Source organism: Lycium barbarum, chromosome 10 (genome assembly GCF_019175385.1).
Source record: "Lycium barbarum isolate Lr01 chromosome 10, ASM1917538v2, whole genome shotgun sequence".
Classification (NCBI taxonomy): Eukaryota; Viridiplantae; Streptophyta; class Magnoliopsida; order Solanales; family Solanaceae; genus Lycium; species Lycium barbarum.
The window spans coordinates 11460097-11532185 of NC_083346.1; the positions used below are offsets into that span (position 1 = coordinate 11460097).

Sequence of the window (72089 nt, forward strand, 5' to 3'; positions counted from 1 at the left end):
GGAGTATGCTGTGCCATGTACACATGTTCTGATATGATTTGCCATGGCCATCTGATATGATATACTATGTTACGGGGTTATGCCCCTATTCTGATTCTTCTGTGTTGTGGCACCAGCGTCGGGAGGGTGGCCACGTTCTGTTTGCCGAGTCCCTTGGCAGGGGCCGGATTTGATATGACATATGTTTCTGTACACACTCCGCATGTTTTGAAGATATGTATTTGATACTTTGGATTTTCTACTCACTTTTTCTGTACGTTCTGTACCAGTTATGATTTTGGTTCTGTAATTCAGGCTTTACATATTCAGTACATATTTCGTACTGACCCCCTTTCTTCGGGGGCTGCGTTTTCAGGCCGCGCAGGTACCGACGACAGGTTTGCTGATCCGTTCGTCTAGGATATCTTTTCTGCCATTTGGAGCGCTCTTTTATTCAGAGCCCATCTTTTGGTACAGTCTGTCACTACTGTATATATATATATTCTCGTTCATGGGTACGGCGGGGCCCTGTCCCGTTATATGATTCCGTCGGTCTGTTTAGAGGTCTGTAGACATGTTTGTGGGTTAGGGTCTTCTGTACGGATGCGTGTATATGTTGTGTTTGGGCGATCCCATTCGCCGCGGCGGCCGGTCCGCATATGTTTAAATGTTGCTTTGTTGGCCCTGGGTGGTCATTGTTGGTATTATCTGTGCGCAGGGTTAATTTGGATAGTCTTTAAAACAAAGGAAACTCTGCCGAAATTTTTCTGGAAATTATCTAAATATTGAAATATAGCCTTGTCGGCTTCTGCTATATACTTGAATGCGTTTGATAATATTCGTTCTCAACTCTATTTAAAAATGATGATTTAGTTTGTATGTCCGTTTGGGTGCCCAAGTAGGGCACCAGTTGCGGCCCACGGGGCTGGGTCGTGACAGTATATCTCCAGGTATATGGGGATTTTTAAGGTGTTTTACAAGCCTAAAATGAAGTTCGTCGAGTCTAGTTTTCAACGCAATAAACCGCTCATCGATACGACGTCGGAATAGAGAATTATGGACGTTATAAGTTAGGCTGACAGAGTAGAAACAACACTGTTACAGTCCTGCTACAGTACTGCCGACTTTGGCACCCTACATAAGGGGCAAAACCCCATTTTTTTTTTGTCATAAAATCTCCCAAATATTCCAGAAAAATCAGCAACAAAATAGAGCATATTTACCTCATAAAAGTGAGGATTTTGAGTTATTTCGAGTGACGGAATATTAATCGAGGTCCAGGCAACGTGTAGTCACGATTATAGTTTTGTCTTGCGTTGGAATTGGCTAGATTCAAAGTGAATATTGAAGATATTGCTGCTCTAGCAAGAACAAGGTATGAATCTCTTCTTATTAATATTAATTTCAGTTTATTTACGGAGATAAAGTCAATAAATAATTGTATAATAAAGTTGTTAGTTGAGAAATTGGACAAACATCGCGTGGGATGTTTTATGGAATATTTTGGTATTGATGATGATGTTGGTGCTGTTGTAGTTGTTGTTTTGTTGGTATTGTGATTTCGAGCTAGGCATATAAACAGGGGAGGTGCTGCCCGAATTTCGGCAGATTATAAATGAATTTATTTGAAGGACTAAGACAAGTGTATAACGATGAGTCTAACGATTGTGTGAATCCTCTTAAATGTAGACTCACGAATTCGGACGAATAAGTGTGGATAACTGAAGGTTGAACAGGTATGTTAAGGATAGTCTCTTTCTTCTAAAGGCATGATTCCTTTCTTATGAATCCAATAGGTGTTTTCCAAATGTCCCATGATCCCTTTATGTGAATCCATAAATTTTTTCCAAGAATATTCTTATTCCCAAAAGCTAGAAATTCATGATTCATAGAGTTTATGATTCAAAGGCATGACTTCTTTCTTGATAATCCATAAATATTTTCCAAAATGTCCCTATTTTCCGAGTCAAAGATTTATGATTCTATAAGCTTTTATGACAACAACAACAACGGACATGTTTTTACAATATGAATGACGATGTTAAAGATGAGAATGTTTCTATGATGATTATGATGATGATGATTTTAATTCTGGAAATTCCAAAGCTTATGATGTTAATACTATTATGAGATTATGGAGATTATTTCATGATTTTTCTCAATTTTATTCATTGTTGTTAATCTCACCTTATAATAATTGTTCCTTCAAGCTGAGATATAGCGATGATGATAATTCCATAATGAAAATCGGAGGTTACCCACCTTACGTCACTCCGAAGTATTTATAGCTTTTATTTGGCTCCCATGCATGCTTTATATATATATATATATATATGTATGTATTTTACTACACCGAGTCGCGCTATAGTCGGCCGGGTACGACACCTATTGTGCAACCACTTATCAGTTGGTATTACACACCGAGTCCCGAAAGGGCCAGGTACGTTACACATCGAGTCCCGAACGGGCCGGGTATGTTATGATGATGATATTATATATATGTATTTAAGAAAAGTTTTTTTAAAAGGCTAAGCATGCATGACATCCGCCTTATGAGGCATCTAGATGTACAGGTTATCTCTCATATTCCATGTTACCTTTCATATCTATATTATGTTGTTATTCATGTCTTACATACTCAGTACATTATTCGTACTAACGTCCCTTCTTGTGGACGCTACGCTCATGCTCGCAGGTAGGCAGGGAGATGGATCATACCCGTAGGTCTTCTATCAGCGGATTCTCAGGAGCACTCCACTTACTTCGGAGCTGCATTCTATTTGGTATTGTCCTTATGATCATTTGTGTTCTATGTAGAGGCTCCTAGACGTGTGTGTACAGTTAGATGTTTTGTAGCTCCACCGATTCATATTATGGTATAGTATATTGGTGGCCTTGTCGGCCTTATTTTGAGCTCTTGATGCTTTACTGTTAGCCTTGCCGGCTTTATGAAATACATTATGTTGTGGCGACCTTGTCGGTCTGCGTATGTACATATGTGCTGAATGAGCGGATATTCCTATGCTGGGCCTTTTCTGCATGCAGATATTCTTTGAGTTATGGTTTATAATGTTCAAAGTCACGGATGAGTCAGGTGGTTCCCGGTTTACAGGTCGGAGCCCGTCATACTCCTGGTAGGGGTGTGACATTCAAGATGTAGATACGTTTTATTTGGTGAAATATGATTAGGTTCGAATCGTTGTGGCTTGTACTTTTTATTTTATTCTCTATTATTCAGAAATTATTTATCTTAATTGGCATGTAGAGTCTAAAGTATTTTATAGCTGCAAATTGTTTATATATTAGTATTGGATTGAGAAATGATCTTAAAATAGATGAGATTGAGGAGTTCATACGATTCAGTGATAAGCTTTCTCCCAACATCAACACGACAAATGGTCTGACGATCAATTGGACAGGTCAGTGAGACTTCTTGATGGTTTGTAGTATCACAAGGGACTTGTTTCACAATGCAAGGAAAATGCAAGTTGAAATGCAATGTGTATTTAAACTTTCCAAATATGTTTGCCCTTCTTGGCATCCCATTTTTTAACCCAAAGCCATCTAGATAGCCATCGGTTTCAAGATTAGTGCACAAGGGAAGAATAGCATGTGAAGGCCAAGAAGAAAATGTCAACTTGGGAGCCAAGCTGGTGACTTTTGAGGATCAAAGACTATAAAATGGATTGGAAGGAACATTTAGGTGCCTGATTAGACCAAGGAGCTCTAATGGATAGAAGCCCGTAGGCCTAACAGTCGATTAGGTCAATACGGAATGCCATGCTATTTGACCTACCTAAGAGGTTAAATAGCGCATTCAGGCACTCGGGAGAGGAGGAATCAAATCCCTATTGGATCCGCACCCCATAGAAAAATGACTATTCAAGACTATAAGAGGAACGAATCGGATATGGAAAGGTCATGGGGCTAGAACCCACAGACACCGCATCCTAAATGTCTTTTCCTGTTACTTTAGTAGTTCTACTTTTTAACCTGTATAGCTGACCTTATCTTGTACATAGGATCTGCCCATGATAGAAAAGCAATATACAATCGATTACACTCCATCTTGTGTTTATGTCTCTCTATATCTTCTCTGCTTTGAATCCCATCCTGCCAATCTAAAAGTCAGAAATCTAAAAATGCATTATGCCCAATATGTTATTCATGTTCAATTTGACACGGATAATTAATATTAAAAGTAGTATGAAGCCATCGGGCCAATAAAATATTTTATTGAAACAGTTAGGGTCGATTGCGAGTCATCTCCTTGCTTACCAATCAATCGAAAATAAGTAAGAAAACTATTTATTTTTCAGGAAAACATTTTTCTTCATAGCAATCACACAATATGTGAATATCTTTTACACCATCATTATATATAATTTAAATTGCAAAAATAATAACCTCCCATAGCGTCCGGCCCTTCCCCGGACCCCGTGCATAGCGAGAGTTTAGTGCACGGGCTGCCTTTTCCCTTTAATAACCTCCCATAGCGTCTTTCTGGAAGCTCTGTCTTAGTTCCTCTCAAATATTGCAACACGGTGCATATGAATAGTTACAAGTAGCTTTCCTTTCTCTTAATTGCATGAGTTACTTTATTATCACCCTGTGTGGGTATTAGCTAATTAATTATCTACGCTAAAACCTCACAAATTGAAAGGAAATATTTAGGAAAAACACAGTTGCATTTATGAATATATATACATTATTGTGCAATTCAAATTTTTGTTCAAGAACTACGAAAATGTTTTACGTGCGATCAGCAATACATGTTTCTGATCATTGTTTTGGTCCTCATATTATTTTAGACTTCAACTGTATACGGTTCAAGATTTCAAGCAACTACTCGAACCACACTTTGTTTGGAAACCTAAAATTTTACAAGTTCAATTCTGGCAAGATAATGTACATTTGCAAGGGGGGAAATGCTTGCTGGTGAAATGTAAGGCAAAATCCTTTTTCATAATGATGTTGTTTGGATGAACTTGTGCACACCTTAAACTATTCAATTGAGTATCTTATTACTTGTCCGGGTCAATTTCCCCGTGCACACCTCAACTAATCAATGGGGTATCTGCTACTTGTATAGATCAATTTGTGTACACATCAACCATTCGATCGGGCATTTGCTACCTGTTCGGGTCAATTTGCGCACACCTCAACTATTTCATATGGTATCTGCTATCTGTCTGGGCCAATTTATGCACACCTCAACTATTCGATCGGATATTTGCTACTTATTTGGATCAATTTGTGCACACCTCAACTATTCAATCGGACATTTTCTACCTATCCGAGTCCATTTGCGCACACCTCAACTATTTGATTAGGTATCAACTATCTGTCCGTGTCAATTTCCTCAAACCTCAACTATTTGATCGGGTATCTGAAATTAGTCCGGGTCGATTTGCGCACACCTCAACTATTCGACCGGGTATATTCTAACTCACACTAGCATAGGTATCGAGCAACTCAGCTCACTAAGATTTAGACAGATGTAAAGAGATAGAGTACCCCTTTTTTTCAGAGATACAATTTTTTCCTATATGTTTCTTGCATCATATCTTCATCATGGCATATAATGCAGGCATTCTTGATCAGATCATCTCTAAGCAATCTGTTTTTGGTATACAAAATTAAATTTTCCTTTCCAAGTTTTAATTCAAACTCGAATATTTCCAAAACTTACTCTCAACAACGAAAGCTCCAACAAATTTTCCAAACAAAGAAAGTATACACAAAAAACGAACCTCACTAAAATCCCCATCACCGGTCTTATCCTCATTTCCTCTTTCACTGTGCTTTTACAAGTCTCTTTCTCATTCTTTCTATTCAATTCATACACGTTATCGCATTTTCCCTTTGCATTTGCCACGTTATAATCTTTGTATACATATACATTTTCCTATATATATGTGTGTGTGTATACCTCCTTCCTTCAGTTCAGTGAGCCTTCATTTTTTTTTTTATTTTTTTTTTTTTTACCATCTTCTACTCAATGCAGTATCCCCTTTTTTCCAACTTGAATCTAAACTACGATTCAGACCAAATCTTACAGAATAGGAGTTTCTTTTCTTGCCATATGCGCTTAGACTTTCCTATACTATAATACATTTATTCAAAAAAACCTTTAGTATGTGGCCAAAGATTTTATTTCAGTGTCGATGGAAACAAGAACGAAAAACACTAGAATTGTGATGTTTCCATGGCTAGCTCATGGTCATATTTGCTCATTTCTAGCAAAGGCACTTTCAAAGAGAAATTTCATAACTTACCTCTTTACAACACCAGCAAATCTCGCTTTCTTCAAACAAACACTCTCTCCAAAGGAATGCATACGCGTTAAGCTAATGGAAATTCAGCTCTCAAATTTGCCTCAACTACCTATTCATTTTCACACCACAAATGGCCTTCCACCCCATCTCATAAACACTTTAAAAAGGGCCTTTGTTATGGCGAATCCCGATTTTTTCACCATTGTTGATACTTTAAAACCAGACTTGATCATCTATGATTTTCTCCATCCATGTATTCCAACAATGGCTTCTGCATTGCTTATCCCAGCTGTTCTTTTTCTCACCCATGGTGCTGCATCAAACAGTTATCACCATCATGATAGAATTAACAATCCAAGTTTGGATTACCCTTTTCCTGAAATCTTTTTTCATGAGCATAGGAAAAACAAGAAAGTACACGATTCGCTTGAGAACAAAGGCATCGATGAGAAAAATGGCGCCACGAGGTGCTTCGAGAGATCAAAAGAGATCATCTTGATCAAGACTTCCGCAGAGCTAGAAGGTAAATACATCGACTACCTGTCGTTTTTTATCATGAAAAAAGATCATTCCGGTTGGCCCTATCGTGCAAGCATTTGATCTAACCGATGGTGGGCATTATTATGATCAGGTCATTGAATGGCTAAATGGGAAAGAAAAATGTTCAACAATTTTTGTTTCTTTTGGGAATGAATGTTTCTTGTCTAATGAGGAAATTAAAGAATTGGCACTAGGGCTAGAGCTTAGTATGGTGAATTTTATATGGGTAATTAGATTTCCGATACGAGAGAAAAAACAAATTTCAGAATTTTTACCAGAAGGGTATTTCAAGAGAATTGAAATAGAGGGATAATAATTGAAAATTGGGCGTCACAGGGGAGAATTTTGGAACATTCTAGTATTGGCGGATTTGTGAGTCATTGTGGATGGGGTTTAGTAATGGAGGCACTTAATTATGGTGTTCCGATAGCCATGCCCATGCAACATGATCAACCACTTAATGCAAGGTTATTGGTGAATGATGTAAGGGTAGGATTGGAAATTCATGGAGATGAGGAAGGACATTTTTGCAAAGAAGAAGTGGCTAAGACTGTAAGAGAAGTGATGTTGGAGAAAAGTGAAGAGAGATTGAGGGAAAAAGCAAAGGAATTTAGTCAGATAATGAGAGAAAATGCAGAAAATGACATTGATGGGGTGGTGGAAGAATTGCTTAATCTTTGCAAGAAAACAATTATAAGGTATAGATACATTGGACAAATCTACTAAAAAAAAATGTCTCGTGTACTACTATCTTTCTTTTCTTTTCTTTTTACAAAGGCGATATTTGGATCAACTTGCACATATTTCGATTATTTAGGACAACCATATTCAAAGTTTTAGATGCATGCTTTTACGCGATCTTATCAGTTTGAATCTTAATGGGAAAGCAGTTCAGAAGATGATATGTACAAGTAAAATGTTGATTGTGATGTTTCAACATTCCATTGTACAAGTTTTTGTAATCACTTGGGTTGTAGAAGTTCCTGTAGGCAGTCTAGTAGTACTAAGTCCCTTGCCCACTCTATCTCATGTAAATATGGGGAATGGAACTGTCACTAGTTTGTAACTTTGTTGCTCTGTTTCAATGTAATTATGACCCCCAAAAAAAATGTTGATTGTGTGTATTTATCTTTTTTTCTTTTTTTCTTTTGGTCCTTCTTCCTCCTCTTAAATTAGTACCTATCTTACGTCCTACAACAAGAAGTGATGCAATAAATCTATATAAGAAGAATTCAAGTTACCTATATTATTGGAGTAAGAAAAATTTTACGCCATTAAGTCACTTTCATTAATTATAGCAGATAATCTAACTTAATTTTAATATTACATATCTCGCATTTTAAGGAGTTACTTATCGTTTATAAATATCATTGGATTGCTTGATAATTTAGAAAAATTACACTGACGTTATACATAACTTAAACTCTATAAAGAAATATATCAAATTCTAACTCTCTTCCCTCCTTCCCTCTCTGGGGTATGAAAGAATAGCATATGTTTACTTTTCATTATTGTATGTCATCTTGTTTCTAGTGGCCAAAGAAAGGATTAGTTATTTAATTAGTAGACTATAGTTGACTTACTAAATTAATTACTTAACCTCCACTTGAGGAAAATTGGCAGTTACTTGTAACAGAACACAAAAATATAATGAAAAGGGCTCATTCAGCCTGTAATTCTCATTTGTTCATGGTTTTTTTCTCAACATTTCACAGAAGTAATTTTACATGACAGAGACCGTAAATTTAAGGAACAATTACGTGACAGAGCAAACTCTGCTCTGTATTTACCCAAAATAGCAACAGTTTAGAAAAATTACAACAAATAGCGATAATTTGGGTTTAATATCTAATACACTGTATAGAAGCTCTCAATTTCACAAGCCTTTGCCCATAACTGTCACTGCCACCCCCAAATTCTCCACGATCCCAACCACTGCTAGCTTCACTGTCACCGCCAGCCCAAATTCTGCTCCTCGCCGCCGCCGCCATTAACCACCGCATATGCAACGTCCGATTTCACCACTGCCGGCACTGGTTCCGGCACCACAACCGCCGGATCAAATCGAACCTCCGCCACCTCTTTTCCATTAACGCCGGAGCTGAAATTGATTACATCACTTGTTTCCAACAATAGCTCTGAATCAATAGAGATTTCTATATACAGAAAACCAGCACTGTACTCTTAAAATTATATTTCTATTTGTATTCTGTCGGATTTGGTTTATTTTCCGCCGATCTCAAGGCCTGACTTGAGTGTATGTGAGTGTAATATCTATGTATTCCGAAAGAGATTTTTTTTTTTTTTTTTTTTTTTTTGGGAAATTAGATGTACTTGATTGTATTTTTGGGCAAAACTAGATGTATTTGACTAATTTCCATTCGATTCTTAAATGCATTTGCTTATTTTTCTTCAGATCTGAGTGTATTTGTCTGGCCGGATAGACTCAAATACATTCAACTTTGCGACGCCAGTGGCAAACTTGCTGATTGGAGCTCGAATACATTCAAATACAGCCAAAACAAAAGGATATATCAATAGTGAAATACAATCATTTTGAATACACATGTATTCAAAGAAATTAAGGTTGCGTGTATTCAAATACAGTCACATACACGTGACATCAGATAAGGTTGGATACAACTGAACAGTGTATCCAACTACACTCAAATACATGCGAATTGCCTAAATGTAGCTACGAACCGTAAATAAGTAAAAGGTAGCTACTATTCGTTAAGAGCTCCTAAAATGTTGTTATTTGTGTAATTTGCCATAAATTTAAAGGTCGATTCCATCAAATTTAAGTCTTGGAACCGCCTCTACCTCAGGGGGCCGCCTTTCCATTGAGCAGAAGGAAATGAAAAATGAGGAGTACCACCACTGTTAATTAGAAAAGTATACATGTTACATACTCTTTACCTCAAGTATGAGCCATGAAAATGGGAGGAATTTACAACTCTGCATCAGCCACTGAAACACTTGATAGCAAAAAAAAAGTGATACAATACCACTAAACAATAATCTAAAAGGAAAAGGAAAAGGAAATTCTTTCAACAGAACTATAATAACCTGTCACAGAATCTCTTATCCAGATGAAACATGTATCTTCAGTCCATGTAGAGACAGCTACTCATTGACCAAAAGAAGCACAACTCAAGTCAAGAACAGTTAATATAACGCAAGATTACATTAAGGGTGTGTTTCGTATACGATGGAGAAAAAATTTGGAAAATGTTTTCCGAAAATGACTTATTTCTTCCGGTGTTTGGTAGGTGAGTGGAAAATGTTTTTCGGAAGACATATATTGAAGATTGTTAAGAATATTAGCAGACTGGATAGTGTTGCATGAAACTCTCAAGTATGAAACAACAACAAACCCAGTGTAGTTCCACAGGTGGAGTCTCAGGAGGGTTGTGTACGCAGACCTTACCCTTACCTTGAGATGGCAAAGAGGTTGTTTCCGATAGACCGGCTCAAAGAAAAACTCTCAAGTATGAAAGATTGATAATAATATCTATCATTTATGTATTGGTTAGAGCAATGATACGAAGTTAAAAGTTGGAAAATGACTGAAGCGAGGTAAGTCGTTTTCCCTCTGTTGGTGGAAAATGTCGAAAATGTTTTCTAGCAACCAAACACTAGAAAATGACTTATTTTCTGAAAAACATTTTCCATAAAACCATTTTCCGTCATCCCAAACACGCCTTAAATCAAGCAAAAACCTCTTCATGAAAGTTCAAATGATGAGCAACAACTTTTGGTCATCAACAATCTCCAATATCTTTGATAAAAAATAACTACTATTCCACATCATAAAACTATAGCCTTCCTCCAACAGAGAAATCTATTCTTGAATCATATTGAGCTAGGAAACAGCAGATTTATTTTTACACTCGCTATACTAGAAAAAATTCCAAATGTTAATTTACAGGCAGAAGGAATGCTAGAATATGCTGTTAGCCCAAAGAGCCGTAACTTTTCAGGAGGGATGAAGAGCATACACTTTTGCACATGCAGTGTAGATTTAATTCCTGCTAGTACAAAGGCTACCAATCCAACAAAATTTAGAAGTGCTAAGTGATGAATATTACTACTAGTTTCATTATGGGCATCAATTCTGACCACCTTCATCTCCGTACTACCCAACAAAAAATAGATATCTTTCGAACTAATGTCTATAGAAAGACAACACATACTTTCCTCTGTATGTACAGAAAGTTCATTGATCTTCTAGAGGAAAAATAAGCACAACTTCAATCAGATAGCTAGCAATACAAAGACATATATCATAAGATCATGCACAATAGTTTCAACATCTTAAGAAATTCACTTCCTTCGGCAAAACCAGGCTAAAGATGTTGAAGTTAACCAGACAAAACAAATCATGAAGCTGTAAAACAGTAATATAACAAGCCATGAATTTGTCTTATCTGAGACAGACGTTGCATGAGTCCTCTCTATGGCCAGGAGAGGTGCTGCAAATGCAAGCATCATCTTTGGACTTTAGGAGGCAAAGGATGCACGCATCCCAATGTCGCCCTGGAAAATGCACATGTTCCGTGAATAAAAAAATAGAGAAAATAAATCCATATACTTCCATATTGCGAGGAGATCAAAGAAATGAGTAAATAAAATCCATAAGTATGTTACAACAAGGTGCAATGAGTTCACCAAATTCAGTTCTTGATTAACAGCTTCTGAAGTAGAAATAGAAAAATAGAATTGTTTTATTTGCATCATACATAGAAAAAGGTCTTCTTATGTATGCATCCACTCTTGGTTTTTTCCAATTCAGAAAAAAGTATTCAGCAAGAACTAACTGGCTTCATTTCAATCTGTTTTTCCGCCCAATGAAGAAAGATTTTCGGTTGTAACATTTAGACTTTTGACATTTCCATAGCAGGAATGTCCTTGACTAGATTACACATCAGGAAAAAGTGATATTTACAGCTCAATGATGTAGCAGAAAATACCCAAGCTCCTTCAGAAATAACATCACAAGACTTTTCAGTCATTCATTACAAAGTTCAAAGAAGTATGAATTTAAGAATAATTGAGTCGATTTCTTTCCAAGAATATACGGCATGATAACATAGTTACAAATTGGCCAACTGTCTACAAAGTGGAGGTTAACGACCAAGAGAGAATTAACAAATGTGTCACCTACTTCATGCTTTTACAAAAGCTACTCAATTCAAAACATGGATGTGGTCCTACCATTTGAAAAAAAAAATGGAGAAATTAATTATCAACTGACATGAATACCAGTTCCAGAAGAAATTAAAGTCCTCAGCTCTCTTAAATGTTCGTCATTTGAAATATGGAGTGCGATGCGGAGATTTGTCAATAATGCTTCTTGTTCCCAACTCAAGGGACCACAAGCATACAATGCCTCCAAAGTGCATCTATAAGCATGCAACTCCAACTCACGAATACTTTCTGCTACATTGGAGCTTTCCTCCTCATGTGCTTCTGCTGAACTTTGAAAAGACTCTGCATCACTGCACAGAAGATCAGGAACTTGTTGACAATGAACTTCGGAAAAGTTAGAAAATTTATTTGGACTCTCATGATTAATGCTACAACTACCGACGGAGCATGCATCAGAATCATTAGATTCTCCAATGCTTGCAGCGGAATAGCCATTGGCAGCACTTCTTTTTGTAGGGCTCAATCCATAATATCCATCCGACCAATTGTTAAATGAAGCACTCACATACTTCTTTTTATCCATCATATTTCCTTTGCACCTGACATTAACATGTGTCTTTCCCTCTAAGGCAGACGGAACTACTTTCCGTCTCTTAAAATCTCCCTGAATGTTTCTAGATGATTCGTCCGACACCCTCTTAAGCAACACCAAAGAGTTAGCATTACACTTCTGCCTTTTAAAGTTTCCCTGAGCAGCCAAATCTCCATCTCTAACATGAAATCCATTTCTGCTCACCTTGTTAGAAGGTTTTTGAGCAGGAAGGTGGTCAGGTTTTGCACACGTCCCAGAACCCTGTAAGTGAAAACCAACATAGAGTCAATAAATGCATCACTAAGACATTTCCTAAACAATGACAAAATAACTAACAATAATCAGAACTGACAAACAGACGTTTGTCTAAAAGGGCAAAACCAGGGGCGGATTTATACGCTAATTTATGGTGCACGTGAACCCATGGTCTCTCCGTCAAACTAGGTATTTTATGCACATATTTCCTAAAATTGATCTAATATTATCTGTTGGCACCATGCTTCAAAAAGGCTAAATAGTGCATTTGGTTGAAAGCTGAGTTATTTACCTAAAAGGAACAGGAATCAATTTCCACTTGATAGTTTCTTTTTTCTCCTTTTTTAGTGGTGCACCCATGTTAAAAAAAATCCTAGATCCGCCTCTGGGCAAAAACTCCCAAACATCAAAACTTATAAAACTAAACAAATTCCCGGACATCATTAAAAATTTCTATCTGATAAAATTCAATAGATAAGATAAGAGGAAGAGCGGTATGCTTAATTTCTTCTGCCATTTAAATTACTTGCAAATAAAGTCAAAATTCATTCAAAACAAAGAAGGGCGAAAAATAAAGGCGTCAGGATAAGCATGAAAACGAGAGCCAGATTAAAGACTTGCCTTTCCAATCAAGTGCCATTTTTCGTCTTGCCAACATTGTCGCACTCTGGTGTTCGATCTATGAACCCGAATCTCCTCAGAGCACCCGGTCAGGTGTACCAAATAACAGTCACTATTCATAACCTTCACAATAATAGCAGTTTTCCAACAACAGTTATCAAACACCTCGATAATCTGACCACTTTGTCCATTCTCCACACCTTCTAGAATCAGGGGACATGGTCTAATATCCCTCCTCGAAACCCTCTCGACCCTCGTTTTCTTTTCCGTAGACGGATAATAATCATACCTTACAGAGTAGGTATGTCCATTACCCGATACGATCTCTGCAGGACACCACGATACAGGTGAATCCTTCTTGTTCATCACCTCAACTTTACTTCCTTTTTTAAACCTCATATCCTATGATTGTTCAACCCCACAACCAATAAACCTGATTTTCACAAAGAAAAACAAGAAAGTTACACATAGGAACCAAAAACAAAAACAAAAAAAAACTTGTCTAAGTAGAAATAATATGAGATCAAGGCTACAGATTAACAGATATGGCATTTAAATACAACATATTTGACTAAATGTAAAGTATATATAAAAGAGAAATATCATGAGTTTCTTTTTACATCAGATTAACAAAAACTCTACTCAAAGCCACCAAAAATTAACCACAAAAAAACCCCACAACAAGAAAAAAAAAAAATTACTCAAGGTAAAACATGAAATAATTTTTTTTTTTTAAAAAAAAGAACTAATAATTTTCAAAATACTTGATGAAATCACATTGATCAAATTTTTAAATTAAAAATTCAAGGAACAAAGTATAGTAGGCACTAATCACAACATAATGTGCAAAAATAGATAAAATCAACAAATTAATAGAGAAAAATCCAAACTTTACGAATGAATTGCAACAAATGATCAAAAATTACCCAAAAAAATATCAATTAATTGAGATAATTAGGTTTAACAAATTCAAAAAATAAATATGAAATTAAGGACCTTAAATTGAAATTGATGCAATGATTAAGCTTGTGAAGTTGTTGATCGCAAATTAGATTTGATTTTATCAAAGAAATTAAATGAATTTTCGTTTTTTCTTGGATTTGGGAAAATGGTATTATTTGTGTTCTAGGGTTTGGTCTTTTGGGGAAAGAAATTAAATAAGAAAATAAAATAATTTGAATATTTATATTTTGAGAAAAAGAAAATAGAGAGAAGGGTATTATTGGAAGATAATGATAAATTTGATTCGAAAATTTGATCCACCAGAAAAAAAAAAACTTGAAAGGGCCCCATCAATCGATGCACACTTTTCTGTTTGTTTAAAGAATATTTTTTTTTTTTTAAATATATTTTTGATGTTTACTTCTAAGTACAAATTCATTTTGTGTGACATGAAAATATTCTCCGGAGAAACATATTTTAGCTAAAGAAAGATGTTATTTCTCGTAATTTATGTGATACTTTTCTTTTGGAACTTTTTAAAAGAGATTTGATTTTCTTTTACTTTTATACAATTCTCATATCATTGAGATTATCAGATTTAGGAAAATAGTTACAGTAAAAAATTCAATATATCTTGTACTTTATTCGCATAACTTAGGGAATTAAATACCTTGATTTCATTTTTCTATTGTTGTTCAAACAAAGTTAAGTTTGTGAACTTTGATCTTATACATAATCTATTTTTAATACAGAATCAAACATTGGCCAAGAAAAGTAAATGCACAAACCAATTCAGTAATTATGAATCCTCATATTAAAATCTCTTTAATGTAGGTTCTTTATGACTTTGTCTTCAAACGAAACAACTCCTAAATTCATTAAATTATTTACCCCTTAATTTTGATATGATGCTTTACTCTGTTTTCTACCACTCTTTGGTATTCACTTTACACATCATTAATACTATTATAGGCTAAATACCTATATAGTCCTTTAAACTTGATAAAATTGGTAAATTAGACACTCCAACTTAATTAATAATGAGATAGACATCTCAACTAAATAAAAATGTGTTTCTTACACAATCATGTTAGCAAAACTACGAAGGAGCTTAAACATCAAATGTTCATTACTAATGAACTAAACCGTAGATAAATAGTAGATAAACTAACCTAAACTAGTTATAATGATACCTCTTGAGCCAAACAAAAGTGAAGCAAGGAAATTGCTTTGTCTAGCCAATTAGCTATTTAAATTGTAATCATTTTCTTTCTTAAATTTCCAATGTAGTATGTTGTGAGCTTCTCATGCATGTTTCTTTCATTGATCTTCTAAAGTCTTCAAAGAATTTTGAATCTAATGGAAGATTTTGATATTCCTAATAGTTAATATGTATCCCATCATGATGTGTCAAAGAACGAACAAGATAAAAACATGTGTATAAAACAAAAAAGTTCCCACATCTCACTCCAGCCTAACTCCCATTTTTATCTTCTTCCTCTTTCTAATAACAAGAAGCCAAATTTGCTTCTGGAAATTCACATGTAAGCTATAGTTATCAATTATTTTATTCTGTCCCTTTCATCAGATTTGGACCAGAATTTAAAGCTTCTGATTTTAGAATTATCCTATTTTAAGTTATTGCGTTATAAATTAATAATTTATACATATTAAATAACTTTTTTAAGACAAATACAAAATTAAAATTATTGAATTTGGTCGAACCGTGAGTAGAAATCTGTACCTTGATCTCTAGCTCCACTCCCGCCCTTTACCTATGTTTAATTACAATGTCGTACCAACTTGCTTAGTGAGTAGAAAGACTAATATAAAAAATAATCATTAGTGAATTGGCATTCATGAACTAATATTTCTCCCAATATGCTGGTTATTGTCCAAGTTGAAGCTACATATGATATATAGTGATGAGATTGATTATTCTCGGACCTTGTTCAGTTGGTTAAGTCTAGATAAAAGTATTTTTTTTTCTACAGTAGTATTTTTGTGCCCGCACTTCAACTAATTTTATCAGGTATATAATCTCATAACAAATATCGAAATAGTTTTGTCGTTAAAGGTCATACAACTATGATTTAGTGTAACTCTTTCTTGAAATTTTCTCAAATTTTATTCCCAAAGACCCTACCAAAGCCTCATTTTGTTTTATAATACCAAAGTTTTAATTTATTAACTTAGGAAAAAGGATAAAATGAACAATATTGGTAGTTATTTAATCCAATCTCTACGTATCTTACCTTTTATTGCACCCCCCCCCCCCCCCCCAAAAAAATAAAAAAAAAAAAAAAAACCCCAACAACAACCAACACACACCAAGCTCGGACATGGAACCTTCCTAATTTTGTTTAATTATGTGGAGAATCAAAATTGACAAAAGGTACGAGAACTATTATGCACAAAATAAGATGGAAACATAAAGAAAAGTTTGACATTTCCAGTGAAACAGAATAGACCACAAAGAGAGTTGGTCCAAACTAAAGCTTAAAATATTATTGCGAATTGAACCAACCTTTAAACCTTATAAAATATATTGTTATCTATGGTCAAAGTGAATTTTAAACGTCAAAAGGTGTAACACTATGACAGAACCATTTAGTGCTTTATAGTTTGGAAGTTTTATCTTAATCCTTATAATTTCACTTGAAGCAAAGTAGCCACTAGTTTCTCACAAATGCTAACTAATAAAGCAAAAGGAATGCGTATTTTTTTCTTAAAGTCCTTTTGATCATAAAATTAGAAAGAAATTAGGGATAAAATAGTTTTTGAAGGAAAAAAAGTTTTAACACCAACGAACCCGTTCTATTATCTCGTGACTCGTCTAATGTCTTTTTTACTGTCTAAACTGAATTAAAAATTGAATTCGTGACATTACGTCTCGAATTGTGACTTTTTGATCATGAAATTATCTTCTTAAAATCGTCTCCTCTTCTTTGGCTCAACCTTGGCGAATGCTTAATACAACTATTGAAGACCAAAAAATTGTAACACAAACTCATAGTATATTGATATTAATGGGGAGTTTTCTACGAAATAAATGTGATTTGATTCTAAAAGTCTCTTTCTCCGCTTCTATATAAAAAACGTTGAAATTTTGTAAATTAGGAAATTGGATATTTGTTGATGTGCATGTGTCTTTACCCTATGTATACATTGCAAAGCTCAAATGAGGCAAGAATTCACTTGTTTATTGCCAATTTGATAAATTTAGCTTCTACCTCATCTATGCCTTTTTTAAAAATTGACATGAAAAATTTAGTTATTTTCTGCAACTCCGAAAACAACTTATTCATTCTTTGCCTTCATTATAAAGAAACCAACACTATTAAATAGTGGTTACAGAGTTGATACTAGGATAAATACTTTATCCATTATAAAAGTCATCTCAACCTAGATGACAGATCTATATGGCTGTCAAAATCTTATCATACAATCAATTCTCTACTTGTTAACAACTTAATAGTTTTTAATTAGTAACACTTCATAAAATGACTCTGATTTCAAATCTAAAATAATAATCACCTAATAGTTAAAGAATTCCATAGACCAATAGGTCCAATACTGACGATAACCAACTTGTTAAGTGATGTTACAGGTAGTAAAAAGTAAAATATAATGCACTCGGATAATTTGTGGGCAAGTGTTCATGGAAGCAAGTTTAGTTCACCATATACAACACCTTATTCTGACTTATTGCGAAATATAACTACTCTAAAATAGTATATTTTGTAATCCCTCTGTACACTTTTACTTGTCCAATATTTTAAAAATATATGTTCACTTTTACTTGTCATTTTTAATGTATCAAGAGAAGACAATTTTTTTTTTCTTTTTACCCATAACATTAATTACTCACTTCAAATTCATTAAATACTTTATTTATTATTTCTTAAGGAATGTGTAAAGTCTATAGTGGACAAGTAAGAGTTAACGGAGAGAGTATGAATTGTTAGATAATTGGTTCAGGTTTGAGATGAATATAAAATTGTGCTGATCATAAATTGCATTTGTGAACATGTTAAATTGCTCAATTTATGTGTGTACTGCTTGATAGGCGTGCATTCAGTTTTAGTTCATATAAATGCAACTACACCGGGAATCGTGATGGCAGTTTCATGTATGCAAGTTCATTTATCGTAATCTTACCGAAAACATATATTTATAAGATAAATCAATTTTTCAGGATATTATTCTAACTATCCGTTTTCAATAAGTTGTTAATTCATATGTAAAAACATGTAATTTGACTAAATTATTCTTAATTAAATATGTATTGAAATTTGGTCACTTAACACTTAATGAGAGCAAAACTGAAAAAATAAGTTTGATTCTTTCTTGATTTAGTAAGTGAACACCCTTTTTAAATCTGAAGGAATAATAATTTCCAATTTCGGTTATCAGTTCAGCTTTCAATTAAAAATTAGCGACCATATTTTATGAAACGTTAAATAAGTATATGAAACAGAAAATTGAGATGACAGTAACAATTTAAATTTTTAATTTTGGTTAACGTATTAAATTAACATAAAATGAGCATGATACCAATTTTCTAAAACAATCAATTTTCAAATCCATTTTTTCCAGAAAGAGTTTTTAGTATAATGCACTTTTCCATCTCTTTCACCATATTGATTAAATTAATACAATTTTGTTCTTTTGTTAACCAATGTGTTGTTGCCCAACTTCTTTTGTCTACAAGCCCTCCATTTCATCCACTTATAACCTGTTATGCTTTCACAGTTGTCCAAATTCCAAAACTCAGCCTTATCCACAAACCCAACTCTATTTTTAACCAAATTTTCTGGGCAAATTGTAGGATTGTCCTTCTCTGAGTGGTCTTTAATTTTTTTTTCCCTTCGGTAAAAGTCTCTTGATTTCAAGTTTGAATTTCCGTTCAATCAAAAATTACAAAAAAAAAATAATAATAGCAAGACATAAGTTGGGATTTACAGGGCATAAGTTGGACGGGTTTCAAACTCTACCTTAAGATTAAAAAAAAAAATGCTGGAATTTTACAAACCTCTACCTTAAGGCTTAACTTCTTATTGAGCCAAGGGTCTTTCGGAAACAGCCGTCCTAACTTGGTAGGAGTAAGGTCTGCGTACACTCTACCCTCCCCAGACCCCACGTTGTGGGATTTCACTGGGTTGTTGTTGTTGTTGTACCTTAAGGCTTAACTTCAAACAAAAGTTAGGCCTTGAGGCCTAATTTTGATTAAAAGTTTGCTTAAGGCACGAGTTGGGGTCGAACTTATGCCTTGCGAATCCCAACTTATGATTTGCAATTTTTTATTTTTTTTGATTGAGCCCGAGTTCAAACCCATGAACTCTGAGAGTTAAGCAAAGGGCAAATATTAAAGACCACCAATTTAAGGGACAAAATTTAAAGACCACCCCAAAAGAAGGCCATCCGCGCAAAAAAAAAAAAAAGGAATTTTGTGCTCTTCCTAATACTCAGGGCCATTTTGCACAAATGGCCTTTTTAGCCACTATTAAATGTAGCAATTGCCTGGCCTAGCCACTTTTCAGCCTTATAATTGAAAATATACCGTCATTAACATGGAGTTGTTTGAAATTTCAAACTTCATGACAATGACTATTTTTCAGTTATGAGTTGTAAAGTGGCTAATAACTATTTATGAATTTTATTTCTATTTAATTCACCGAGTTACAAAGACATAGCTTGGAAAGTAACATCAAAAAATGTCATACGATGCGAATAATTTGATTTCTCGTGGTGACCTTCATTCCCAAGTTGTTTTTCAAAATTAAAAGAGTCGAAAGTTGTCTTAGACGTTACTTCCATCTGAACCTTTTATATTTTTCTTCTTATGTTTTTTGGTGTAATCATTCAACGTATATATGGAGCCTATTGTTTCGATAAATTCAGATTCATAATTGGAAGATCTGAAAACCCCATGAAAGTTGCAAAGTGCAGCATAAGGCAAGGAATGACACAATTCATAAACAGTTCACGTCATTTTGTTAGTACAAATATTAAATTTAGATGTTAACACAAAAGATTAGTTCAAGTTACGAATATCCCTCCGAAAGTATTGAAGTTCTTATAACCAATCACATGTTTACACTTCCCCATAGGTGCGACTCATGTAAGTCGTGATTGACTTTTTACATAATAAAATGAGGATTTAACTTCATAAAATAATAATATAATATATATGATAATAGTAATAATCACAACGACAACGACGACGACATCGAATTGGGATGTTGAGGGTTTTAACATTGAAGTATATTATAGATGTTGGTATACTTGTAAAGCCAACAAAGTCCTATACTGATAAGTGAAAAAAAGAAAAGTTATATATAAAGTGTAAAGATACACATAAATTAAATGTGTGAGCTATTTTGAGAAAAATTGTGCGAGTGTAATTCAAAATGGACAATATAAAACCATGTTAAGAGTTTCATTAATTAGGCTGGCATAACCAACAAATTGATATATGGTTTGAATTTTGTAGTTAAAGGAAGAGATAAGGGTCAAAAACACACCCTAACTATCACTTTTTTTTTTTACGTTTCATACCTAAACTATCATAAAGTTGAGAAAACTATCTAAACTATCACTATCTAGTTTGCAAAACACACCTGAACTAAATGTGTGAACTCACTCTCCAAAAGGCAAGTGAAGCTGAAATTTTCTCAAAAAAATTCTTCATATGGCATAAGTAATGTTATGGTGGCACCAACATGGAAATTAAAAAATAATATTTTTTTTATATATATATAAAACTGTATATTTTTTTTAAAAAAAAAATCAGCATTTTAAAAAATATATATGGATTTAAAAAAAAAGTATGAAAAAAATGATTTAAAAAATGGAAAAGTTTATTTTTTTTAATGTGAAAATTAAATAATCAGTTTTCTTTTTTTTTTAAAAAATGAATTATCCATTTTTTAAACTATTTTTTTTATTTTCTATAATTTTTGATATTTTTTTACAAAAAATATTATTTTTCAGTTTGTTTTTTAAAACAAATAGTTTTTCTTTTTAATTTCCATGTAGGTGCCATTGTGACATTATTTATCCACGTGGTCAATATTTGGCAACATTTTTATATAAAATGGAGAGTGTAAATCACATGCCATTCAAGAATAATTTGATGTATGCTTTGCAAATTAGATAGTGATAGTTTAAGTAGTTTTCTCAATCTTTTGATAGTTTAAGTATGAAACTAAAAAAATGTGATAGTTAAGGTGTGTTTTTTACCCTTATCTCTTAAAGGAACAAAAAAGTTACGATGTTTTGAAAAGAAATCGTAGAGAATACTATCAAATAACGAAATTAGGTGATTAAATAATAAACCAACTTTTCTTTCATGATATTTTGGTACAAAAGGTTTCTTTCTTTTGAAATCATTATTCGTCAAGCATCATTGCCCCTTTTTCTACTAAGAAACCGAAAAGAGAAAGTATTTTTAAATTTCTTTCTATAAAAAGAGAAAAAAGGATACATCAGCACTTTACAAAAATAAAGTAGGTAACAGAACCAACCAATTTAACAATAAACAAGAAACAAGAGAAAAGAAAAACGAAACAGTATATGAGTGCTTGACAAATATAAAAATTTATTTGTACTAGGTGTTTAGACCTAGAGACAGATATCGATTTTTTTTTAACTAAATATATATATATAAATATAAATAATAAGCAAAATAAAAATATAGTGATAATATAAAAAGAAAATAACACCGCTTATCGTTACAGTAATTTATTCATTTGTTATTACTTTGACACGGCTTACGAAAATTCTGTGAGCTCCACTGTTTACATCGAACGTACTTTACCATAGTTAAGTAATAAATAAGGTAAAAATGCACATTAATTAATCATAGTCATGCGATAAAACAGTACACAAAAAACACATGTCATGTTATTATTAATTTATTTATAAATATCAGGTACAAATAAAGTTTTACCAGCCGACGCAGAATTACTTGTCAATTCATACTAAACCACCCTATCAAGTATTTGAAGTAACAAACACTCGAATGAGTCAAAATAACAAACTATAAGAGACCACTAAGCCTACCCCTTTCCTTCAAGCAAAAGCCTATTTTAGCATTTGTTAATTAATACAACTTATTAGCAAACAGACAGCTCATTCCCCTCAGGGTATTTATATATGCAAATACATATCTGGGCAGTGTTTAAAATTTCTTATAGAACTTAGTCGTATAACACCTTTCTTTTTTTCTTTTTTTTAAAAAAATATGTGTACCATTTCATGGAATTGTTTTGAAGTCAAGAAAAGAAGTAAGAAATATTGAAGCCAAAGCAATATATAGCACTAAATAAAAGGGGTCAAAATGTGAAAGGAAATTCAAGATTGTAAGGAGAAATATTTGAATTGAAGAAGATATGAGTACTCTTCAAAGTGTTGGGAGCAGTGGAAGAACATCAATGACTGATCAGGACAATAATGATGAAGATCAAGAGATGACAAAATTGGCATTGGCTTCATTTCGAGCAAGAGAAGAAGAAATTGAGAGGAAAAAATTGGAGGTGAAAGGAAGAGTTGAGTCTCAACTTAGCCGTGCTGAGGAAGAAACCAAGCGTTTGGTTCGTGTCTGGGAGGTACAGTTCATATTATCTGTCTTTTAAGATTTTTAAACGTACGTTATTTACGAAAGAGGTTTGGTTATCTTCAATAGAAGAGTATTTGTTTAAACTGCCCTTTAGTTATATATTTCTTAAATGTCAACATAGGGTCCAGAAATTCGACATCCCTTCTTTTAGAGCATATTATAAAGAGAAAAAAGCTCTTTCATCATTAGCCGCTTTTCAGCATGTTCTGTTGAGCTGTTGACTATCACCTGACCTCACGGGAGGTCTCGCGCCAAGTGATTCTCCCCCAAAAATTGTCCATGTAAATGTTCAAAGAACAATAAATATGTGATTTAACAAATTAGAATCCATTGTAAACTGCAACCAGGGAACCAGTGGCGGAGCCACACTATGCCGAGGGTGTTCATCCGAACCCCCTCGGCGGAAAAAAAATACTATTTTTATTAGGTTAAATTATTTTTTATGTATGTATAGTAGATGTTGAACCCCCTTAGGCTTTTTCGTATGTTTACTTTTTTATATTTTGAACCCGCTCGGTGGAAATCCTGGCTCCGCCACTGCAGGGAACAACTATCAACTAACTTAAAAAGTTCTTCCACTTAATTAAGAGTGAATTTGAAGGGAAAGAAATAATAAATACTCTTTTTAAAACGTCAAATATATTATGAATCAATTTAAGTTTGTCAAAACGACCAACATTTGAGATTGGAGGAGTAAACGACCAACATTTGAGATTGGAGGAGTATTATGAAATTTATTTATGGTATTGTGAGAATGAAATTTTCATAGTTTTAACTTTCTCAAACTGATATATTACTTCATGTTTGAAAATTTTGATATTTTTGTGAAGGAGCTTGAAGTGTTGACAGATCCAATGAGAAAGGAAGTTGCAATGGTACGCAAGAAAATTGATGTGGTAAACCGTGAAATTAAGTCACTTGGACAGACCTGTCAAAAGAAGGTTTTGTGCTTTCTTCCTTATTGGTTTTTTAGTTTTTGTTATGATTCTTATTCTTATATAGTTAAATTCCTTATTTTATTGCTAGTTATATTAGTACCAACTTATCTTTCTCATAGTGCTCCTTCATATTTATAAAATGTTTTGGTCAAGCTTTTGGGAAGCGTTTTTTCTTTCAAAAAAAAAAATGCTTATTTTAGAGAGTTATTTGGCAAGCTTTTACGGGGGAAAAAGTGTTTTGAGTAGTTGCAGAAGTTATTTTTCAGAAGCCGAAAAAAGATAATTTTTCCCCGGAACCATTTTGGAACCTTTGGTCAAGCACAAATTACTGCTATAATAGGCAAAAGTATTTTTCAAATTGACAAGTCAAACATAAATGAAAAGCACTTCTGACAAAAATATTTTTACCAATAACATATTTTGAAAGTTTGACCGAACAAGCTATTAATTGAATACACAATTGTATTTGTAATTTGAAGTAAATTTTGTTTAATGATGTTCCTCTGGTAATAGGAGAAAGAATACAGAGAAGTATTAGAGGCTTTCAATGAAAAGAACAATGAAAAAACTCAGCTAACATCCACTCTTGTAGAGGTAAAGCTTCATACATAATAGCCATTCTTTTATTCTTGTTTTTTTTTAATTCCTTTAAAAAAATACCACTAATCTAAATTGACTTTGGTTGTTGTGTTGTCATCTTTAGCTGGTTAAGGAAAGTGAGAAATTCAGAATGGAGAAACTGGAGGAGCTGAGCAAAGTTTTAAATCCCAAACGCTAGTAATGTTAAACTCCAGAATTGGCCATTGTTGACATTATAGAATGATCCGCATATTTTCTATGTATCATAGAGACCAATTTATTTTAACTTTTGACTTTATATCCCTTCAAATAATGTATAAATTTTCCCTCCTTCGATTTGATTTTTCGCCGTTGTTGAGAGATTGTTTGTAAGGCAAAAACGAAAGAAAAGAAAAGAGTGAGGTGAGAGTTTGTTTCTTTTGTAGTTTCATCATGTCTATTTCACTGCTGTAAATCTCAGTATCTTAATAAATGTCTATTTTAAGCGTCAATTGCACAGCTCCAAGTGACAGAAATGCTGTATGCAAAAGTATGTATTCTCAACCAGTTAAAAGTATAGAAGTCACTATAAAAAGACATTTGAAAACTGCCAGAAAACTAGGAAGTTTATACATTCAAGATTTTGCATGTCCTAGCTAATTCATAAGGGTGGACAAACAGTAGTACAATTAATCATGAAGATAAGCTCATGATGAAATATAAGATATCGAACTTGATCTTTTTAGCTTGTTCCTATATCGAGAAGGACTTGTTTGTACTCAGCCAGCAGATGTGAGATATCATCCATACGCAACTGGAGATCACAAAAGAAAATCTAACTCAAAACTGACGCATCAAAAGGAGCAAACACTAAAAGAATCATTACTACTAAAACAAAAAGGTGATAAAAGTGGAGTTAGCAAAAAGAGATTAGCAGTAGATATAAACAAATGCATGATGTCTTGTGGGCTATGGTGGCGTGAGATGAATTTAAACGGAAAAACAAGTTCACCTAGGATTCATATAGCCACCCCGACTTGTCTGGTTCTGTCAAGTCCCCCATTGGTTGAGAAAATGGATTGTGATCTCCTTAAACAATCCTCTCCTCATGAGCTAGCTTTTAGAGTAGAGGCCCAATGACCATATAATCACAGGGACTGAAGCATAGTTATTGCTTTCACGTATGATGGCTTATGGGCTCACAACTGTGAGCAGGGGAAGATAGGACGAAGGGGAAATATTTAATAGAGGAGAGAGGAGAGATGTCTCCGTGTGACCTATAGGTCACGGGTTCGAGCCATGGAAGTATCCACTAATACTTGCATTAGGTTAGGCTGTCAACGTCACACCCCTTGGGGTGCAGCCCTTCCCCAGACCCTGCTAACACGGGATGCTTTGTGCACGGGGCTGCTCTTTTTTTTTAGGAGATAGGAGAGATGAAGATATAGGGATAGAGACGGGTTCAAAGAATACACCCAATTCTAGTGCAATTCAGATGCTGCAACTCCGTAAGATTTGCAGTACCGAGACTCACCATTTAAAGTGGACAGGTTTTAAATAACGTTATGTACAAATTTTGGCAGACAGCTACACATTGTTTATACAAACTAGAGACAGATTATGTAAACATTACACTAACAGAGTTGATAATACTAAAGACATGGTTTGTGGTAATAACGAATACAACACCACACAGCCTTTCTAGGTTAATTTCAGAATTATTACGTCACTAATTTTGAGCAACTTGGTAACGAACCACATTGATACGAATTCACTTAAGCTTTAAGAAGAGCAAAAAAGATCGAAGTTCTTAGACTGTGCTGAAGCTAGGTGCAGCCCTCAACAAATCAGAATATTAAGCACCAGGGACACTTGAGCAATGTCATGACAGATGATAAAGAAGTGAGCCAACCAAGTTTTCTGATGTAAATAACATCAAGACTAACAAATAGAACCTTGAAGAACTCATACCTGACTAACATTCCTGATATGACAGAATCTGTAAGTCTCTTTCCCCAGAGGTCCAGGATTCATGGATTGCAAGAATGATTCAAGTTTTTCCCTACATCATCAAATGATCAGAAGTTATACAGTAAGAAGGTGAACCACATTTCAGTCGAGGTACTCCCTCCCCCTCCATTTTCTTTTTCCTTTCCTTTTCGGGAGGAGATTTGTTCCTTTAAACTTGTGTGGTAACAACACATTCACAAAGGAAAAAATGGACTAAGTAGTTGAATAACAAAACTGTTCTAAGATTTGATAGCAAGCATGATATAAATATTATTTGAAATCAATGAATAACTTAATCCTGACAAACATTGATAAAGTCAGCACCAAGCCAATACACTTATTTTCCACTGGTTGAAAGGAGATTCTAAAAGGTCATCATCACATCCAAAAATCTATGGCATAACGCCACAATGTTTAGTCTCACGCCAGCAGAACACACAGAAACTTCAAAAATCATGGAGAGTTCTCAATCTCTCATATATTTTTTTTTGAAGATAAGTGATGAAATAACTACTCAACTTGCTTAAATAAAATAGCTATAATACCTAGGTATTTATATAACTTTTCTAGCATGCACCTAGTGTAATACATGTTTGGTTTAATTTAATCCTAGACTTTTTATTTTTACTAATTCATGAACAAAATCATATCCTCATTAATTTACTAATACATGAACTAAGTAATTATGTACTTGACATGAATCTAGTTTATTTTTTCGACACTTATGCACAGGTGAAGCATCTCAGTTCGGTGCTAAAATACTACTCCCACCGTTCCAATTTATGTGGCAGCGTTTGACTGGGCATGATGTCTCAACTTTCACTTTCGGCCACTTTTCTTCTTTCCCACATGGGTGGACCTCAACCGAACAATTCTCCCACTTGAAGACAAATTTTAATTTGTCTTCACACTTTGATCGATGCAGCAGCTCTTTCCTAGTTTCATACTTCGTGCAGGCCAACTGAAGCTGAGCATAGCTTCAGTTTGTCTATCGTCACTGCCTTTGTCAGCATGTCTGCTGGATTCTGACTCCCTGCGATCTTCTCAAGCACTAATGTTCCATCTTCCAAAGCTGATCTAATGAAATGGTACCGGAGTTGTATGTGCTTCGTTCGAGCATGGTAGACCGGGTTCCTTGCCAAATGAATGGCGCTTTGGCTATCACAATATAGCACACTTCCCTCGTGGTCCTGATCCAATTCCCGCAGAAAAGATTGTAGCCACATCATTTCCTTTGTGGCCTCCGTCACAGCAACGTACTCAGCCTCACAACTAGAGAGAGCTACTATCTTTTGCAACTTGGAAACCCAAGAGATTGCAGTACCTCGGAAGGTGTAAACATACCCGGATGTGCTCTTTCTGCTATCAACATCACCACCGTTGTCAGCATCAACATACCCTTGCAATCCTGTTTCTGATTTTCGGAAATACAGAGTTGAACTCGAGCTGCCTTTCAGATATCTGAATATCCACTTCACAGCCTCCCAGTGTTGCTTTCCCGGATTGCTCATAAATCGGCTGACAACTCCCACTGCATGTGCAATGTCTGGCCTTGTACATATCATTGCATACATAAGACTACCGATTGCAGATGCATAAGGTATCTTGTCCATCTGTTTCTTCTCATCCTCGGTTTTCGACGACTGATCCTTTGACAACCGAAAGTGTCCAGCCAAGGGAGTGCTGCTGACTGGCTTGGCATCATGCATGTTGAATCTTTTGATAACTTTCCTCGCATATTCTTCTTGTGAGAGTTTGATGCCCTCCTTGCTTCGGTCGATTCTCATCCCAAGGATTTACTTTGCAGCTCCCAAATCCTTCATTGCAAACTCTTCCGATAACCCTTTTTTCAACCGATCAATCTCCTGTAGGTTTGCTCCTACGATTAGCATGTCGTCGACATAGAGTAGCAGTATCATGTACGAGTCTTCAAATTTCTTGAAGTAACAACAGCGATCTGCCTCGCACCTTGAAAAATCAGCTTTCTTCATAAGGCTGTCAAACTTTAAATACCACTGTCTTGGAGCCTGTTTTAGTTCGTACAGACTCTTTTGAAGTTTGCACACCAGATTCTCCTTTCCTTTGACTTTGAATCCCTCCGGCTGTCGCATGTAGATTTTCTCGTCTAGATCACCGTGAAGAAATGTAGTTTTCACGTCCATCTGTTGCAGATGTAGATTTTCCTTTGCTACCAGTCCAAGAACAGTTCTGATAGTCACCATCTTGACTACGGGAGAGAAGATCTCCGTATAGTCGATGCCTTCTTTCTGTTGAAATCCCTTTGCAACCAGCCTTGCTTTATAACGCTTGCTTCCATTGGGTTCTTCCTTTATCCGATAAACCCATTTGTTTTGCAATGCCCTCTTAACCTTTGGCAACTCGGCTAACTCCCATGTATGATTTGCCGATAGTGAATCCATCTCATCCTTCATTGCCAGCTCCCACTTAGTCGATTCATCGACTTGCATTGCTTCTTCATAACATTCCGGCTCCCCTCTATCAGTGAGTAGAATGTAGTTGAGGGATGGAGAGTACCTGTGAATCGGCTTCCTGATCCTGGATGATCTACGCAGTTCTGTGATTGGCGTCTGTTTATTTGTTTCAGAATCAGCACTTTCATCAGCACCTTCTCGGATTGTTTGTTCCTCTGCCTCGGCTGTACCTGGCTGCAGCTCAGGTGTCGGGAAGTCCCTCAAATCGACTATTTCCGATTCCTTGTCCTGACATTCTGAATTTTTTTGCAACTTGTCTTTGTACAGTACCTCTTCGTTGAAGACAACATTCCTGCTTCGGATGATCTTTCGATTTTGTTCATCCCAAAATCGGTAACCAAGCTCGGTGTCACCATAGCCAATAAAGTAACACTTCTTTGATTTTGGATCAAGCTTGCTTCTAGCCGTGTCATCATTATGAACATATGATAAGCAGCCGAACACTTTCAGAAATGAAAGATTTACCTTCTTGCCACTCCAGACTTCTTCTGGAATTCTGAAATCCAAGGGAACTGACGGTCCTCGGTTAATTAAGAAGGCCGCGGTATTGACTGCATATGCCCAGAATGTCTTGGGCAGTCCAGAGTGTATTCTCATACTCCGAGCACCCTCGTTCAACGTTCGGTTCACTCTTTCGGCTATTCCATTTTGTTGCGGCGTTCCAGGAATAGTCTTCATCATCTTGATCCCATTATCGGCACAGCACCGTTTGAAATCACCATCGGTGTATTCTCCGCCATTGTCGGACCTCAAACACTTCAACTTGAGGTTTGTTTCATTCTCGACCATGGCTTTCCATCTTTTGAATACACTGAACACATCGGATTTATTTTTCATAAAGTAAACCCACACCTTCCTGGTTGAATCATCAATGAAGGTCACGTAGTAGTGTGATCCTCCAAGAGAGGGGACGGTGGTAGGTCCCCACACGTCTGTGTGCACCAATTCTAGCTTCTCGACCTTCAACTCCCTGCCTGCATTTGAGAAGCTTACTCGCTTTTGTTTTCCAAGAATGCAGCTCTCACACGTATGAAGGTCCACCGTCTTCAGCTCCGGAATTAAGCCATTTGTCACCAACAGCTTCATCCCCTTCTGGCCGATATGTCCCAGCCGACAATGCCACAAATCTGTCTTCTTTGTGTTGTCAACCACAGCAACAGTATCACGACAGCTAGTCGTCATGTAGAGAGTGTCAATCTTCTTTCCTCGGCCAACTACCATAGCACCTTTCGCCACCTTCCAAGACCCATTACCAAAGTTGAGATCATATCCCTCATCATCAAGCTGACCTACTGAGATCAGGTTTCGCATCAGCTTTGGAACATGTCTAACTTCTGTAATCTTCCACGAGGATCCATTTGACATCTTCAAATTAATGTCTCCCGTGCCAACAACGTCTAGCGGCTCTCCATCGGCTAAATAAACTTTGCCGAGATTCCCAGCCACGTAGTTTGTCATTATATCATGATGTGGGGTGGTATGAAAGGGCGCTCCTGAGTCAAGCACCCAAGAGTCTATCGGGCTGTCAACCGATAGCAACAACGCATCGCCAATGTCTTCCGTAGCAGCGTTGATTCCAGCCCCCTTGTTGTCCTCCTTCTTTGGCGCCCTGCAGTTCTTCTTGAGGTGACCTGGTTTTCCACAGTTCCAACACTCAAGTGTTCGTCCTGGTCTGGATTGACCCTTGCCATTCCTTGACTTCGATCTGCCCCTATTTCGGTTGTAGTTTCTGTCATAATTTCTGCTTCTGTTTTCAATATTAAAAGCAGAACTCGTCGATGCCTCTCCAGAATCTGTCCTGCGCACCTCCTCAGCAAGGATACGATCCCTAACATCGTTGAACTTTAGTTTGTCACTGCCGACAGAATTACTAACCGCTGCTCTCATTGGCTCCCAGCTATTTGGTAGGGATGCCAACAAAATTAGAGCTTGCACTTCATCATCGAAATCAATTTTTACCGATGACAATTGATTTACAATGGTATTGAATTCATTTACGTGTGCAGCAACATGAGCATTTTCCATCATCTTTAGATGAAATAGTTTCTTCATGAGAAATACCTTATTATTTGCCGAAGGTTTCTCATACATGTCAGACAATACCTTCGTCATATCTGCGGTGGTCTTCTCCTTTGCCACGTTGTGAGCAACGTTCTTCGACAGCGTCAGCCGAATGACTCCCAGAACTTGTCTGTCGAGGAGATCCCAATCTGCTTGCTTCATCTCCTCTGGTTTCGGACTCAGAGGTTCATGAAGCTTTCTGCCATATAAATAATCTTCAATTTGCATTCTCCAGAATGCAAAATCTGTACCATCGAATTTACCGATGCCGTGCGTCGTACGATCTTCGCCTCCCATCGTTTCTAAAATCACAACACAACCTGTTGCTCTGATACCAGTTGTTAGGATTTGAATCCCAAATCCGACCTTTGTAAGCAGGTTCCCAGGAAAGATTGGAGGGTCACAACTGGACCACTTAAATACCAACCTCCTTAAACAGAACCTACTTACGTCGTGATGTAAGCGAAGAATAAATAGCACACACAGATTTATAGTGGTTCGCCCTCAATGTGAGAGCTACGTCCGCGTTGCTGCTGCAGATCTTATTACAGAAGAAATATTACAAGTGTTTACAACACTCAACCTCACAACCCCAATCCCAATTACACTCAAGATTTTTTTTTTACAACCAATGCAAAAGCCTTAAGTGAAATTCCTTCCTTTCACCACTCACAAAAGTTGTCAAACTTGATCGTCTTTTCCAGATGTAAATTCTTCTTCACTCATAAGAAAAATGTACAAGACAGGGATCTTACTTTTGAAGGCGGGTAATCATGCGCTGGTAGTCACAAAGTAATGCGCTAAGCTCTTTTAATTGAATTGACTTCGGTGAGGACTTTGACCAATGGTCACGAAGTGCTTGTACAGCCTTCAGTAATCAAACAATTCCAGATTAAGAAATTGCAAAGAATTTACATATGGCATAACATATACTGAGTAAAAAAACCATAACCTCCTTATTACTGAGAGCTCCCTCTCCAATGAATTTAGAAGCCAATTCTAATAATTTTGTATCTTCCAACTCATCTACAATTTTCTTCTCATTGGATTTGGAGATGGATACTGAAACTCCTATCCTTTTCTGCAACTCTGACACAGCATCTTCTTGCATTTGCCTCTCCTATCAATAGTAAGGGAGATTTAAACCAGGATAGATGCTTTGTCTATCATACAAGCAGTATCAACACACTCATCTAAATATCTATCAAAGCATAATCACAATAAAGAGGAATACTAGGTTGACAGATACAGCTATGGTAAAATTGGCACCCTCAACGACTGGCATCCACTAAATCATTCCCTCTCTCTGTCTCTCTCTGACATACATATACATACTCAAGAAAATCAACAGAATTTTATTTTTTTAAAAAGAAGCCTGCATACACATCCATGCATATAGACGGTATCGTCTGGCAATCACTTGGCTAGATAAACGCAGTGAAGCTTGGGAAAGTGGTCCAAGCTGAGGTGCCACAACGTTGAGGTTATCAGATAAATTCTGTGGAAAATCAAGCTGACCGATATCTGTTTATATGCTTCCCCAGATGAATAAGGTTAGATTTGTCATCCTCAAAATGTGGATATCTTTATTGTACCATAACAACTATCTTAATTTTGTAACACTCCCCATAAAAGGTCGTACTCTCATTGCTTCACTCTAGGAAAATAGTTTTTAGTACTTATCAAAAAAAAAAAAAGGAAAATAGTTTCTAGTAGAAAATTGTTTGACACCTCATTTTTTGATAAAACGAGTAAATGTTATTAATAATGAAAGAATGAATATATGGTTGAGAAGAGAACGTTCAGAACTAACACAGTAGATAAAATTTCTTTTCAAATTTGAAAAGAGCCCATCTTATCATCAATCAAACTCATGGTGACATGCAGCCACTCTGCAAGTAGCACTAGTTCCCACCCCCATGCCAAACACACCATTAATCCTGAAATATAAAGAAGCCAAAAAGTAACAATCTCTCTACCACACCGACTCGACCTGTCTTTCTTTCTGATCAAAACTCCAACTCAGAGCCAAAGGGTAGAGTTCCATAATATTTTACCTTCTTTTTTCTAGAAAAAGGACAAGTTTGACACCTCTTAAAAGCTTTACAAATATGATTATCAACTTCTTATGCCATTAAAAATCTCAAAAAACTGGATGCATGAGTCCTTAGTGTGTCACCAAAGTATATTGGGACTACCCAAGGGAGTGGTAAATGACCATCTGTCTCGAGTGAGTGACCGTGCCAATTCATGCTGGCACAAAAGCACCTTCGAAGTGCAAGTGATTCAAATTTTCTAAATAGGGATAAACGGCTCTTTTTCATGGCTATCATTCAGTAATCACTGCTTAATGTTTAACTCTATGCACAGACTCCACTGATCAGTTCAGTCCACGAGTCAAATGTGATATCCAACTCTTTGATACATCATCCAGCAGAGATGTTAAGGCTCCATTCCATATAACAGCAAAAAGGAACTAGATGTAATGTTATATTGTCCTAACATGGACACATTTTAACACTTGAAGTGAGAGGGGAGAAATGAAAAATGAAAATTCAGGGCCCTATACCTTCTCCATACTTGTCATTGAAGAATCCTGGTTTTCATGGATAGCCTCGGGAGGACAAGCCGTCACGCGCTTAGCAATTGGATCATCTAAAGATCATACATTCAGAAAAAGCTTACACACAAGAGGTTAATTGAAAGAAAGGAACTTTTGTGTACACAACTCTATAAGACAAAAGAACATTCTTCACTTCTCGAAGACATGCATTTGTCAGAACTAGCACTATCTGAGGTCAAATTGTGTTACATTGTTAAACTGGTACAACTCTAGGACCATTTAAATGAGTGAGAGTTGCTTAAACGGAAGCTTTTTTCCTGACATATTTGCATACACTACTGACCAACTCAACCAGGGCTATGTGCATATTCTAAGGAAGACTTGGAAGTTGAGAAGATAAAAACAAGCTTATGATATCAATTTCCAAATGATCTAACAAAATTACAGATCAATAGCATATTATCACACAGGTAAGATATAAACAACAGAGGAAAAAATGAATGAAGAACACAAAAATATGTTAAGGGAGTAATCACATTAAGTTGATTGAAATGTTAGTGCAAGTTTTTGGAAAAAGAAGAACTCCACTTAACAATGAGAGATTAGACAAATCCATGTACTTTGAATGGGACTTGATACCTTCTGGAACTAACCACCACAGATCGCCATAAGTTGATTTTCCATCAAACCCTCCAAACAACAAATATCGTGATCCAACTGAGGTCATTGAGTGGTATGCTCGTGCAACTGGCGGTTCATTAGTAGTTGGTAGGCGTTTCCACTGTACAGACACTGGAAACAGAAAAGGTTAGAACAAAATAGTCTTGCCGATTATTTACAAAAATCACGAATGGTTTTCAAGTCATTTAACTATGTGCCTCCATCTTATATAAAACCTAGACCAACGAATTGTAGAGAGATTTGTTAATCTCGTTAAATCTTCAGTGTTGCCAGATATTTTAATGTAGATAAAGAGTACTTACAGAAATAACTACCTTATTATAGGTTCTTACCATTAGTAGCTACCCTTTTCATTAGTTTATCTATTTGGACGCGTGTATTTGAAGGTCTTCAAATACATAACTAATCTGTGAACAATAACTAATCTGTGAACAATAACTAGATCCCTTAAATTTAGGCATTAACGGTGGTGTTTATTAATAGACAGAATAATATCTTTTTTTAATATCTTTCTCTCTTCCCTTTTTTGGTAAGGTAAATTTTGTTCAATAATTTTAGCTTCCATTTCTTTCTCCAACCATGATTTTCCTTCTCACTTCCCTTCTTTTTGTAACTAAATTCAAAATTCAAAAACATTAATAATAGAAGGAAACACAAAAACAGAGACTACATCATTCAACCGGTAATTCAAAAAATACATGATTTGTAACTTCAAAACACTTAAAAAACAATTGTATTTAAGTTTTTATTGAAAAATTCAAATACACAAATACATTCAAACATTCATAAACAAATTTAAATGACTGTATATTTGATTCGTAGTTCATCACTATTTCAAATACACAAATACATACAAACAAAATAGGTCACTCTTTGGTTCAAATACACAAATACATAGCAACATTCATAAACGAATTTAAATGACTGTGTATTTTATTCGCAGTTGATCATTATTTCAAATACACAAATACATACAACAAAATACGTCACTGTTTCAAATACACTAGTACATAAAACATTCATATACAAAATTGAATGTATGTGTATTCGATAAACAGTTAATCACTGGTTCAAATACACAAAAACATGCAAACATATGCATCACTGGTTCAAATACACAAATTACATACATATTAATCAATGAAAACAAAAATAATTAAGGGTTTAGGGTTTAGTGGTAAAGAAGAAGTTAACAACGATAGCCGTTGTTGAGAAGAAGTTAGGGTTTAGGATTTAGTGGAAGAGAGAAGGAGAATCATGGTTGAAGAAGGAAAGAGAAGCTAAAATTATGGAACCAATTGTAATAATAGTCAATGCCTATTATTAAGGGATTTGTTTAGCCATGTATGTGTATACTTACTGATATAGCTATAGATGGTAAATTAGAAAAGTAAATTAGTTACTAAATATAAACAACTAAAAGGGTAGTTATTATCAATAAACATGTCTTATAAAAAGCTACATCAAGTAATTATTCCTAATAAGTGTCACCTTAGCCAAAAATACACATATTAAGAAACCAATAATGCAATGTGAAGTTTACTAAATTACCCTTATACAATAAAAATAAATTACTTTTTCTCTCGATTAGAGCATGCATGAGTAGTAATCCTTTTGACATTGGGAATCCAACAATACCATCCAATCATCATTTAGATGTTACTTTAACTTTCTAAGGGTAGAGTTGGAAAAAACTAGCCAATTTATGTCTTGGTTTCCTAAGGTGACACTTATTATGGGAATTTTTTTTTAGCTAAGGTGACACTTATTATGGGACGGAGGGAGTATGATGGAATGAAAATGTAAGATAAGCTCCACCATGAGAACAAAACCAAAAGCTGGAATGCAGAACAAGTCGTAACGCCTGTATCAGTATATGGAGCGTGATAGCAATTGTAAAAAGTATTGATCAACCACGCTTACCCCTGTCTAAAACAACACAATCATTGTAGTAAACATCATACCGACTCAACCAACCACCAGTTCCGTGCCCTCCAAATAACAGGAGCTGCAGAGAAAGTGTAGGTCAGTATGCTTTTTCAATTTAAAAAAAAAAATTGTTGCTGGAAGGAGGGAAAGGTTTGAGTGGCTAAATTGATGGACAATATCAAGTGGAAAGTGGAGATTATTACATTAACAAAAACATATAAAGTGGCATTGTAATAATCATTAAATAACCATACGTGCACAATATAATGCAACAGAAATTGCATAGAGATTTAAGTCCACCCCCAAAATCTCTTCAAACTATTTTTTACACAACCATTTGTGACATTGGTCCTTATGTGTGTCAAATTTCCTTACACAAAAAAAGATTTAAGTCCGCCCTGGGGAAGTTCATCTAGAATTTTAACATAATTTACAATGATTATTACTACTGATATAGACGCAATTTTGCATTTACCAATTTGGGCTTCAGGGACTATTGAGCACTCGAACTTGCATGCACTTATGCCCTCTAGGTGGAGATATGTAGAAACAACTCCGGATTTTATATGCATCAATATGCACAAACAACTCTGGGAAACAACTTCAAAAAAGAAGTAACAGGAGAGTGGAGGGGGAAGTAGTTACAGAACTTATATTATTCACCACCATTATTCCTTTAGAACTCTTTCTTCTTCCTTTTTTTTTTTTTTTTTTGTGTGGAAACTGGTAATGTTGTATTCCTCAGCATTTAGGTTATGCTTGCAACCATCAACTTAAAAAATAAAAAATAAAAAAAATAAAAAAAGAGAGAGAGATAAGAACAAGAAATAGAATACTTACAGAAAGCCTAAGAAACCTACAAGATCTATTTCCTCTACATCTTTCTCTTTACCCCAAAAGTAAAAAGATACACTACAATTCCATTTAACTAAGTGAATCGAATTGGACCTATCTTCAAAGCTTCTGTTATTGCTTTCCTTCCACTCCGTCCACCAGATGCAATGTGGGATATTCCCCACCATTTCTTTAGAACTCTTCAACGTGGCAACAACGGATCTACCACAAAAGATTTCGGCTCCTATATTGTTACTACCAGATGACAGGGAATGGGTTAAGCAAAAACTTAGGATCCTTTCCCCGAGGGAGTATTATGTGCTAATGATATTATACTCCCCAAGAAATCCAAAGGTATACCAGTAAAAATTGCACATCAGAGAGGTGCTAACTATTGTCTTCACTACAAACAGTTTTTCAAGGGTTTTGACAAGATAGATGTTAGATGTAAAACACTTCGCAGCTGATAAACATCAACACCCCAAGAACAGCGTTAACTCATTCCTATGCCCTTATAAGTTATATCAACTATTAAATCGTATAGATTTTGCATAAAGTAATTTTCACCATGAAATGGACTTACATAGAGTCCTCCGGATGTCACTGTATGTCCACAACGCGCTGTCGGAGCTTGACCTGGAATCTTCAGTTGGGTCCATCCAGGGCTTTCATTCTCTTCCTTCCAGAAAATCAGAAATATTTATATAGTTAAGTGCTAAAGCAGAAGAGTCATAGAAGCTTCAAGGGAGAAGTCAAGAAATAAAGGAAGTGGAAGGATAAAAACATGTTAAACTAACCACGGGAGACAAATTGGTACAAAATGCCATGTGCATACATGTATATAAATATGTGTGTGCCAAAAGAATGTCAACTAACTATCCGAGAGCGGTAAATGAAATAGAAATTTAAGTTGAACTAACTAACGTATTTGGTCAAGGGCAGCCAAACTCATATTTTCTGGGACAATTTGTTCCTATTTCTGAAAGGCTGGATAAGCACAACCACGTGAACTATTAACTGAATTAACATGCCATACCATTTTTCAAGAAGCAACATGATGAAGTTAAATCACACAGTCTCTTAAATACAAACCCGAAGATAATTTCGAGAAAGGAAACATCACTGCTCAAAAAAGAACTCTACTGATCAAAATTGAAGCTTCAAGGCAAAAGTAAAAAGTACCTTCTTCAATTAGGCCCTTCAAAGCCCACAAGTCAGCCATGATTGGCCCTCCTCCTCCTACCCAAAAGTAAAGTTAAAGAGCAAATATTCAGAAAGGAATTCAAGTATCTGAACACATATAGATGAAAGTAAAACCAATTAAAGATATCAATGCATTCTTGGCCTACAAAAAGGAGGGGAAAAAAGAAAGTAAAAGCATCAATAACATATGTAATTGTGATAAACATACCTTCCAATACAAATAACTGAACAATTAAATTGGGATGTTTGTCAAAAAGAAAGAAATATTTGAAAGCAGAGTGTGGGTGCTTTTAAGTCATCATTACAAAAGGACCATACTAGAGATTAAGTTCACCGTACAAGTGGATGAGGACAATTTCCCTTGTTTGTTCAGTAAGATGAATGATTTTATCAGTTTTTTACCAAACAGACAAAACTAGAACCTTTTTGCCGCGAGAAACAGAAGAAAACGTTTATGTGCTTGAATTATGGTTACCATCCACATACTTAAAAAACTATGCTACAGTTTGGTGACTTCAATGCCATCCTGTTTTGGACTCAGAAAGCATCCTTCTAGTAAATTATCAAGTAGAAGGCAACGTATGATCTTATCATGAAGTGCGATGAACTTGTGTTTCAGTATGATAGCTACAATGACTGAGTTATAAGACAAAGAACTCACCAATAGTTCAAAGGGCTTTCATGTCCTGTATGTAAGGAAATTTATCTGAGTGATTAATGCATTCATTAGTAGTGCAATATTGTGGTTACAAAAGGCTGGAGATTCACTCAGGAGCTTCCAATCTCAAGTAACTGAGACTCCTTAATTTCATGCACCATACTAGGTGACCTTGAAATTTTCCCTTATGCAATAAGTGAGACTAAGTTTACTCAATAAAGTTATTAACCGATATAAACTGTTCTAATCCAGCGTGTAATAAAAGGGGAGAAAGGACAGAAAGAACAAAGGGTTGCGCATGGCGTGTCCGGAAAAGACAGAGATACTTGTGCAGTAAAAGGTGAAGGGTTGAACTTCACATACAAAATTTAGATACAGCTTTAGTTAGAATACCTTCTTCATACATTTAGGGATCTCGTCCGTTCAAAATAATCCATTATCAAATTTATCTATTGCTCAATCTAATAAGTACTAGACATCAAGATCTTCAAAGCAGCATAAAACATTTACAATGTATGAAAATAGCTGAAGAGCAAATTACAGAGAGGAGACTGATATTTCCAAGACAAAATAATCATAATTATCATCCATATTTACCTCTACCACCATAGACAAGCAATCTTTTCTCAACTATAGTAGCAGTATGGCCACATCTAGGCGGAGGTAAAGTTCCCAAAACAGATAGCTCCCTCCACTCGAGAGTCACTGTTCAAAATAATTCCACCTGTTATGGATAAATTGTTTTCTAACAGAGAAAAAGGAGAGTGAAAGACTAGAGTTACTATCAAAAACAGTACACGTGTCCAAGATATAGACATCTGACAACCACTTTTTACCATCCCAGCCACCAAACCTGCATGCATGGAAAGGCCAAACAATAATAAAAGACGGATAGGATAGGACATATAAGCACCTGTAAAAGTAAGATGTAACCTTACATTACAATTTTACTGTTTCCAATGGCTGAAGCAGCTGCAAAATCTCTTGCAGAAGGTAAGTCACCAAAACTTGTCAGCTCTGACCATTGCCATATATCTAGCACCACAGAGATTATAAAAAGAATCAAGTCTGAAGTCAGATGAGAGGGAGAAAATACTTTCTTCACATGGTATATCGCTTAGAACGCCAAACGAACGATGGATAACTCGAGAAGTCGGTAATAGTTAGTTGATGTTGTTTATGCAAAGCAAACAGTGATTTGTGAGGATATGGATTGTATACTGCTTCATTGCAGCTTTACTCAGAGTTATGCAGCTAACGTACTCTGTGTTTGATACCACATAGACACTACTGAGAGCTGTGGAGGAAACTTTGGTGCACTAGAGGTAAGGAAGACGGACACTAGGAAGGAGCTGTGGAAGGTCAATACTCTATGCATCTTTTGGCTGATTTCGAAGGAAAGGGAAGGGGTTGAAAATCCATGTATGACTTAACTCCTTTTTTATCATTGGTACTTTTTAGGGCAAAACAATTATCCAATACTGTATAGATCGACAAGAGGGGGTTTCTCAGATGGTAAGCACCCTCCACCTCCAAGGGAGCAAAGGGGGGAGCACCTGAGGGGAGGGGTCAAAAAAAAAAAAAAAAGCTGTATAGATAGTTAGAAGCTTAGTTTGGAGGTTTGATGTAAACCTGCACTGTTTAGTGATACAACTTGGTGTGCTATCAGTGAGATTATTTTGACTAATAAAAAACATCTGATGGTGAAAAGAGGAAATAAATATTCATGCATTTTTCTTTACATAGCCATGGTCGAAAGCAAACTTTACCAGTATCCAGAACCCAAAAATCACCTAACCTGAAAAATAGGAAAGAAATCAGTTAAAGGAATTGAGGCACAATTTTTTTTTTTCTTTTATTGGATGAGGTAGTTCAGAAGCCACAGTTATAATACGTAACATACGAATTACACAGCATTTGCATACCTTCTACTGCCGGATCTCCCACCAAAGATGAACATATGACAGTCCATTGCAACAGCAACATGGAATGCTCGTGGGCTAGGACCAACTTGGCCATCAGAACCACTGCCCGTGCACTCTGGCTGAAACCACAATTTGTTTTCTGAAACATTAATGACATTTGAATTTAGAATATAAAAACAACTGACCGTGATCCAATGCACAGAAAACATATTGGCTTCCAGAAGCTAAATAATGTCACCAGAGGAAATATCAATCAAAGAGGCCTCAATCCCACACTGGCTGGGATTGACCATTTGAATATTCTACACGTCTGTTCCGCTCCATTCACGCCCATTTCATTCAATTACTCGATAATTTATCTTAGAAAGAAATATTAGTGGTTCGGTAAAACTACAGGTTCTCTAAAAGTTAAAGTTTTTCCTACACTGAAATACAAATCTCTAGCCAAACTAACTAAATGTTCTCCGAAATTCAAACTTATTCTAACATGACAAACAAATCTCTAATCAAACTAATTAGACATTCCCTAGATCTCACACTTATTCACAATGAAATAGAAATCTCTAATCAAACTAACTAAAGGTTTCCGAAATCTCTGAACAAGATTGGGAACTTGAAGACCTACTTAACCTACTTTCAAGACTGGATAGATGCACATTGAATTAGCAGGCAGTTGACAAATGAAAGTAGGGAAACACAAATGAACGATATATTCTGTAAGCGCAGGCTACACTCTCATGCGCACGAAATGAGATGGTTGATAATTGGCTGTGAGAGTTGATCTGGAAAACAAAGTTACCAACAAAGGTTATATGTTTCGGCTAGTGGCAGACCAAGGTAAGTAGTGGGTAATGAGCCAATGCTACAACTGAGTATCCCTGCTAGTTCTTCTAAGTTTGGAACCTCATTGGCGAAATCTCATACTTACTCCAACACTGAAATACAAATTCGTAAAGAAACTACCTATAGGTTCTCTAAAATCACTCATTCCAATACTGACATACAAATGTTAATCGAACTGAAAAGACTCTCAACAATACGAAACCCAACTTTGCTCAAAATGACGTGCTTAAAACACTAAGTTTGACTCAAATAAAGAGATAATTAAACGCTAGCTGATGTCTTTTGTGTCTATTTAGTTGGTACACTATCCCCGGTAAATGCCCTTGATAATTTTTTGGATTTTGTTAGCTCCTTGGTCCTAGCATATTATGTAACATATTGAAGCTAGCACACTCTCATTTGTAATCATTACCCTTTGTACTCTTTGCATTGATGCCATAAATGGAACTACTTATTTCATCAAAAAGGTCCCGAAATCTCACACTTGCTCCGATACTGAAATGCAAATTCTTAAGGAAAACAAATTATAAGTCCTCTAAATATCACTTATTGCAATATTGATATACAAATGTTAATCAAAGAGTTAATGGTCAAAAACACACTAGAACTATCATTTTTTCTTGAGTTTCACACCCCAACTATCAGTTGTTCCCTTTTCCTACCTCCTACCTGATCTATCATCGTCTATGTGGATACACCTCGAAACTGATTAGGCCAACTATCACCATCTATTTCCTTTTCCTACCTGAACTATCACCGTCTACTCAACTAGGTGTGCTTTAACACATAGATGGTGATAGTTTAGGTAGGAGAACGAAATAGATGGTGATAGTTCAGGTAGGAAAAGATAATAACCGATAGCTGGGGTGTGAAACTCTCGAAAAAAAAAAAAGTAATACTCCCTCCGTCCCAATATAGTTTAACTAGGCACGGAGTTTAAGAAATAACGGAGTACTTTTAAAACTTGTGGTCTAAAACAAGCCATGGATATTTGTGTGCTTGCAAATAATTTCATTTAGGGTAAAAGGAGAAGTTCTGAGTTAAAATTATTTCTAAATACATAAATATATCATTCTTTTTAGAAAGACTAAAAAATAAAGTGTATCACATAAATTAGACAAAGGGAGTAGTTATTTTTCACCATTATCTCATAATCAAACTGTTTAGATTGCCAACAAATACGGAACCTAATTAATGACATACTTAAATACTAAGTTTAAGTCAAGTAAAGAGAGAATTAAAACATTAGTTGATTAGCAGAGAATGACATACCAATATCATAGACAGTGATGTCATTAAGGAACTTCTTGTCAACTAATCCTCCAAACACCACTACTTTCGATTTCCCAATGTTCACAGCAGTATGTCCACTGTAACAACAATTATCGAATTTAGCTTCAAATTAAAATAATCTAGATACAAATGAAAACAAATTGAAATTAAAAAAAATATTTTTACCTTCGAGGTTGTGGAATTGTTCCAGTGAAATCTAAAGAAGATGCTCGAACCCAATAATGCATTTTTCCTTTTTCTTTTTTTCTCTATGTTTCACCTAATTTTTCTTTTTTTTGTTTTTACTTCAATCGACTGAATTCATACGAGCTGAAGATGTACCGAAAGAAAATGAAGATGTTCCCACTGGATCCCAACCCGACTTTTCTTACCCGGATCCGGATCCGACTTTGACTTGCTAGTCGGGGCAAGTGAAAGATACCGTATTTTGGACTCATACTTAAGTCATGATCTAAAATGGGCAATTCGCACTTTTGGTGGTCTTTAAATTTTGCCCTTCATATTTGAAATTTTTAAATTTTATCCTTTGGCTAAAACTCATGGGTTTCAGGTTCGAACTCCCAGTTAGTCAAAAAAAATTTAAAAATTCGCAAGACAGAATTTAAATTTTGCTATGCCCCCATAGGCATACACTTGTTAAGGAATTACCAAAGTTATGCCGGACCCGGCATACTTAAGCCTTATGGGCAGACTTGGCATAAGTATGCCGGGTCCAACATAACTTTGGTAATTCCTTCACATTTTTTTGCACGGACTGCCCTTCTTTTGGGGTGGTCTTTAAATTTTGCCCCTCATATTTGTGGTCTTTGAATTATGTCCCTCATATTGCTGGTCTTTAATTTTTGCTCTTCGCATTGCAACTCTGAGCGTTCACGCAGAAATCATGAGGTTCTGGGTTCAAACCCCGCTCAAGCACAAATTTAAAAAAAAAAAAATGCAAGGCAAGGTTTGGGTCGCGGGTATGCCGGACCCGGCATACACTTGTTAAGGAATTACCAAAGTTATGTCGGACCCGGCATACTCATGCCTTATGGGCAGACTTGGCATAAGTATGCCGGGTCCGGCATAACTTTGGTAATTCCTTAACAAGTTTATGCCGGTAGGGGCATAATTATGGGCAAACTTTTAATGGATAAATTTTTAGTTAAACCTTAACTAAAAGTCTTTTCCTAGTTATGCTTTATGGGGTAGACTTTTAGTTAAGGCACAACTAAAAGTATGCCCCATGAGGCATAACTAAAAGTATGCCCTATAAGGCGGAACTTTTCTTTAAGGCATAACTAAAAATTTGCCTTATAAGACAAAGTCTATGTCTTAAGGAAAAGTTATGTCTTATGGGGCATACTTTTAGTTGTGCCTTAACTAAAAGTCTGCCCCATAAGGCATAACTAGGAAAAAACTTTTAGTTAAGGCTTAATTAAAAGTTTGCCCATAAGTATGTCGGACCCGGCATAAACTTGTGAAGGAATGGACAATTCGCGGAATTGCCCTTCTTTTGGGGTGGTCTTTAAATTTTACCCCTCATATTTGAAATCTTTAAATTTTGCCCTTTGGCTAAAACTCATGGGTTCCAGGTTCGAACACCCACTCAATCAAAATTTTTTAAAAAATTCGCAAGACAGAGTTTAAATTTCGCTATGCCCCCACAGGCATACACTTGTTAAGGAATTACCAAAGTTATGCCGGACCCGGCATACTTATGCCTTATGGGCAGACTTGGCATAAGTATGCCGGGTCCAGCATAACTTTGGAATTCCTTCATAAGTTTATGTCGGGTCCGACATACTTATGGACAAACTTTTAATGGGCAAAATTTTAATTAAGCCTTAACTAAAAGTCTTTTCCTAGTTATGCCTTATGGGGCAGACTTTTAGTTAAGGCACAACAAAAAGTATGCCCCATAAGACATAACTTTTCCTTAAGACATAGACTTTGTCTTATAAGACAATTTTTTAGTTATGCCTTAAAGAAAAGTTCCGCCTTATACTTTTAGTTATGCCTTATGGGGCATACTTTTAGTTGTGCCTTAACTAAAAGCCTGCCCCATAAGGCATAACTAGGAAAAGACTTTTAGTTAAGGCTTAACTAAAAATTTGTCCATTAAAAGTTTTCCCATAAGTATGCCCCCACCGGCATAAACTTGTTAAGGAATTACCAAAGTTATGTCGGACCTGGCATACTTATGCCAAGTCTGCCCATAAGGCATGAGTATGTCGGGTCTAGCATAACTTTAGTAATTCCTTAACAAGTGTATGCCGGGTCCGGCATACACGCGACCCAAACCTTGCCTTTTAATTTTTTTTTTTAATTTATGCTTGAGCGGGGTTCGAACCCAGAACCTCATGATTTCTGCGTGAACGCTCAGGATTGCAATGCGAAGGGCAAAAATTAAAGACTAGCAATATGAGGCGCATAATTTAAAGACCACAAATATAAGGGGCAAAATTTAAAGACCACCCCAAAAGAAGGGCAATCCGCGCAAAAAAAAAGATCTAAAATTATGTAAATTTCTTTTGTTTAGTCATTTGAAAAGAACATTTTAGACATTACTATCTCACATTTTAACTTTGGTCAGGGGCATTTTAGGATTTCATTTTAGCATTATTAGCTTGTACAAATAGTCTTTAGGTGTTGTACTTTTCCTTTGATAGTCAGAAAAAAACAAAATCTTTTTCATAATTACCACATCTGTCCTTACAGTTAACCAGCTGCTATGAGGGTATTTCAAATATTTAACTCTTTTTGTAATTTTCATCGTGAATGAAAGACATAACACATTGATTTAATTACATAAAGAGGCTCGTTTTTTGCAACTATTTCTCTTTGCCGTTGGGTTGAGTAGTTAAAGCTATCTGGTCCCACAACTCCCATGCCAGCTGTGATTGTCAAAAGATAGTACTCCCTCCGTTCACTTTTACTTGTTCATTTTTTACTTTGCACGCCCTTCAAGATTTAATAAATGAAGTATGTATTTACTATAATACTCATAATAATTGGTGTATAGTTTCATTAGACTTGAAGAATAATTTGAAAATGAGTAATTAGTGTTAAGGGTAAAATAAGAAAAAAAAAGTTTGTCTTTTCTTGATATGCTAAAGTGGAAAGTAAAAGTGAAAATTTATTTTTAATGTAATGGACAAGTAAAAGTGAACGAAGGGAGTACAAATATGGGCCCCACACAAACTTACTTTTTCTTGTTTTTAGATTGTTATTGTTTGAGATTCAACTTTATATCAATTTAACTTATTCAATTTTTGGTATTGTTTGATGTTCTTGCACATGTTTAATTGTAATTAAACACCTCAACAACTTCCCACATCGAATTCTAAAATGATTAAATATGCATCGGAGCAAAGCTTAAAAGTTGTTTTCCTTTTTTAGACAAAAACTTATCTCAAACTTTTATCTCACTTCAGCTTCTCACTTTTCTTTTCATATTTTCAATGTTACCTAAACAAAAGTTTCATTAATTGAATTCATTTCTCTGTATGTAATTTTGGACGAATAAAAGCTCGCAACAGTATAATCTATTCATCAGTTATTTATCATAAGCTATAAGTATTTCTAATATTCTACGGAACCTAACCCCTTTTTTCCTAATTGTTTTGTTCTATTTATATATTATTATGTTAAAGGTTAGCTTTCATTTTTTAACGTCTCTCTACATTCTACTAATTTGCTGTTAAGTTTTTTCGTTTAGGGTATGGATATACATATTCTGAATGGTAAGTATACAAATTGCTTATTGAGATTTATCAAGCGCTTGGATATGAATAATATGACGACATCCAATAGTTTCTTTTATTTTGCTGGATAATATATGCAATACCAAATATCTTCGTATATAAATAATAAGAAAAATTAAATCTTATGTTCTTAAATATTTTATGTAACTTGATGTATATAGCATACAAACACGCAAGCCATATGCGCTGCAACCTTTTGTCGAACATATCTTTCATAAAATGATTCACCTTTTATCGAACTTATATCTTTCATAAAATGATTCATACTTAAATTAAAATTTAAGTATGAGGGTGTTTCAGATATCTAATTCCTTTTGTATGTTGTAGCCTATTGTCAATCACGAATGAAAGATAGAACACATTGATTTAATTATATAAAGAGGTTCGTTTTTTGTAACTATTTCTCTTTGGCCATTTGTTTGAGCAGTTAAAGCTCTCTGGGCCCACAACTCCCATACCAGCCGTGATTGTCAAAAGATAGCACTTCATCCGTTCACTTTTACTTGTTCATTTTTTACTTTAAACGCCCCTTAAAATTTGATAAATGAAGTATGTTTTTACTATATTATTGTATAGTCTCATTAGACTTGAAGAATAATTTGAAAATGAGTAATTAATGTTAAGGGTAAAACAAGAAGAAGAAAAAAAAGTTTATCTTTCCTTGATATGCTAAAGTGGACAAGTAAAAGTGAAAATTTATTTTTAGTATAGTGAACAAGTAAAAGTGAACGGTGGAAGTACAAACATGGGCCCCACACAAACTTGCTTTTTCTTGTTTTGTTTTTATTTGTCATTTATTAAAAAAAAACCGTATTTGATAGCATTAGTACCAAATATTTTATTACCCTTTTTTCTTTTACTTGAATGAGCTATTAATAACTGTATATCTTAATTCTTGGATAATAAAGATGAAATTTTTTTTAAAAAATTATCTTTTAAAATTATAAAGATTTTAAAACAACTTTTTGGACTAAAATAACATATAAAAATGATAAAAAGCATCACAACACAAATATATATATACTAGATGGCCTATGCCCGTGCTGCGCACGGACCCAACACTTTGGATTATAGTGTATCTATGTGTATGTAGTTGTGTTTGGATAGCGATAATATATATATATATATATATATATATATATATATATATATATATTGATAATAAACATACATAAGTTTGTACTGTTTTTATGGATATATATATATATGTGTGTGTGTGTGTGTGTGTACTATGTTCAAAACACGATTAATATAACATTATAGTTTGTGCTCCATATCTAAAACTTTATTATATTTGTGTTTGCTATGAATACAAAGTCGGCAAAAATTTATTAATACTTTTTAAAAAAGAAGACTTGTTTAAAAGGAATATTTTCCTCTCTTTGAGATAAAATAATAGCAATATTTAAGCATCAGTTGATACTTTCAATTTTAATTTGATTAATTTAAAAGTGTAAAATACTTATTATTTTTTTTATCAAATTTTGATTTGGATAATGTCACACCCCTTTTTAACCGGGTAGATTTAGGGAGTATGACGTATTGGTGATTCCTGTTTATTCTGTTTTAAGGAGTCGCCACCTAATTAATTTAACGGTGAATTAGGACACCTAGAGGTTAACTAAAGCAAAGTTAAAAAAAACTAAACCTCAATTAATAGTCTGCTTAACCAGTGTGATTCTAGGTAAGGGCTCTATATTATCCTAAAGGGAAGGGGTTAGGCATCCTTTAGAATCCGTTAACTTACGGTTATCCGACCCAACTTAGGTTAATTAATTAAGATGTAACTATGATGCTTAAAATTTTAAAGAAATAGGTTGTAAATGTTATTAAGGTTTTGAAGGAAAACATAGTGACATTATTTAAATTAATTTAAAGAAATATCTGGTAGTCCGTTCAAAATAAACTTATAAATGTTATTAATAATTAGAAATGAGACTTGTAAAATATAATGATTTAAAGAGGAAAAAAAAAAAAAAAAAACTTAACACATTTAACTTGGAATAAAGTGATATTATATGGATATAGTAGTGTAAAATCTAGATTTGTTAGGGATAGAATGCCAAAGTTTAAAATACTGAAAATGATGCTTTAAAATTTAATTGGTTAGATATGCCTATTTAATATAAACCATTTTAGAAATGGAATGCAGAAAAGTGATAGATTTTCTTGCTCTTTCTTATTAACTTTATTTAACTATATTGAATTCAAAATATGCATAATCGAATTGATAAAAATGTTTCTGTGATATATTTGGATGTTAGTGACGTTTAAAATTTTTATAAACGTAATCTCTTTGGTTCAAAATATATAACTACGCTATTCGCAAATCAATTAAACAAAATAAGTATTTGATATTATAGATGATTTCGAAGCTAATGAAATTAATTGATCTTTCTTAGGTTAACTGCCCTCCCACTAAAGCTAAGTCCCATACTAATCTAATAAGGTTCGTTTGGCTAGGGAAACAAACAAATAAAGTGTTAGTTCCACAAATATAAATCAAATACATGAGAATGAAACAATTGAGTAAATGATATTAAAATGGGCTCAGCCCACTCCAGGACTGCCGAAAACTGTTCCCGTTATTGGGCCTTAGCCCATAATTTCCGTTTCTTTTGTTTTGCTGCAGACTGGACTGATTTGAGGATGACTTTGAGAGTATTATGTTGGGCTTTTGGCCCAACACTGAATGCGGAGTACGAGTCCTCGGACTCGCATACGATGGTCATACATAAGAATAAAAGGAAAAGGATTAGAATATAATCAAAAGAATAAGGACAAACATATAGAGATAAAATTTCAGAAGGACAGGTTAAAGATTAATAGCTTGGCTAGTACATGATTCAAACACATCATTGGGACCTCATGACTTTCAAGTTCAATTATTTCGCACGAACAATAACAAAGTGAGCTACTATTCGACCTATCGTATCAACAATGTGGTTGTTTGCTAATGCGATTTCACTGGATAACGCATCAAAAGGATAGCAAACATAATTTACGAACAAGATAGACAAGAAGGAAATGCAGATCTGCAAGGCACATAGATCCCAATGAGCATGCAGTTGATCATTTAAAGTTTGTCTTCATGTAAGGACCTCATTCAATCAATTTTGAACCTAATTCTGGTGTGTCGTTGAAATCTGATCCTTACACTCATCATTAAGGGGGTGACAGTATATGAAGGTTTGAGTATAACAAAGATTGATTATGTCTCAAACATACTCATTGATAATATTAGACAAAGGGAAAATGTTGACTCTCATAAACTGTTACTTGTGAACATTAAATGTCAAATAGATGTCTCCTGATTTTCAAGTCCTATATACACATCTAAGTCCCAATTTGAAAACCTGGATATAGCCATGTTATGCAAAAATTACTAGATCCCATACAGATGTTAACAGACCCAACATAGAGTAAGACCTGGTGGCGATATAAACACGACATGCATTTCGACAATACAGGGGTTAGTAAACACAGAAGGGTACAAGTGATGCCATTAAACATGGTCTTATCTTAAATGTTTAGAATTTAAAACAACACAGCATTTAAGATGAAACAGAAATCCAAAACCAAAGTGTTCATGTAAAACATCTTAGACCTAAGACAAACTCATTTATCAGTGAAATGCAAGATTAGGCATTCTCAGATATCATACACAGATTAACTATTAGGAAACAGGTGGAAGGGACTGCATTTGAATGACAATGCCATACATGACCAGTTCTAACTCAGATTGTCATTTAGAGAGAAAACAGACATGTAAGGATAGATCGAACAATTACATAGATCCCTTGCGGATGACCCAGACTAGCCTTGATGCACTCATGAACCACATATGCATTGATGAGTCATATAAAGACATCAAAATAAATACCCAGACCAATATTGACAGTATTTACGCAGGCGACAGGTAGAATGGGGACTAACACGTATTTTATAGCCAGGTTCAGAATAAACGACACATAAATTTTATAACTAATTAATTCTAGCAATAGAACATACGAATCACGACTGACATAGAACCAAACCAATGTATAATCTATTCTCGGCGTAAGCAGACCAACCCAAAATAGACTCTTAAGGCATGTTTGGATGAAAACCAACGGAACTAGCGACTAGATCATGCTTTACTGAAATACATTAGACTATGACAACATCTAAAAAACACATTTTAATCGAATGGGGCTAAACTGAGTCAATATACAGGACTAGATAATCTAAAAAAAAAAAAAAAAAAACATATAAAGCAGGCTTGAATACTAAACCAAAACTAACTAAAACGGCGTGCTTGAATCACAGGATAACGAACTGAAACAGATACAAGCAACCAAAAATGCGAAAAAAAATAAATGAAATGAATGATTACCTGCTTTGTGTGCAGCGAAATGAGGCGAAGGTCTCGAATCTACACTCGATTACTATGAAATCTAAGCTTGAATCCACTCAGACCCGCAACGGTAACAAGGGGGCCAAAACAAAAGATGATTTAGTATCTTTCAACTGAAAACTCAAGAAATGTTTTAGGGCGAAAAAAGAAGGTTGTTCTTCTCCTTTAAAGTGACTGGAAATTTTAATTCTTGGGGATTTCGTGACCAGAAAAGGAAAACGAAATTCCAGATTCTTTGGGGTTTTTCGATTTTTATCTTTAAAAGGCTTCTTCCGCTAAGCAAACTTTATCATCCGTGTTCTCCTCCCCCAAAAAAAATCCCCCCCTTGAATTAACAGAAAACTCTTATTTATATCCCCAATTCTCCTTTTCGTTTTGTATATAAAAAGTAAATAAAAAGGGGAGCGTTGGGGAAGACGACGGACAGGCGTGGGGGGACAAAACGAGGTGGGGGTGATGGTGAGGATAACGTGATGTAGTGGGAAGTGGAGGTGGCAGAGGTAACGTGGTGTAGTGGAGGTGTCAGACGCGAGGGATGGAGAAACATAGTGGAGCGGCAGTGAGGAGTGGAGAGAGAATCAATGGTGTGGCAGTGGGGGTGGTGTCAGAGAGATGTGGCGGCTAGGTTTTAGGATGAAGGGGAGGAAGGGAACGATGGGGAGATGGTGGTGTGGTGGAGGCGATGATGGAGGGGATGGTGGAGACGGCGATGGGTGGCGGGTGAAGAAGAGGAAAGGGGAAGAGGGAGGCGGAGATGGGTGGAGAGGAAAGTGAAATGGGAAACCCTGAAAAGGGTTTCCCTTATTTGGATGCAAAATGGATCGGACCCGGTCCATTTGCGGACCGGGTCAATTTTTAGATTGGGTATTAAAAGAATGGACTAGTGAATTAAAATATGGACTAGTCTAAAAATTAAGATAAGCGATATGGGCTAATCAAAAAAAAATATTAGGAGTTAATCGGACTTTGATTTGGGGTCCGGTGAGTCAAAAATACGGTCCGAGTGTAAAAAAAATAGTTTGGCTTCTAAATTTAAATAAAAGACCTGTTTAAACAATTTGTGTTAAATACTGCTCAATACAAAATATGCAATCATCAATGCTCGGATAAAAAAAAATGGCGTTGTAATAGCCGTGCAATAATATTTCAAAAATTCGCACTGAAACAAAATGCTATTATTTAATTATGCAAAGATAGATGCGATGTGTGTGCGTAAGCTGGTAAAATGTCAAAATGATAAAAAATTATGAATTATAATAATAGTAATAAATAATAATAATAATAATAATAATAATAATAATAATAATAATTGTAATAGAATAATAAAGTGCCGGTATTGATAAGAGGCTAATAATTTAGTAAACATAATATATATATTTTTATTTTTTTCAAAAAATATTAGAAGCTTAAAAATAGGTATTTTGGCAGAGAGGCGGGACAAAATTGGGTGTCAACAGATAATTCTAATTCAAATTATTAAATTAATTTTACATGTTTAAAACGAAACAAAGTAGAAATTGATTTTCTATTTAAACGAAGAAATACTATTTTTTAATTTTTGGTAAATATTCTCGGTTTAGCTCATTTTACTTGTCATGTTGTCTTTTGCATGGCTATTTAAGGAAACGTGAATTAGAATTATAATTTGACTAATTTACCTTATTCATTATTTGATCTCCATTTGATATTAATCTCTTTTCACATTTATAAGAATAAAGATGAAAAAGTAATTAAATTCTATCTTATTTTAAAATATAAATATTTTAAGTATATTTATTTTAGTAAACATAACAAATAAATGACATGGCGGAATAGCAAATACAACAATTAAATATCTAGATTAGATCTCATGCTAATATAAGAAAAGAAAGGAAATTGTATGTATTTGCCTACTTAACCTTTGAAGAAAAGCACTAATATGGGGTCCATGTTTTTTGTTGTGCAATAATTTCATTTGCTCCCACTAATGGGTTGATACGCATGTGGCAACGAATCCACTATTATTGACTTAATGGAAATACTTTGGGAATTACATGAATATTGTTTGATTTTTTAATATATGGGGTGCATGTTTTTTTTTTTTAAACATTGCTTGTTTTTTTAATATGTGGTACACTTTTTTTTCATGAGTTTGGAAAGGGTGGGGTCCACCTTTTTTCCTTTTTTTTTTAATGTTGCTTGGCGTTTTTAGTATGGGGTCCACCTTTTTTTTTTTTAAGAGTGACTGACGATGAAGCATGGGTAAACCGATGCTTCTATATAGTAGAAAAATAAAAATATAATAAAGTATTTCTATCTACTTCTTAGAAGAGTTGGTAATATAAAATATAAAATGTCTCTTTTTTTGCTCTTAAATAAAAAAATGGGTCGGACCACAAAGGATTTTTTTTGCCCTTAAATAAAAAAGTGGGACCAAAGGACTGACGACAATCTTGCTTATAAACCAGCTCTTCTATATAGTAGTAAAGTAATATATATATATATATATATATATATATATATATATATATATATATATATATATATATATATATATATATATATATATATATATGATGTTCAAAACACGATTAATATAACATTATAGTTTGTGCTCCGTGTCCAAAACTTTATTATATTAGTGTTTGCTACGAATACAAAGTTGACAAAAATTTATTAATACTTTTTAAAAGAGAAGACTTATTTAAAAGGAAACTATTTTCCTTTTTTGGAGATAAAACAATAGCAATATATATGTGTGTGTGTGTGTGTGTGTGTGTGTGTTCAATATACGATTAATATAACATTGTAGTTTGTGCTCCGTATCCAAAACTTTATTATATTAGTGTTTGCTACGAATACAGAGTTGGCAAAAATTTATTAATACTTTTTAAAATAGAAGACTTATTTAAAGGAAATTATCTTTTTGAGATAAAACAATAGCAATATTTAAGCATCAGTTGATACTTTGAATTTTCATTCTATTAATTTAAAGGTATAAAATATTCTATTGTTAATGTATGTAGATTTGGCCTAAACAATACCTATTATTTTTTATCAAATTTTGATTTGGATAATTCTAATTCAAATTATTATATTAATTTCACATGTTTAAAATGAAACAAAGTAGAAATTTGATTTTCTATTTAAATGAAGAACTACTATTTTTTAATTTTTGGTAAATATTTTTGGTTTAGCTCATTTTACTTGTCATGTTGTCTTTTGCACGGTTTTTTAAGGAAACGTCAATTAGAATTATAATTTCACTAATTTACCTTATTAATAATTTGATCTTCATTTAATATTATTTTTTCTTTTATGACATTAATCTCTTTTCACATTTATTAGAGTAAGGAAAAAAAATGAAAAAGTAATTAAATTTTATCTTATTTTAAAATATAAGTATTTTAAGTATATTTGTTTTAGTAAACATAACAAATAAATAACATGGCGGAATAGCAAATACAAAAATTCAATATCTAGATTACATCTCAGGTTAATATAAAAAAAGAAAGAAAATTATATGGTTTGGCTACTTAATCTTTTGAAGAAAAGCAATAATATGAAGTCCATGTTTTTTGCTGTACAATAATTTCATTTGCTCCCACTAATGGGTTGATACGCATGTGGCAATGAATCCATAATTATTGATTTAATGAGATACTTTGGAAATTACATGAATATTGTTTGATTTTTTAATATGGGATGCATTTTTTTTTTTTGACATTGTTTGATTTTTTAATATGGAATTCACTTTTTTTTTATTTTTATATTGCTTGATTTTTTTAATATGGGGTCTACTTTTTTTTCGTGAGTTTGGAGATGGTGGGTTCTACTTTTTTTTATTCTTTTTTTTTTTAAATATTGGTTGGTGCGGACGACGAAGCACGGGTCTAAACCCATGCTTCTATATTGTTTGTTTTTTTAATATGAGATTCATTTTTTTTTATATTGCTTGATTTTGTTAATACGAGGTCTGCTTTTTTTTTCGGTGAGTTTGGAGATGGTGGGTTCTACTTTTTTTTTTTTTAAATATTAGTTGGTTTTTAGTATGGGACCCACATTTTTTAAAAAATATTGGTTGGTGCGGACGACGAAGCATGGGTCTAAACCCATGCTTCTATATTGTTTGTTTTTTTAATATGTGATTCACTTTTTTTTTTAATATTGCTTAATTTTGTTAATATGGGATCTATTTTTTTTTTCGATGAGTTTGGAGATGGTGGGTTTTACTTTTTTTTTTTATATATTGTTTGGTTTTTAGTATGGGACCCACATTTTAAAAAAAAAATATTGGTTGGTGCGGACGACGGAACATGGGTCTAAACCCATGCTTCTATATTGTTTGTTTTTTTAATATGGAATTTACTTCTTTTTTTCAGTGACTTTGGAGATGGTGGGTTCTACTTTTTTTTTTTAAATATTGATTGGTTTTTAGTATGGGACCCACATTTATTTTTTAAATAGATGACCGACGACGAAGCATGGGTTTAAACCCATGCTTCTATATAGTTACTAGATGGCTTATGCCCGTGCTACGCACGGGCCCAACACTTTAGATTATAATGCATTTATGTGTATGTAGTTGTTTTTGAATAGTAACAATATATATATATATATATATATATATATATATATATATATATATATATATATAGTATATATTAATATTTTTAATAGGGGGTGCACTTTTTTTTTTTGGACATTATTAATTTACACTATTTTTATGCATATATATATAAATATATATATATATATATATATATATATATATGTATACTATGTTCAAAATACGATTAATATAACATTGTAGTTTGTACTCCGTATCTAAAACTTTATTATATTAGTGTTTGCTACGAATAGAAAGTCTACACTTTTTTTTTTAACATTATATTTTTTTTAATATGGGATTCACTTTTTTTTTTATATTGTTTGATTTTGATAATATGGGGTTCATTTTTTTTTCCCATGAGTTTAGAGATGGTGAGTTCCATTTTTTTCTTCCTTTTTTTTTTATTGCTCGGTGTTATTTAGTATCCCCCCCCCCCCCCCCCCCGCCCCCCCTTTTTTTTTAAGGGACAACGGACGACGAAGACCCATGCTTTATATAGTTTCTTCTTTTTTTAAAATTTTTTATTTTATATTGCTGAGTGTTGTTTAGTATGGGGCCCAACCTTTTGGACATTATTAGTTTGCACTATTTTTATGCATATATATATATACTATGTTTAAAACACGATTAATGTAACATTATAATTTGTGCTCCGTATCTAAAATTTTATTATATTAGTGTTTGCTATGAATACAAAGTCTGCACTTTTTTTTTTACATTGTTTGTTTTTTAATATGGGATTCACTTTTTTTTTTATTTTTTTTATATTGCTTGATTTTATCAATATGGGATACTATGTTCAAAACACGATTAATATAACATTGTAGTTTGTGCTCTGTATCTAAAACTTTATTATATTAGTGTTTGCTACGAATACAAAGTTTGTACTGTTTTTTTGACATTGTTTGTTTTTTTAATATGGGATTCACCTTTTTTTTTATATTGCTTGATTTTGTTAATACGGAGTCCACCTTTTTTTTCCCGTGAGTTTGGAGATGGTGGTTCCACTTTATTTACTTTTTTTTTTAAATATTGGTTGGTGTTTTTTTTATTTTTTTAATATTGGTTGGTGTTTAATATGGGGACCACACTTTTTTTTAAAATGCTTAATTGGTTGGTGTTTTTTTGAATTTTGTAATATTAGTTGGTGTTTAATATGGGGATCATACTTTTTTTTTTAAATGCTTAACGGATGACGAAGCATGGGAACATTTTACTTGTCATGTTATTTTTTACACGATTTTTTAAGAAATCGTCAATTAGAATTATAATTTCACTAATTTACCTTATTAATTATTTGATCTCCATTTAATATTATTTTTCCTTTTATGACATTAATCTCTTTTCACATTTATTAAAGTAAGGAAAAATGAAAAAGTAATTAAATTTTATCTTATTTTAATATTTAAATATTTTAAGTATGTTGCTGTACAATAATTTCATTTGCTCCCACTAATAGGTTGATACGCATGTAGCAATAAATCCATCATTATTGATTTAATTGTTTGATTTTCTAAGCACTTTTGTATTTTAAGTATGTTGCTGTACAATAATTTCATTTGCCCTTCTAATGGATTGATACGCATGTGGCAATGAATCAATCATTATTGATTTAATTTTTTGATTTTCTAAGCACTTTTTTTTTAACATTGTTTGTTTTTTTAATATGGGATTTACGTTTTTTTTTTTTTAAATATTGCTTGATTTTGTTAATATGGGATTCACTTTTTTTTTCCCGTGAGTTTGGATGTGGTGGGTTTCACTTTTTTTTTATTACTGGTTGGTGTTTAATATGGGGCCCACATTTTTTTTTAATATTAGTTGTTGTTTAATATATATGGGCCCACAATTTTTTTTTCAAAAATTGGAAAACGCATTTAATATATAAGTATTTTAAGTATATTGCTGTACAATAATTTCATTTGCTCCCACTAATGGGTTGATACGCATGTGGCAATAAATCCATCATTATTGATTTAATTGTTTGATTTTCTAAGCACTTTTATATTTTAAGTATGTTGTTGTACAATAATTTCATTTGCTCCCTCTAATGGGTTGATACGCATATGGCAATGAATCCATTAGGCTATATGGGCCCATAATTGTTTTTTTCAAAAATTGGAAAACGGATTTAATATATGAGTATTTTAAGTATGTTGCTGTATAATAATTTCATTTGCTCCCACTAATGGGTTGATACGCATGTGGCAATAAATCCATCATTATTGATTTAGTTGTTTGGTTTTCTAAGCACTTTTATATTTTAAGTATGTTGCTGTACAATAATTTCATTTGCTCCCTCTAATGGGTTGATACGCATGTGGCAATAAATCCATCATTATTGATTTAATTGTTTGATTTTCTAAACATTGTTTGTTTTTTTTAATATGGGATTCGTTTTTTTTTTTAATATTGCTTGATTATGTTAATATGAGATTCACTTTTTTTTCCTGTGAGTTTGGATGTGGTGGATTCCACTTTTTTTTTCTCTTTTTTTTATTACTGGTTGGTGTTTAATATGGGGCCCACAATTTTAAAAAAAAATATTAATAGTTGTTTAAAAAATGTGGGCCCACAATTTTAAAAAAAAAATATTAGTAGTTGTTTCAAATATGTAGGCCCACAATTGTTTTTTGAGCCCACAAATAGACGACGAAATGACGGCCAAAAAGTGAGCCTAACCGGCTCTTCTTAATAGTAGTAAAAGTAAAAATATAAACCATAGCATGCAAAGTGGTACAATGGTTGTTTTAAGAAAACGACTTCTTGAGTCTCAAAACTCAAGTCGTTTTCTTTTGAGTGTTCTTTTTTTTTTTTTTTTTAACCAATTCATTTGGCTGCCTACTTTCGTTTGTGACAAAGAAGTGCAGCTGACGAGTGAAGAAGATAAAGTAGCAGTATACTATTGGAACGTATATACATTTTCTTTTATTTTTATCTAAACATTAATAATTAACTCATTAAATAAAAAACAAACAATTAAATAAATGATGTCAATAATAATTACTAAATGAAATTGGTAAGGGCAAATTAGGAAAAATGTGATTTTTCTTACATTAATGATAAATATTTTAAATAAGTAGTTACAAAGTCAAAATAAGAAAATTGGGAGTAATATTATACACGGCAACGGAAATTAGTGTTACAAAGCAGCGGTCCCTGAAATTATCTCTTATTTTCTTTTATAATCAATTTTTTCTAATTTTTTATTTATTAACAATATAACTAATTTACACTCTACCCTTCCGAGATCCACTTTGTGGTCTAACCTCTGTTGCTGAACATTTGGATAGAAGTGAAAAGGGTCAATATTGACAACATATATCCTGTTGATCAGTCGTGAAATTACGCGATATTCGACGCTAATTCCTTAAGCTTTTGTGACTCCTTAAGCACTTTTGTTGTTACTTTTTGTGTTTTTATGTTGTTTTGTAGGAAAAGATGCCCGGAGAGCATAAAAGAGCAAAATGGATCAAAATGGACCAAAATAGAACAAAATAGAGCAAAACAAGCCAAGTAGCTGAAATGAGTGATCGGAAGAAACCAAGTGAAAAGAAAGTCAAAAAGAGGTCAAACTGGACATTTTTGCAAAACTGTCAAAACTGGACAGTTTTGCAAAAACGGGACAGATTTGCAAAACTGTCAAAAGTGGACAGTTTTGCAAAAACGGGCAGAATTGCAAAAACAGAAATATGGGGGCAGATTTTGACATTTTTTGGACTTGGAAAAATAGAGGGCAGCTACAAAAGAGAGATTTGGGGTATATCATTTTCATCTTTTGCCATTTTGCAAGCTTGGAGGCTAGGGTTCATCTACACCACACTTTGGGGTTGAAGATTTGAAGATTTGGTTGAGCATTTCTTAAACCTTTAATTCATTTCTTCAATCTCTTGTTTTGTATTGTATATCTAAGTGTGTAGTATTTCATTTCAATACTTGAATCTTGTTTATGAAAATATTCTTGATTAAAGTTTGGATTGAATCTCTTGTTATGCTTATGTATTGAATGATTTTTATTTCTAATGAAGTGGGTTTATTGTTTTTCTATTAACTCTTCATGCTTAAATATCTCCTAATGGTTGCAAACATTATTTGTGCCTAAGCACTTTTACTTTGCTTGAGAAAGAAAGTGAAAGTTAGGAAAAGAGTTTGATAGCAAGGATTTGGGTCATTAAACCCATCTAATAACTTGAGCTAGAGATAGGATAGTTAACTTGAGGTTGAATTGATTGTGTTTAACATCACACTCTAAGGCTTGAGAAAGCTTAGAGTGAAATTCATTGATTTGGTTGAGAAACTTTCAATGAGATTTTAGAAATCATTATCTATTAACATAGACCTGCTCTTAGTTGTAATATCATAAAATATATTGGATCGTTACTTGAGTGTAATTTCCTTTGTATCCATGCTTGTGGCCATTGATCAATTTACTTGCTTTCTAGGTTAGTTTATATATTTTCGCATTAGTCATAAATTTCTCAAAAACCCAAAATATCATTTATCGTTTGGCAGAGCTTAGTTAGTAAAAATTCCTTACTTTCTTAATCGCCTAGCACATTGTTCCCTGTGGGATCGACCCCGACTCATAGTTGGGTAAATATATTGCATACGACCGTGTACACTTTCTCTTTGAGGAGTGTATTTGGACGTTATCACCTGTGTGCTCCATTTATCTCATTGCTTCCTAAGAAGTCTCGAGCATTGTCTATAACTTGACCTTCAGTAAACAAGTGGTCAATCTTGAAACACTTGAAGACATTTTCTAGTAGTTGCACATGTGTGCATATTTCTATGATAAAATTCTAGCTTTATAATGCTAAAAACTTAAGAGAATACATTACTGACCTTTCTCCTTATCACGATACAGAGAAGACATTATAATAAATTTTGCTAATATCAGTAATTATTTGGTCATTGTAATCCAAAATAAAATCAACTACGACTAATATCAACTACGACTTGATAAGTTTTATTAACTATTTTGCAGTATGTTTTATTTATTACACAATAGACGAAACATTATGTCATCTAAAAGTTACTCCCTCCATTTCAATTTGTTAGTCTGGTTGTGACTTGACGGAGTTTAAGAAAGTAAAGAGGGTTTTTGAATCTTGTGGCCTTAAATTAAAAATATGTAGAATTTACCAAAATGTCCTTTGGTCTTGTTGTAGAATTTACCAAAATATCCTTTGGTATTGTAATTTTAAACATGTCATGTCGAAAGTTAGAATTTAAGAGTTGCCAAAAAATGAAAAGTGACATTATTTTCGAAACGGACTAAGAAAAAAAGTAAGACAACCAAATTAAAATTGATAAAGTATGTGTATTCATAAAGAATAGAAAAGAAAGATCAATCTAACTTTCAATGAAAGACTGTTAATATAGGAGAGTTGAGAAGCTGGAAGCAGCAAAAAAATCACTGCAACAAATTAATACTATGAGAAAATTTGAACATAAAGAACACAAATATGAGTATCTGATCCCTCAATATCATAAAGAACTGTCCACATCATAGCACTAGAAATCAAAATAAAAGTAAAAGTGAAAATAGGGAATTGGGATCCAACTATTCCTCACAAACCTTCACTTATTATTACTTACCTCAATTATATTCTAAAAAAAGACCTCGTTCAATTCGTTGTACCAATCACAAATTTTGTGTTTATACTTTATAAGAGTCAATTCCTTATATGGTCACTCAACTTTAGAAAATTACCTAATAAAGTCATTTATCTTTTCTTTGTTCCTCATATGGTCATTGAAGTTTATGCTTTTGCCTTATAAAGTAACAAGGGTCAAAAGTCACTTTAAAATAAATAAATAAAGGGACAAAGTAGTCCCTTAAGTTTGAACTTTGAGTTAAAACATTCCTTATTTTTTAACACCAGACAATAATAGTCCTCCAACTTTTTCTTACTTCATAAATTAGATTGTGTTCATCTATAAGTAGGTTCATAATACAGATTAAGAAAAGAAAGAAACAAATCATAATGTTTAAAGTAAAAAAGAAGAGTGTTAATGTAGGGAGTAAAATAGGTGCTAAAATTTTTAAATGAGATAAAGGGAGGATTTGCAACTATTTCTCTTGGCCATTGGGTTGAGCAGCTAAAGCTCTCTGGGCCCACAACTTCCATCCCAGCCGTGATTGTCAAAAGATAGTACTCCTCCGTTCACTTTTATTTATTCGTTTTTAACTTTACACGTCTTTTAAGATTTAATAAATAAAATATGTATTTACTATAATATTCATATTAATTGGTGTATAGTCTCATTGACTTGAAAAATAATTTAGAAATGAGTAATTAATATTAAGGGTAAAAAAAGAAAAAAAAGTTCTTCTTTCCTTGATATGCTAAAGTAAACAAGTAAAAGTGAAAATTTATTTTTAATATAGTGGGCAAGTAAAAGTGATTGAAGGGAGTACAAAACAAGGGCCCCACACAAACTTGCTTTTTCGTGTTTTGTTTTTGTTGAAGGCAACACTTTCTGTTCCATAATATACTCCCTCCGTCATTTTTATGTGTCGTTTATTAAAAAAAAAATAAAGGTATTTGATAGCATCAGTCATACGAAATATTTTATTACACTATTTTCTTTTTCTTGAATGAGCTATTAATAACTGTACATCTTAATTCTTGGATAATAAAGATGAAATTAAAAAAAATGATCTTTTAAAATTATAAATATTTTAAAATAACTTTTTGGACTAAAATAACAGATAAAGATGATAAAAAGCAGCACAACACACACATATATATATATATGAACCATAGCATGCAAAGTGGTACAATGGTTGTTTTAAGAAAATGACTTCTTGAGTCTCAAAACTCAAGTCGTTTTCTTTTTAATGTCATTTTTTTTTTTTGCCCAAATCATTTGGCTGCCTACTTTCGTTTGTGACGGAGAAGTGCAGCTGACGAGTGAAGAAGAGAAAGTAGTAGTATACTATTGGAACGTACATACACTTTCTTTTATTTTTGTCTATGCATTAATAATTAACTTAAAATAAAAAAACAAACAATTAAATAAATGATGTCTAATAATTACTAAATGAAAGTGTAGGGAAAAAGTGATTTTTCTTACATTAATGATAAATAGTTTAAACAAGTTGTTACAAAGTCAAAATAGGGAAATTGGGTGTAATATTATAAACCGCAAGGGAGATTAGTGTTACTAAGCGGCAATCCCTGAAATTATCACTTATTTTCTTTTATAATCAATTTCTTCTATTTTTTTTTTTTGGTTAACAATACAATCAAATCTCTCTATAATGGCAGCGTTTGTCTGAAAATTTCATGAATGCTATAGTGAGGTGCTGCTATGTATGTATACCGACATTTGATGTTTAGATTTTATTTAGCTGTTAGAAACAAAACTACGATTTTTTTTTTACCTTTTATGCTGGTATAAATGAAACCAAAAATACTTGTTAATTTTAAAATTCTAATTGATTTTCATATTTCATTAATTAAAAATTGAAAAGACTAAGAAATCCATAACTAGTTATACCATACCGATAAAGAATTAAAATCTAAGGAACATATGCGTTTAAAATTAATTGAAAATGTAAATTTTCAAGTTTGATGTAAGAATTCTAAAATTGTAGATTGTTTCATAAATTCCAGTGTTTTAGTAATAATATAACGTCTGAATTAATGAAGATTTTTGTTCAAACTTTCAGCAAAATGGAATTCAATAGCTTTCCCTTGAAACCTGTCTAAGAGCTTAATAGTATAATTGAAGATTTTTAGATATTCGTACTTGAAATTTACTATGTACATGACATTAATGATGATTATCATAAATATTTTAATAATTTATTTTATAGATAATATATTTCTTACAAAATATTATTACACAATATTTGAGTGGCTGTTATAGAGAGGTAATTTTACAAAAAATGTACCGCTATAATGAATGTCATTACTGTTATTGGCAGAATGCTATTATAGAGAAGTAAAATATTACATAAAAAAACATTCCGAAGAAAATCAGGCCGTTATAGTGAAATATTGTTATAATGAATGACAATTATAGAGAGGTTTGACTGTATAATCAATTTACACTCTACCCTTCTCAGATCTCACTTTGTGGTCTAACCTCTGTTGTTGAACATTTGGATAGAAGTGAAAAGGGTCAATATTGACAACATATATCCTGTGTGCTCTATTTATCCCATACCAGGAGAGATAGGATTCGGAATGAAGTGATTCGGGATAAGGTGGGTGTGGCCCCTGTGGTGGATGAGATGCGGGAAGGGAGGTTGAGGTGGTTCGGCCACGTGCAGCGGAGATGCGCTGATGCGCCAGTGAGGAGGTGTGAGAGGATGGCTGTGGTGGGCCTAAAGAGAGGGAGGGGTAGGCCAAAGAAGGCCTGAGGATAGGTGATTCGGCAAGATATGGCGTTACTCCAGCTTACCGAGGACATGACCGGTGATAGGAGGGGGCGGAGGTCGAGTATCAGGGTAGAGGGCTAGTGGGGGGCCGCGAGGTTTCCTTTCTCGTATTAGGAGTATTTTTATACTGCTTCTATGTGTTGGTCTTGTCTATCTTTGTTATTTTATCATGACTTCGTTGCTTTTGCTATTTCTCATTTTCACATGATTTTGATTTGTTTGTCTGTATCTGACTCTTTTCCCTTGTTTTCCTTGTTTTCTTCTGAGCCGAGGGTCTTTCGGAAACAACCTTCCTACCTTCCAAGGTGAGGGTAAGGTCTGCGTACACTTTACCCTCCCCAGACCTCACGTTGTGGGATCCAACTGGGTATGTTGTTGTTGTTGTTGCTGCTCTATTTATCTCATTGCTTCCTAAGAAGTCTCAAGCATAGTCTATATCTTGACCTTCAGTAAACAAGTGGTCAATCTTGAAACACTTGTAAGACATTTTCTAGCAGTCGCATATCTGTGCATATTTCTATGATAAAATTCTAGCTTTATAATACTAAAAACTTAAGAGGACATTACTGACCTTTCTCCTTATCACGATACAGAGAAGACATTATAATAAATTATGCTAATATCAGTAATTATTTGGTCATTGTAATCCAAAATAGAATCAACTACGACTAATATCAACTACGACTTGATAACGGTTTTATTAACTATTCTGCAGTATGTTTTATTTATTACACAGTAGACGAAACATTATGTGATAACGTCCAAATACACTCCTCAAAGAGAAAGTGTACACGGTCGTATGCAATATATTTACCCAACTATGAGTCGGGGTCGATCCCACAGGGAACAATATGCTAGGCGATTAAGAAAGTAAGGAACTTTCACCAACTAAACTAAAGTCAAACGATAAATGATATTTTGGGTTTTTGATTAAGATTATAACTAATGCGGAAATGTAAACTAACCTAGAAAGCAAGTAAAATGATCAATGGCCACAAGCATGGATAATAGGAGATTACACTCAAGTAACGATCCAACGTATTTTACGATTTTACAACTAAGAGCGGGTTTGTGTTGATAGATAATGATATCTAAAATCTCATTGAAAGTCTTCCAACCAAATCAATGAATTTCACTCTAAGCTTTTCCAAGCCTTAGAGTGTGATGTTAGGTACAATCAATTTAACCTCAAGTTACTATCCTCTTCCGAGCTCAAGTTATTAGATGAGTTTAATGACCCAAATTCTTGTTAATTAATCTTTCCCAACCTAGATTTTCTCTTCCGAGCTCAATCTAAGTAAATGGGTGAGTCCTAGGGTTAGCTAACCCCTTTGAAAACATTCAAGAACGAGATTAATTAAATCAACAATAACCCACTTCATTAGGAATAAAAATCATTCAATACATAAGCAAAACAAAAGTTTCATTCAACACTTTAATCATAGAATATTTCCATAAACAAGATTCAAGTGAAGAAAATAAATACTACACACTTAGATATACAATACAAAACAAGGAATTGAAGAAAGGATTAAGAAATATCTCATTGAAGTGTTTCCAATCTTCTCCTCCAATGGTGTAGAAAAACCCTAGCCTCCAAAACTTGTAAAATGACAAAAGATGATAATGTTTTGCCCTAGCCTCTCTTTTGTAGCTCCCCCCAATTTTTCCAAGTCCAAAAAATGTCAAAATCTGCCCCCATATTTCTGTTTTTGCAATTCTGCCCGTTTTTGCAAAACTGTCCACTTTTGACAGTTTTGCAAATCTGTCCCGTTTTTGCAAAACTGTCCAGTTTTGACAGTTTTGCAAAATGGTCCAGTTTGGCCTCTTTTTGACTTTCTTTTCACTTGGTTTCTTCCGATCACTCATTTCAGCTACTTGTCTTGTTTTGCTCTATTTTGTTCCATTTTGGTCCATTTTGATCTTTTATGCTCTCCGGGCATCTTTTCCTACAAAACAACATAAAAACACAAAAAGTAACAACAAAAATGCTTAAAGAGTCGCAAAAACTTAAGGAATTAGCATCGAATATCGCGTAATTTCACGACTCATCATTCTGTCATCCAAATGTTACTCCTTCCATTTCAATTTGTTAGTTTGGTTGTGACTTGACGGAGTTTAAGAAAGTAAAGAAGACTTTTGAATCTTGTGGCCTTAAATTAAATAAATGTAGAATGTACCAAAATGTCCTTTAGTCTTTAACGGAAAATCCAATATTTAAAAATTGTATCGAGAATGACTGGAAAAGTGAAAACAAGACCAGATATAATTTGATCATTATGTACCAAAATGTCCTTTAGTATTGTAATTTTAAACATGTCATGTGAAAATTTAAAATTTAAAAGTTGCCACAATTCCTTCCTCTTGTGCAAATTTGTTTGCACCTCTTGAAACCTGCAATATTTTTTTCAATCTTTGTCAGCATGATTATTACTCATGCCTATATTATTGGCCAACGTGTGCCAACAAAATCATTGGCCTGACGGGCGGCATATATGGGTTATAGCCGCTTGCCAGCAGCGGAAGCTCTTTAATTCTTTACCAGGATCGTAGTAGCTCTGATACCAATTTGAAGGAAAATATTCTATTGGTAAATTCTATGAATCTCTGAATGCTCTGTACAATCTCCACACCATAAAATAAATAGCAGCAACCCTATTTATAATAATGTAAAATCTACTTTAACTCAAAACATGAAAACCTATTTCTATACTAATTTGACTATAAATCCTAATTGGACATGGATTAAAATATCAAATCCTAACCAATTTTTCAAACAGTATCTGATCCCTCAATAACATAAAGAACTGTCCACATCACAACACTAGAAATCAAAATATTGTACCCAAAAGTAAAAGTGAAAATAGGAAATTGGGATCCAACCGTTTCTCACAAACCTTCACTTATTAATACTCACCTCAATTATATTCTAAAAAAAGACCGTGTTCAATTCATTGTACAAATCGCAAATTTTGTGTTTATACTTTATAGGAGTCAATTCCTTATATGGTCACTTAACTTAAGAAAATTATCTAATAAAGTCATTTATCTTTTCTATGTTCCTCATATGGTCATTGAAGTTTATGCTTTTGCCTTATAAAGTAATAAGGATCAAAAGTCACTTTAAAATAAATAATAAAGAGCCAAAGTAGTCCCTTAAGTTTGAACTTTGAGTTAAAACATCCCTTATTTTTTAACACCGGACAATAATAATCCTCCAACTCTTTCTTACTTTGTAAATTAGATTATGTTCATCATATAGGTAAGTTCATAATACAGATTAAGAAAAGAAAGAAACAAATCATAATGTTTAAAAGTAAAAAAGAAGAGTGTTAATGCAGAGAGTAAAATAGGTACTAAAATTTTTAAATGAAATAAAGGGAGGAACAACTACTGTTCGAAGTTGCGAGCGCTATTTAATTGTTTTAGCAGGGTTGAAGGGGTGAAATAATTTTCACTCAAATAATATTACAAGATTGACAAAAATAATATTTGAAAACATTAAAAAAGTTTAGTACATCATAATGATGATATAAAATCTCCTCATTTTATGTGATGAATAATAATTTATATTATTATGATGATGTCCTTCAATATACATCTATATTTTTTTCTTTACGAAAATCCTTTATGATTAATCTTTATACATCAATTTTTTTCCTATTAGGACCTAGTTTTTTGGTTTGAAGGAATTCATCATCTTCCTCATTAGTTATGAATGTTCAGACATTTCTACAGTAGAAGAAACTAACAACTATTTAAGCTATTTTGTCAAAATAAAGATTACTCATAAAATGAATAAATATAAAAAAATATTTTATTGTTGAACTCCTTAGTTTCCAAACAAATAGAGTACATATAGGCTATTTCATATTCTTTTTTTTAGTAGTAATAAAATGAAAAAGTTTTTTTTTTTTAATCATTTCTAAAGTTATTAGTCACAATTTTTTATGTGTTTCGTTACTTTTAATACCACAATTAAGTTGAACTAAAATTGTACTATTTTGTATCATTAAAAGGTTGTTAGTGTTTTATTGTCACACTCCCAACCTAGGTGGGGCGTGATTGGCACTCGACACCTTACTAGGGCCGAGGTAACTAAACTGTAACTCGTATCCTCTATGTCTCGGAAGACGAATAAGGCTCAGAAGGCCAACCTGTAAAACATAATATTATATTTGGGCTGACGAGGCCTCATACCGCAACATTTGTACTTTAGACTAACTCAACAAGATGGGACCATCCCAACGCGTACCTGGCCGACTTGGCCAGTATATGTCTCTGTAAGCAGTAATAACTCATAATAGACATATACACTTCCATATTGACGTACTGAACTGACCACACAAGTCTACAAGCCTCTATAGAAGTGTAACTGTAACAAGGTCGGGACAGGGCCTCGGCTTACCCACACTGCATATACAAAAAACTCTGACCCTGGTAACTTCGAATGACATGGAGCTTACCACGCTGGCTGGTGGACACCTAATTTTGGCTCGCCGTGCTTAAAATTAACATTTCGGGGAACCCTGACCGTTAAAAGAGCACGAAATACACTTTTTACACATTTTTTACATTTTTGATGATTTATTGATAATTGTCCTCATTTTAGGAGTTTTATCAATTTATTGTCATTTTTCAAGAATCATTATTTTTGTACATGTACAACGAATACTACCATTTTTTGTGCAATTAATAATTGTTTCTTAATTTTATAGCAGTACATTTTGATATCTTATACATTAGTATTTATATTTTATACATACATTATTATTTATACACATATTAGTTAACTATATTTTAGTACAGTCCGTCAGTACGCAGAAAAACCGAAGCAATTAATCTTAAACGTGGAGAAAGAATTCGATCAAGTCAAGGTCTTGTCACTTTTTTAAAAAGATGACATTTGAAGTGATGAGTTGAGTTCTTCATTGGTTAATAGATTTTTATACACGAGTTAAAAGGGGACAAAGGGGTGCATTGTTTTATTTTTTGGACAATAGAAGGGGCTATTATGTATTATAAAGAAATACATAATAGCCTGAGATCTCTTCTTCTCCGGTGAGGCTCTTCGAGCTTCGGCAACCCACACGCCAACAAACCTCCACAACACCACCACATCAACCTTCTACCTTTGTTTTTCTACCCATAGTAGCCTTGCTGCTCTTCACCTCGTCACTAACTCAGCGCCACCACCACGATGCCTTCACGAATCAAACGACACTAAACAACCTCTTCCTCTTCTTCCTTCATCAGAAAACAGCCATTAACGGCGAGCAAAGCATTGCCCGCCTCATCTTCTTCTCTTCTTTCTCTTTTCTTTATTTTGATTTCATTAACCAAGCTTCCTTTGTTTTTCGTTTACAAATCTGTCCGGAAACCACCACGTGACCAGAAAACGCCATTAACAAGCGAGCAACGACGCACCTGCCCTCTGTTCTCTCCTCACTTTCTTCTTGTATTTTTGTTTCCAGGTATCTCCGACGAACTCATTGGCCCAACTGATTGTTCTTCGCCCATGTTTTGCTATTTTTGTGCTTCTGTATTGCTGCTACAAAATTCTTTATTCTGTTTCTCATTTTAGTTATTTTTGCCATAGTTTGGTTGCTGCCCATTATTAGTGTTGCTATGTTTGACTATTTTTAATTATTTTTTACTAAATAATTGTTGGTTTTGTGCCCGCCATTAGTACTATGTTTAATCTTCATCGGCCAACTCGCTACCATAGCGATTCCAAAGACTATTGTTGGCGCTTTCACCCCTCATATCATTTTATTTAAATTAATTTGGGTAAATACTACATCCAAATGGCCGATGAAGAAATTTTCGTCGATTTTCAAGGCCTCCTATGTACAAAAGATGGGTTTTTATTTTAAGTTTATTCATTATTTCTTTAATTCATTCGATAGTTATTTATTCTCTTACTAACACTTTTACTAAGTGTTTATATGGGTATTCGGAGACACATCCCGAAGACGACACTCGGAAGGAACCCAAAGACTTCACCGAATCTTTGTTTGTATTTACTTTCGCGCGTTATTTAAAATTGTACAAAACATAAACTTGGAGTAAACTTCACTTTAATGTTGGGTGGGAATATTTAATTACTTGTCGCTTATATGTTTAATTTAAAGTTTATTATTCGCTTTAGGCAAGACTTAGGCCGTCTACACTTTCATAAATTGATTAGATTGACTCGATATAAATATTTTGTTAATTAAATTCACACTTTTGGCGTTAATGCAAAAATACTAGTCCATCTTTTATTTTATATTCTTTATACATTTTTAATACAACACACATTTTATATTGTTTCGTATACACTAATACATATTCTAGACAAGTTAAATCCACATTTTTGACGCTAGGTAAATACTAGGCCGTCCATTTACAAATCTTTCATTTTTTAAAGGCATTATATTTTTTCACTCATTTTTTTATACATTATTCCTTATACTTATTTTTTACCAAATTTTCTTACTATCCTTTTGTTCCTTATTCTTTTGACAGAATATTCATTAAATGAATACTCTTTTTAACTAAATGGTAGAAACAAGTTAAATTAACTTTACTTTTCTTAATAATTTTGTTATATAAACTCTTTACACCAATGAATATTCGTAAATTATTTTTTAAATACTAGGCCGTCCATTTACAAATCTTTCATTTTTTAAAGGCATTATATTTTTTCACTCATTTTTTTATACATTATTCCTTATACTTATTTTTTAATAATTTTTTTTACTATCCTTTTGTTCCTTATTCTTTTGACAGAATATTCATTAAATGAACACTCTTTTTAACTAAACGGTAGAAACAAGTCAAATCAACTTCACTTTTCTTAATAATTTTGTTATATAAACTCTTTACACCAATGAATATTCGTAAATTATTTTTACATTCTTTATGCACTAATATACCTAGTTATACAATTTTTTAGAGATTTTATGTTTGATATACACTCTTTTATACTTGAAATATGTTCTTTATATGTTTAATATACATACATTCTTTTAATTTACATAGACACACATTCTTTATATACTTGATATATTTATTTTACATACTCTTGCATTTTTTTATACATTTTTTACACTAACATATATACACTCTTTATACTAACAAATGCACTTTTATACTTACGAGGTACATTCTCTTTATACTCTTTTATATACTCTTTTTTTTAATATACATTCCTTATACATACTTGATACTTGATATAGATACATTTTTTATACACTGTATATACTTAGTATATTATCACCTAGTGTAGCTTTTCGTGAAGTCATAACATTTTGAAAACATGTAATAATAATGATGAACAGATAGATAACCCCCCCCCCCCCCCCCCCCCCCCCCCCCCTCTAGTGTTCAGTTAAACTAAGTTTAAGGACTGTCTTCGGGCAGGCTTTGAGGGATGCTTAATACCTTTCCCTCGGGGTAAATAAAACTCTTATCTAGAATCTCATATTGTAACAACCCGAAAAATTTTAAGTGTTTAGAATTACTTCCTTATTCATAGTTTATTTAATTTTAGCGGGCTTGTATTAAAGCGGTTAATTATGAAATATATTCATATAATATGGGTGTACATGTATTTAATTAAATATTAGTTACATGATATAATATTAGTTGGTGAATTGGTTAAGAGTAAATTAGTGGGCCAGGCCCACCACTTCAGCTATTGGTCAGTTATTAGATGAAAGTGAAGGGACAGAAAAATCATTATTCTATTCCCAGCCGCATAGGGCAGTTGGTGTTACTGCGTTCAAGAACCATTACGGAGAAAGATTTCTCTCGATTAAGAAAGACAAAAAAATTCCAGGTACATAGTACGTTATTATTTTAGTATTTAAAAAAAAAAAACATGTTGCAGAGTGATTTTGTGGGGGTTGGTTTCAAATTGCTAAAGTTGTTTGCTGCAATTCACGTGCAGCTATGTATAGTACCCATTTTTGTTTCTTTTGCCCATTTTTGTTTCTTTCCCTCCCT

General features: G+C 33.7%; 3 protein-coding genes and 1 pseudogene across 7 annotated transcripts; 2 read left to right on the forward strand and 2 right to left on the reverse strand.

Moving 5' to 3' along the window:
• Positions 1 to 5839: 5839 nt before the first annotated feature.
• LOC132615484 (UDP-glucosyltransferase 29-like) lies at positions 5840 to 7925 on the forward strand (annotated as a pseudogene).
• Positions 7926 to 9308: 1383 nt separating this feature from the next.
• On the reverse strand, positions 9309 to 14579 carry LOC132613889 (uncharacterized). Of its 4 annotated transcripts, none has more exons than XR_009572128.1 (4): positions 14413 to 14578; positions 13417 to 13849; positions 9867 to 12801; positions 9309 to 9677 (listed from the first exon to the last, which is right to left on the reverse strand). XR_009572128.1 is itself a non-coding variant. In XM_060328178.1 (4 exons), the coding sequence occupies exons 2-4, from the start codon at positions 13813 to 13815 to the stop codon at positions 12240 to 12242; spliced, it is 873 nt and encodes a 290-aa protein (XP_060184161.1). In that variant the 5' UTR covers positions 13816 to 13849; positions 14413 to 14579; the 3' UTR covers positions 9309 to 12239. The 4 variants fall into 4 exon arrangements, 2 of the variants coding, with proteins under 2 accessions (XP_060184161.1, XP_060184160.1); XR_009572127.1 differs by having other exon boundaries at positions 9309 to 9775; XM_060328178.1 differs by having other exon boundaries at positions 9309 to 12298; positions 12387 to 12801; positions 14413 to 14579.
• A 7978-nt stretch (positions 14580 to 22557) lies between these two features.
• Positions 22558 to 24989, forward strand: LOC132613507 (uncharacterized). The gene is made up of 4 exons (XM_060327550.1): positions 22558 to 22970; positions 23812 to 23922; positions 24433 to 24513; positions 24623 to 24989. Exons 1-4 carry the CDS (start codon positions 22755 to 22757, stop codon positions 24695 to 24697), a joined length of 483 nt encoding a protein of 160 aa, XP_060183533.1. The 5' UTR covers positions 22558 to 22754; the 3' UTR covers positions 24698 to 24989.
• A 15-nt stretch (positions 24990 to 25004) lies between these two features.
• Positions 25005 to 43388, reverse strand: LOC132613506 (protein GLUTELIN PRECURSOR ACCUMULATION 3). Of its 2 annotated transcripts, none has more exons than XM_060327547.1 (16): positions 43135 to 43388; positions 42949 to 43046; positions 40834 to 40972; positions 40678 to 40706; positions 39847 to 39943; positions 39691 to 39761; positions 39506 to 39613; positions 38230 to 38286; positions 37631 to 37722; positions 36208 to 36292; positions 34243 to 34395; positions 33610 to 33695; positions 31993 to 32160; positions 31796 to 31908; positions 26449 to 26539; positions 25005 to 25291 (listed from the first exon to the last, which is right to left on the reverse strand). In XM_060327547.1, exons 1-16 carry the CDS (start codon positions 43194 to 43196, stop codon positions 25220 to 25222), a joined length of 1521 nt encoding a protein of 506 aa, XP_060183530.1. In that variant the 5' UTR covers positions 43197 to 43388; the 3' UTR covers positions 25005 to 25219. The 2 variants fall into 2 exon arrangements, with proteins under 2 accessions (XP_060183530.1, XP_060183532.1); XM_060327549.1 differs by having other exon boundaries at positions 39706 to 39761; positions 43135 to 43387.
• Between the last annotated feature and the right edge of the window lie 28701 nt (positions 43389 to 72089).

Coding starts and splice junctions, on each gene's coding strand:
- LOC132613889 (XM_060328177.1), bottom strand. CDS start 13,815: ATGAGGTTTAAAAAAGGAAGTAAAGTTGAGGTGATGAACAAGAAGGAT. Junction 12,802..13,416: donor AATGGCACTTGATTGGAAAG/GCAAGTCTTTAA, acceptor TTTCACTTACAG/GGTTCTGGGACGTGTGCAAA.
- LOC132613507 (XM_060327550.1), top strand. CDS start 22,755: ATGAGTACTCTTCAAAGTGTTGGGAGCAGTGGAAGAACATCAATGACT. Junction 23,923..24,432: donor GACAGACCTGTCAAAAGAAG/GTTTTGTGCTTT, acceptor CTCTGGTAATAG/GAGAAAGAATACAGAGAAGT. Junction 24,514..24,622: donor TAACATCCACTCTTGTAGAG/GTAAAGCTTCAT, acceptor TGTCATCTTTAG/CTGGTTAAGGAAAGTGAGAA.
- LOC132613506 (XM_060327547.1), bottom strand. CDS start 43,196: ATGCATTATTGGGTTCGAGCATCTTCTTTAGATTTCACTGGAACAATT. Junction 40,707..40,833: donor GGGAGATCCGGCAGTAGAAG/GTATGCAAATGC, acceptor CCTATTTTTCAG/GTTAGGTGATTTTTGGGTTC. Junction 37,723..38,229: donor GAAGGGCCTAATTGAAGAAG/GTACTTTTTACT, acceptor TCTGGAAGGAAG/AGAATGAAAGCCCTGGATGG.